Source organism: Malania oleifera, chromosome 7, assembly GCF_029873635.1.
Source record: "Malania oleifera isolate guangnan ecotype guangnan chromosome 7, ASM2987363v1, whole genome shotgun sequence".
In the NCBI taxonomy this organism is placed as follows: Eukaryota; Viridiplantae; Streptophyta; class Magnoliopsida; order Santalales; family Ximeniaceae; genus Malania; species Malania oleifera.
The window spans coordinates 15,346,056-15,418,144 of NC_080423.1; the positions used below are offsets into that span (position 1 = coordinate 15,346,056).

The 72,089-nt window shown below is 35.7% G+C and overlaps 2 protein-coding genes and 1 non-coding gene across 6 annotated transcripts; 2 read left to right on the forward strand and 1 right to left on the reverse strand.

Moving 5' to 3' along the window:
* Positions 1-1,930: 1,930 nt before the first annotated feature.
* Positions 1,931-25,797, forward strand: LOC131159938 (probable WRKY transcription factor 51). Of its 4 annotated transcripts, none has more exons than XM_058115181.1 (4): positions 1,931-1,985; positions 2,057-2,341; positions 2,514-2,663; positions 25,384-25,797. In XM_058115181.1, the coding sequence occupies exons 2-4, from the start codon at positions 2,112-2,114 to the stop codon at positions 25,592-25,594; spliced, it is 591 nt and encodes a 196-aa protein (XP_057971164.1). In that variant the 5' UTR covers positions 1,931-1,985; positions 2,057-2,111; the 3' UTR covers positions 25,595-25,797. The 4 variants fall into 4 exon arrangements, with proteins under 4 accessions (XP_057971164.1, XP_057971167.1, XP_057971165.1 ...); XM_058115184.1 differs by lacking the exon at positions 25,384-25,797 and adding an exon at positions 8,522-8,827; XM_058115182.1 differs by lacking the exons at positions 1,931-1,985; positions 25,384-25,797 and adding exons at positions 2,963-3,034; positions 8,522-8,649 and having other exon boundaries at positions 2,022-2,341.
* Positions 22,860-22,931, reverse strand: TRNAN-GUU (transfer RNA asparagine (anticodon GUU)). Its single transcript has one exon. It is a non-coding gene; the product is annotated as a tRNA-Asn (tRNA).
* Positions 25,798-30,067: 4,270 nt separating the features above from the next.
* LOC131159939 (small GTPase LIP1-like) lies at positions 30,068-52,407 on the forward strand. Its single transcript, XM_058115185.1, has 7 exons — positions 30,068-30,721; positions 32,091-32,182; positions 32,278-32,419; positions 34,578-34,882; positions 50,401-50,454; positions 50,547-50,683; positions 51,942-52,407. Exons 1-7 carry the CDS (start codon positions 30,631-30,633, stop codon positions 52,132-52,134), a joined length of 1,014 nt encoding a protein of 337 aa, XP_057971168.1. The 5' UTR covers positions 30,068-30,630; the 3' UTR covers positions 52,135-52,407.
* Positions 52,408-72,089: the final 19,682 nt, after the last annotated feature.

A 72,089-nucleotide genomic window follows, 5' to 3' on the forward strand; every position in this document is an offset into this window, starting at 1 on the left:
ATGGAAATGGAAATGAAAAGGAAATGATAATGGAAATGAAATGAAAATGGAAATAAAATGAGAATGGAAACAAGAAAGAAAATGAGAAATGAAATTGCGTGAGTTAATAAATAATTAAAGTAAAGTAAAACTCACCGCCTGAGGACTTATTGAATAAGGTGAGTGCTCTGATAAGTATCAGTTGTAGCTGAACCCAAGTTAATTAGGTCAGACTACAAATGATATCAGGGCAGAGGGAAGTTATTTGTATGGGTGGGTAAGCTTTCCTATTCTTAGGAACTTCGCCAGTATATAAACTTGGGTTACGAACGAATGATTTTGGGAAATGGAAGTAAAAGCTTATGAAAGCTTGTGTTCTATACCTATTTAATTATGATTGTGGAAATAGTATATTTTCTCAGAAGATATTATTACTGAATTGAATATTTGTTATGATATAATGAATTCCATATTGCCACACACTGTAGATAATTTATTCCGTTTTACTGAGATGTGTCTCACCTAATCATTTAAATATTTCAAAAAACCGAGATAGACCCGGTGATAGAGCTCCGAGATAGAGGGGAGCAGATACCTTGAGTTGTTCAGGTGAGTATTTCGAGTTAGGGAGGTTGGATTCCCCTAGAGTTTCCGTGGTTGACTTGTATTTATGGATGGTTGATATTCTGGTATGTGTATTCGTTGTGGTGTGTGTGTATATATATGAAATTACTTCCGCTATTAGGATTGTGTTTATGAGTATAATTGTATGCCCGGTACTCACTTTCAGGTCAGGTTATGTATTGTGGTATTAGTGGTTGACGTGGCCAATATGTGGTGTATGTACTAATTATGTAGGGAAGAAAAAAGATATGAAAATCGGGGTGTCACACAAAGCCTACACATACTAAAATTTCATGTGTGTCTACCCCAAATTATTTGGGGCCTGAAATAACAAAAATAAAAATATATAATTTTTATTTCATGAAAATACAAATACAAAAAAATATATATATAGGGAAAATGAAATACAAGGAGATGATTCAAATTTTACATAGTAAAAAAAGAAAAAAAAATACAGAAAGAACATAAGGCGGCTCAAGAGTCTTTAATCTGTAACAATTTTGAACATGCAAGAAAGAGAATAGAAAATTAGACATGTGCAAAGAAATCAGAAATAAAAAATGATTGGCAGATTGATTGATCAAATCGACGAGTTCTTTTGGGCTTGATAGAACTTGGGGTCAAAATATTTTCAAGTTCATCCACTTTTGATTCTAGTTCCTTGAGGAACTTGTTGCAATCGACCAAGTAATGTTAAATAATAGTGAGTTTCTAGTCTCCTAGATCTAGTTTAGCAAATGACTAAGAAAAGAACGAGAAGGTGACTCCAAGGATGACTCTTACTGATTGAAGAGTTTGAATTAACTATTTCGAAAGAGAATATACATTTGCACAAATCATTCTAAATTTTTAACAAACAAACTATGCTATATTTTAGACTTTACGTTTAATTGGTACATTCTATCTATGTATTCGGTTAGATATTGAACAGCAATTCTAAATATATGCTTTTCAACAGGTGTCATTCATATGTATTATCACATCAATATTTATTTTATAATATTTAAACAAGACATTGTGTTATCTACTACTATATTCTTCTAAATTTCTTTCTCTCTCTTAAATTTGGAAGTGGATTACACACCGACTCTAACACTGCCACGTGTGAGAGTATTGTGAGCCACTAGCATACATTTACAGTGCAAAGCAATGCAGCCAAACATTTCCCCACTCTGCAGCTGGCCTAGCAGAACAAACCATCAACTATTGTGATCAACGGAAGTGGGCCATAAACCCCACTATAGGACAAATTCAAAAGGCAACCTACGTCATGGCACTGACATCATCCTATCCAATATACATACGCCACGTGGCAGCCAGGCATTCCACGTTCACTGTACCCTCCCGGAAAGCGCTTGCGAAGCTGCTCCCCAGAAACGAAAGTAAGAATAATAATAGTAACAATTATTTTTATACACATTTATTTGGATAGATAATATACTAATTGACGCAGCTTAGCATCCCTACCTTCACGTCCCCTTCCTTCCCACACTCCGGCTTAATTTTCCATGGACTTCCCCGTCAACCCAAACCCTAGCTGCACCTACTTCGCCGCCGGTGACATCATCGACTGGCCGGAGTTCGAGCTCTCCGACTTACTCATGCTCAACGGCGGGGATGGTGGCTCCGAGGAGGACTCAGCGTCGCACTCCACAATCGCGTCGGAGACGGGCGGTGTGGATATCAGCGTCAGCGGTGAATCAGCTGGACGGATCGCCGGCGCAAAGAGCAATCACATGCAAGTTACCATGAATTGTTAGATTTTTTTTTTTTTTCGAAAATTTTCTAGGAACAAAAATAGAAAGTGGGTTCTAATTTACATATAAAATATATATAATAGCCATGCTTGACAACAAATGAAATTATTCATGTTTTTGTTTTGTTTTGTTTTAAAATTTGGGTTGGCTTAGAAAAGGTGAAAGCGAGAGAAAGGGAAAGCAGGTGGAGGAGGGCAAGCAGAGGGTAGCATTCAGAACGAGATCAGAGATGGAGATCATGGACGATGGGTACAAATGGAGAAAGTATGGGAAGAAGAAGGTCAAGGACAGCCCATTTCCAAGGTAATTATTTATTATACGCTATTAATTAATGCCTTCAGATGTATAATTTATGTTATGTTATATATATATATATATATAAAGTGATTATGGTATTTATTAGTTCCATCTGTTTTTCTATATTTGTTTTATTTCTTTCGGATTAATTGAGAGATCGAACTGAATATAATATATATATATATATATATATATATATATATATATATATGTGTGTGTGTGTGTGTGTGCGCGCGCGCGCGCCAATCAACTTTATGAAACACACCATCATGCATATCTGTTATCTCTCTTTTCCATCTGGCTAGCCTGCGGATCAGTTTGGAGCTGATCATGAATTGCTTGACAAGAATATTCCATCCCATCAATTTCTAGCTAAGGTAATTTTGTGATGAGATCATCAACTAATTATGACTCTAATTGTTGGTATTACATATAATAATAAAGCCACTTTAGTTATATATTATTATTATTATTATAGAGTGAAAGATTTAAATTTATATTTTATTTCAATTCAAGTTGGATTAAATTGTTAAATTCATGCCTATTATATATTTTGCTTAATAAATTGCAATGGACTCCACATGCACTTTATTTCCTATGCTACATGTAACTCACAGTGCATAGTTATATATTAGGACTATAAGTTGAAGGGACACACATTCGAACCCTTAGAATGGTGAAAAGGAATAAGTAATAAAAATTATATTAGCTTCTATTGTGTGTGTGTGTGTGTATATATATATAATATGAATTAATCGTTTTACGTAAATAGGATATGAAAGCGAGAAACACGCACACACATAAACTTGGCAGCTTGGTTAGCTAAGTTTGACCTTATTTGGAAGAACCTTGTGTCAAAAAGTACACATTAATGAGGTTAGTCTGATAACTATTAGTCAATTCCTACTTGATAATTATTTTTATCTTGGTTTTCTTTATTTATAGTTTTAGGAATATAAATCTAATCATAATTTTAATATTTTTTTTCTATGGATTCTAATGATGTAGTAGTGTTTTGCATTCTTGAGATTTATTGAATTGAATAAAGTGCATCTTGAATTCCTTAATCATCCGGCCTCATTTTTTTTCCTCTCCTTCCTTCTTCATTTGAACCATGTCAAGTAGTATATATCAAAGTCGAAGGATCCTCCTTCCATGTCTTTTCTTCTCCTGCACCTTCATCGACATCTATCAACGCCGGTCACAAGTACCTCTTTTGTGTATCTTGTTCTATGCTTGTCTCTCACTATTCACTAATGGGTCTAGTAATTTAGTTCTCTCGTAGTCTTTCTCAAATGCCATCACAACTAGTCTACAATAATCAATTCAATCGGAGCTCTATTTGTCTTCCTTAAGTTCATAACATTTTATTAGTATACTTAATCCGGCTTTTGCTCTTGATCATAAACTCTTAACAAAGGGTCATGACTTGTTTGCCATCTACTAGGCACGTGCTCTAAAGTCAAGTCTAAAGCTGTTGCCATTGCCACAAGCCCCATTGTCCACCATTTTACACCCTGCACAAACAACAATTGTAGACAAAAACAAAGAGCACATAAGCACTAGTCTAAGTCACTACAACTTGATTGAACTCATCCAAAATTGATTAGACTTAAGTAAACCATACTAGTCCAAACAAATTTGAAAAACAATCCTTCCTCAATTTTTTTATTTTCTTATATTTTCCTTCTTTCCTTCATTATTTTAATTGAATTTTCTCTATCAAATAAATATATATTAAAAAAACATATGTAAGTAATAAATTAAATAAATAAAAAAAAAGAATTATCAAATGATAAAAAGATGGTGACTAAGACTAAGGATGAACTATATATCTTTGGAAGTTATTTTACACCATAAGTTCATATCCCTTTCCTAAAAAGTTTTAATAAAGGATCACTACTCAGTTGATCGGACCATCATTGTTTTTTCCTGCAACTATTACTAATTTTAACACCACATGTATGTCCCATCATCATCACTTTAGACCTTACATGTGCAAAACAATCAAAGAAAAAAAGAAGGAACATATCCTTTGATTTAAGATAGTCTAACCAAAATAAATAAGTTCAAATTAAACAAAACCTAAGTTAACAAATTAGTACGGACGAGTTCTTACTACCTAGATCACCCTAAATTTATTACCATTTTTTTGTTTGGGTGATAATCTAGGAAATGTTACATCACATTGCACCTTGTCGCTGGAGTCACATGGTCTCACTACATAATATAATAAAATTACTTGTGTGGTAATGAAATTTATAAATACCTATGTTGATATTATAGGTTATTTGGATTAAAATTTATTCACCAAAATATGAGAATTAATTAGTGTAACTATTAATTAAAGATAGAAGAGAAGTGCATGCAAACAATCAACACAATTATGTGACTATGACATATATAATTCGACACATTTTACTAATTTTAAATGTGATCTTTCTAATGTTGAAGGTGTGAGATTCCAAACTTTTTGAAATGGGCAAGAAAGGGTATAGGATAGAAGAGAATGGTTCATACACAATGTTAGAATCACCAATGGATTGTATATAATGAGAGAGAGAGAGAGAGAGAGAGAGAGAGAGAGAGAGAGAGAGAGAGAGAGAGAGAGAGAGAGAGAGAGAGAGAGGGTTGTGGGAAGAGGCTTCTACCTTTGTCTTTTGATAAATTTCTTTTCTAATAGAACTGATTGGGCTTCTTATTTGGTAGACTTTCATGTGGCTGCCAGTAATTGTGCCTGGGCATTGCCCTTTCAATTAATTAGGTGTAGTGTCAATGGACTGGCATGGCTCTCAAGTGGGCGGGGCCTGCATGCACAATGATCATCCATTACAAACAGTATTATGGAAAATAAATAAATAAATTAAGCTGTCTAGTTATACAGGATTTTACATAATTAATCTCAACATTGAAATATTAGTAGGTTTTTTTTTTTTTCTTAAAGAGAAGTGCTATTGGCACTCCAAGAAAATCTATTTTACCATGTATTAAATATCAATTCTCCCTTTGACTTAAAACAATAAAGACCATACGTTTATTATTAAGAATTTTTAAGTAGTATAAAAAGAGAAGTCGCAGGATAATGCAAATGATAAAGTCACCATTTATGTCATTGAACTCAACTTCTTGCTCCAGTGTTTGATAAAATTACATGTTAGTGTTGAATTTGAATCCTAAATTATTTATACTGTTTGGTGTCTATATATATATTATTTTAAACCCTTTAAATTGCCTAGAGCAAAATCGTTTGGTAAACCTAAGAGGTAATTGCATAAATAAAAAATTTTAAATTTAATGTAAATAATATCTTTCTTTCCATAACATATGTAATTTACTATTAAGAAAAAATAATTTTGGAACAATTGAACCAAATCAAGTTCACCTGACATGGGAGAAACCTCCAATGGAGGTTTGTGACAAATTACTCTTTGTGGTCCAGCACTTTCCAATGGAGGACATTTTGCTTTCTTGTCCATATCAGCTTCCTCAACTTCCATTCCAACTAGCATAGGCAAATCAAAGTATGCGAAAAGTTCAGTTGCTAATGTCTAATATTTCTCTCTCTTTCTTTTCTTCAGGTATATTGGAAGCTCGTATCGAGCCTAAAATATACAATTATGGATAGCTCATTTTTTATGTCATATTCTTTCTACCCTTTTCAAGGTTCAAATAGTTAGCATATAAATGTCAAACTTTAACTAGGTATGTCACATAATACTTTTTTTGAGACTATCATGTTGGCTTGCGATTATATTTTTTTGAAAGATAGTTTCTTAATTCTAGTCCATGATTTTGGTAGTGAACAAGTCCCTGTATTTATTGTCTTTTTGAATTCTTTAAAAGAAATTTAGAAGTTTTTAATTTTCTAACTAATTCACTGATTAGACACATATCTAACACTACGACCAACCTCGTAATATAAAAGGCCATGTAGGAAAATAGACAATTCAATAAAAATAAGGGATAATCTTGGACAATCATTAAAACTCTTATAAGACTGCTATTAATACTCCATACCCCATATGAAACTAGTGAAAAAATAAAGCTACACACACACACATGGGTTCTTTTAGAATTCTATATATCATCATATTTTGGAAAAAGAAACCTATATGGCATTATAGATTTATTATTTTTTTGGACTAAAGCTTATTTTCGATAAATAGTTTTCGGAGTGAGAATTAAGAATTTTTTTATATATGAAAGTAGTGTGAGAACTCAAACTATATAGAGACAAATAGGATATAGAGTCGTAAGAATCATACAATTCATAAAAAGGAGGACGAAACCAACTACAAATATATTAGAAAAAAATAAGAAGGGAGAGAAAGATATGAAGAGAGAATAAAGATAGAGATAAGGAGAGTAGGAAAGGGAAGGAAAAGGATCTAGTAGGTAATGAATTGATCACATTGTATGAATATTTTGAGAGATATCTTACAAGATAGGCAGAACAAATATTTATACCCCATTTTCTCGAACTCAAACTTGAGTTACAAGTAGTTCCCTAATTCCTTACCCTTGTTTAAGTTATCCTTAACTATTCTTTACATGATATACTATTATTACAAAAGTAAACCTTTTGTCTTTAACCTTGACATTCATTGTTGTTGATTTTATTCACCATTTTTTAGGGGTAGTTTTCTTTCGAATGTGATATATCAATGTTTATTTGAATACAAGTTATAATTTTTGGGTACACAAAAATTGCACATACAAGATAAAGCTCAAAATGAATTATTATAAAGGGGGATGAATTTGCACGTATAGGAAATACCTTGCTGCTAGTTTATCATATCTCACTAGTTTTCATATGCATACACTTTCTTCATTTACTAATTGTTGTGATCACACCATAATGTTATGTGCACACATGCAAAAAAACAAAAAAGAAGAAGAGAAAATCAAAAAAGAGAAGAAGAATAACAAATTTACATGGTTCGACAGTGTGTCTACGTTTATGGAGCCTCTTTCTACCATATTATCAAACAAAAAATACCTTAGGATTTCAACTCTTGGCTACAATATGTATCGATAACCCCATATAAAAATACGAAAATAACTTCATATGACAATACAATTACGCTCTAACTCAAATATATTGTACTGTACCATACCACACCCCCCCCCCCCAATGCACACCGTTGGGCTTGGCTTAACTAGACAGAAAGGTTTCACGCTGCAGGCCCCCTCATTGTCAACACAAAACCTCCACCAAGTGGATAACTCCTTTGAATATAAATCATAACTCAAAAATCTCCACCTTGACGAATATTCACCCCCTTGAAGCTTTCAGACATGCACCTCCATCCGAAGATGCACATAACTAATTCAACAACTAGCAATAACTAATTCAACAACTAGCAATATGTAGTAAGTTAAACGATCGAAGAACTATTCCTTAGTAACAATCTTCATCAACATGTTAGTGCATTTTCTTGTGTAGTCACCTCATTAGTACCAATCAACTCTTGTATCTTATCATATCTAACTGCAATATGCTTTGTTTTGGAATTATAAACTTAATTCATCGCCAAGTAAATAGCACTCTAACTATTACAAGGCAAATGAATAGCCTGTTGTGTTGGGTTTCCCTCCTTGTGGGGCTCATGCCTTTGGAAAGGTGTTCTTTTATTATTGAGTTGGCTTCTCTAGGAAGCTTGGGCAGCAGCATATCTTGTATTTTTAAAAGCCATGCATAGCAGCCAACCCATTCAATTTTATTCTTCCATTTTGTTGCTCCATTTTTCTTCACGTCTGCAGCGCATGTCTACAACGCCACACACACAACAGTTGCCTCCTTGTTCTGTTTTCACACACAGCAGCTCCTCACGTCTGCTAGGTTGCTTGTCATCTTTCTGCAGTAGTTGCGGCTTTTCTCCAGCAAGTTGCGGCCATTCCTGTAACTCCGGTTGTGTTTAATCATTATATTGGGATCCTTGGTTGTGTTCTAATATGATTGGTTTTTTTGGGAACTTTGTTCACAACATTGGTGAGGCCTTTTCATCTTGTTACATTTTGTTATATACCTTTGCGTATTTGTAAGGCTTATGCCTTTTATATCCACTTTCTACAACATTTTGGTGATAGTGGATTTGGACTGCCATGCCTCGTGGACGTATCTCAACATTTGAGAGAACCACATTAAATTTCTTATGTCTCATTTTATTTATTATTTGCATTACGCCATTGATTTACTTGTAGAAATTAGTTCATATATAATATTTTTCCCAACAAGTGGTATCTGAGACAGGTTAGTTGGACGCATTAGTTTTGTGTAAATCATGGATGGTAATGTTGGTCGTATGATTAGCTTCAATGGAAGCAATTGGGTAACTTCGAAAATAAAAATGCAAGACCTTTTATTTTGCAATGATTTGGATGGACCTACTGAGGGTGATAGTCGAAAGCCTAAAGACATGAGTAATGATGAGTGGAATAGGCTTAATAGGAAAACCGTTGGTGTTATCCGGCTATGGATTGATGATAGTGTTTTTCATCATGTTTCTACCGAAACTTCGGCATATGAATTGTGGAAACAATTAAAAGGTCTTTATGATAGAAAGTTGGCTACAAATGAAGTTTTTCTTTTCCGAAAATTGGTAAACTTGAAATATAAAGATGGCGGTCTTATTACCGAACATTTGAATGAGATGAAAACTATTATCAATCAACTTCCTACTATGAAAATAGTTTTTGATGATGAATTGCAGGCCTTAATGCTTCTTAGCTCTTTGCTGGAAAGTTGGGAGACTTTGGTTGTGATAGCTAGTAATTCAGCTCCCGATGGAATTATTACTATGACCCAAGTAACTAGGAGGTTGTTGAATGAAGAAATTAGAATAAAATCAATTGGTTTTTCTCATTTAGAGGCACTTGTGACAAAAAATCAGAGGAGAGGCAGAAGCAAAAGTAGATATTCTCACTGCAATGATAAATCAAGAGGCCAGTCCAGCTCAGTTTCAAAAAAAAATATTGAGTGCCACTATTGTTATAAAAAGGGGCATATGAAGCGGGAATGTAAAAAATTGAAATTCAAGGAGCAAAATAAAGAGAAAAATTTTGAGAAAAAGCATGAAAACACAACTTCAGTTGCATCTGATGGTGATCTTATGGTTGTTTGTGATGAAAGTTGCATTAGTTTGACGAGTCAAGAGACTGATTACGTTATTGATTCCGATGCATCATTCGATGTCACTTCTCGGGAAGATATCTTCACTTCTTTTTCCAAAGGAAATTATGGAGTTGTTCAGATGGGAAATGAAGGTTTGTCAAAAATTGTTTTCATGAGAAATGTTTGTTTGAAAACAAATCTAGGATGCAAGTTGGTGCTCAAAGATGTGAGACATGTACCCGACATTCAGCTAAATATGATATCTACCAGCAAAACTTGATGATGAAGGGTTTGACAACCATTTTGGTGATGAAAAATGGAAGCTCACAAAGGGTGACTTGGTGGTGGCTAAAGGCAAGAAGACTGGTACACTCTATATGATGCAAGGTAAAATTGGTAATGGTATTGTGAATGCAATTGAGAGTCACTCTTCCACCGATTTGTGACATAAGCAGTTTGGGCATATTTGTGAAAAAAGAATGCAGTTTTTGTTAAAAAAGAAGCTTCTTCCTGGAATGAGAGGTACTTCTCTTAAAACTTATATTCATTGTTTGGCCTGTAGGCAACATAAAACTCCTTTTGTACAAAGTTTGTTACTTAAAAAATCTAATGCTCTAGATTTGATATATTCCGATGTATGTAGTCCTTTGAAAGTTAAATCTCATAGTGGTGCACTTTATTTTATTACTTTTATTGATGATTGTTTAAGAAAAGTTTGGGCTTACACTTTGAAGACTAAAGATCAAGTTTTAGATGTGTTTAAGAATTTTCAAATTAAAGTTGAAGAGGAGACTTGAAAGAAGGTGAAATGTGTGCTCTTGGATAATGGTGGAGAGTACATTGGCCTATTTGATGCATATTGTTACAGCCAAGGAACTAGACATCAAAAGACCATCAAGAAAACGCCTCAACAAAATGGAGTTGCTGAAAGGATGAACCGCACCATACTAGAGAGAATGAGATGTATGCTCTCTCATGTAAAGTTGCCAAAATCATTTTGGGGTGAAGCAATGAGGACGGTGGTGGACTTGATTCATTTGTCTCCTTCAACTCTTTTACTTGGTGAAGTTCCTGAAAAAAATTGAAAAGGTAAGGATGTCACTTATGATCATTTGAAAGTGTTTGTTGTCATGCATTTGTTTACATTCCAAAAGATGAAAGATCCAAACTTGATGACAAGACAATGCAATGTATTTTTCTTGGTTATGGGCATGTTGAATTTGGATATAGATTATGGGATCCGATTGAAAAGAAAGTTGTTAGAAGCTGAGACATTGTATTTTTTGAAGATCAAACAATTGAAGATTTTGGCACAGTTGAGCAACCACGATTTAATGGGAATGATTTTGTTGACTTAGAGTCACCTTCTCCACCTTTGAAACATTATGAAAAATGGAAGATGTTCTTCCACCTCTTGAAAATGTTGGAAATGATGAAATTCCTAGTGATGTTGAAGATGAAAATGAGGAGGAGCAACAAGTTCAAGAGCAAACTCCATTGAGAAGATCTTGAAGAGAGCCAAGACCTTCAGCTAAATATCCATCAAGTGATTATAATACTCTAACAGATCAAAGGGAGCCCGAAAGCTATCAAGAAGCCATGAACCATGAAAATAAAGTTGAATGAATGGAGGCTATGCAAGAGGAAATGAAGTCCATAGTTGACAATCACACTTATGATTTGGTTAAACTTCCTCCTGGAAAGAAAGCTTTGAAAAACAAATGGGTGTTTAGGTTGAAAAATGATGGAAAGAATCTTTGGTACAATGTTAGGCTTGTGTTAAAAGACTTTGATCAGAAAAAGGGAATTGACTTTGATGAAATATTCTCACCGGTTGTGAAGATGTCATCTATTAGCATTGTTCTTGGCATGACATCATACTTGAATTTAGAAGTTGAGCAATTAGATGTGAAAATCACTTTCTTACATGGTGACTTGGAAGATGAAATTTACATGGAACAACCAGAAGGCTTCAAACAAAAAGGGAAAGAGTATTTAGTGTGCAAATTAAAGAAAAGTTTGTATGGGTTGAACCAAGCACCACAGAGATGGTACAAGAAATTTGATTCTTCCATGATTAATCATGGTTACTCAAAAACCTCTTCAGATGATTGTATGTTTGTGAAAAAATTTTTGGATGATACTTATATAATTCTCTCACTCTATGTTGATGATATGTTCATTGTAGGATTAGACTCCTTCAAGATTGACAAATTGAAGTTGGAGTTAAGCAAGTATTTTGCTATGAAAGGCTTGGTACCGACAAAGCAAATTCTTGGCATGAGGATTATCCGTGATCGTGAAAAAGGGTAAATTTGGTTGTCTCAAAAAATTTACATTGAAAAAGTGCTTGAGAGGTTCAATATGGATAAAGCAAAACCTGTTGGTTACCCACTTGCTAATCACTTCAAGCTTAGTACAAAACAAAGTCCTACAAGTGAGAAAGACAAGGAAGAGATGAAGAAAATTCCTTATGCTTCAGTCGTTGGTTCATTAATGTATGCAATGGTTTGCACAAGATCGAATTTAACTCACACTGTTGGAGTTGTTAGTCGGTTTCTCTCTAATCCGGGAAAGGAGCATTGGTTAGCGGTAAAATGGATTCTCCGATACCTTAGAGTCACTTCAAAGGTGTGTTTGTGTTTTGGAAATGGTAAAACTATGCTCCATGGATTCACGGATGCCAACATGGCTGGTGATGTTGATTCTAGAAAATCCACTTCAGGTTATTTGATGACTTTTGAAGCGGGAGTTATGGCATGACAATCTAAATTACAGAAATGTGTTGCTCTATCTACTACAGAAGCTGAGTTTATTGCCATTATGGAAGCTTGCAAAGAATTGCTTTGGTTGAAGGGATTCTTGAAAGAGTTGGGGATGGAACAGGAAAGGTATGTTCTTTATTGTGATATCCAAAGCGCAATTCATTTGAGTAAGAATTCTATCTTTCATTCAAAGTTAAAACATATTGATGTTAGATATCATTGGATTCAAGATGTGTTGGATAAGAAATTATTGGAACTTGACAAAATTCACATTGATGACAATGGTTTGGATATAATGACAAAAGCATTGTCTAGGGACAAGCATGTGAAGTGTAGAGTTTTGGCCGGATTGGTGGAGTCGCCCCTATAAGTCAGTAGGGGGAGATTTGTTAGGTTTCCCTCTTTGTGGGGCCCATGCCTTTGGAAAGGTGTTCTTTTATTATTGAGTTGGCTTCTCTAGGAAGCTTGGGTAACAACATATCTTGTATTTTTCAAAGCTACGCACAGCAGCCAGCCCATTCAATTTTCTTCTACCATTTCGTTGCTTCATTTTTCTTCACGTTTGTAGCGCACGTCTACAGTGCCACACACACAACAGCTACCTCTCTGTTCTGTTTTCACACATAGCAGCTCCTCACGTCTACAGGGTTGCTTGTCTTCTTTCTGCAGCAGCTGCAGCTTTTCTCCAGCAAGTTGCGGCCATTCCTACAACTCTGGTTATGTTTTATCAATATATTGGGATCTTTGGTTGTGTTCTAATCTGATTGGTTTTTTTTGGAACTTTGTTCACAACATTGATGAGGCCTTTTCATCTTACTGTATTTTGTTATATACCTTTGTGTATTTGTAAGGCTAATGTCTTTTGTATCCACTTTGTACAACATTTGTGATAGTGGATTTGGACTGCCGTGCCCCAGGGACGTACTTCAACATTTGAGGGAATCACATTAAATTTCTTGTGTCTCATTTTATTTATTATTTGCATTACGCCATTGATTTACTTGTGGGAATTAGTTCATATATAGTATTTTTCCCAACATGCTATTATATACCAAGTTCAATTACCAATCCCATCAACCTCATAGCCTCCTTTGCAACCTATATTACTACCACATGCTTTGCCTCAATGGTAAAATAATGCAACAACTAACACTAACATAGATTTCTATTGTGTTTTGTGGCTTTTATACTTGGTGGAGTTCATAAACAAAGGAAGAAAAGCATATGTGTTGAAGTCCTTGGTGCTTTGTAGCCAACATTCGTCGACGAGTGGGCCTCATTGATTGATGAATGGAGATACTGAGACTAGATAAAATTCAGACATTCAGAAGTGGTCGATGAATGGGCCTAAATTTGTCGACGTGTGGAGATACAAAGAGTATATAACATTCAGACATTCATAAGTCGTCGACGAAAAGACCTCTTTCAATGACGAATTGACCAGTAATCGTCAATGAATTGACCATTTTTGTCGACAATTGCTCTTGGGCTGCGAGAAAGAATTCAAATTTTGAATGTGAATGTTGGGACAGTAGGGTATTTAGAGGGAAGCCTCTGAGGGGTTATTAAATATGTCTTTCTGGGCATATTTTGGAAAATGAAGATCATTGTAAACTATTGTATTGTGTACTTTCAATTTTCATAGTGAAACCTTTGCCGATTGCTCCCATGGATGTAGGCTTTGACGAACCATGTATATTTTTGTATTGATTCTTGTTGCTTTTAGATATATTGCGTGTGTGAATTGTATTTTGGTTCTTTATTGTTTGCTGCATTTATAAATTCTGCTATGCAAACTTATACTCTTTTACAACAATTGGTATCAGAGAGTTGTTGTCATGGCATCGGGTTCTTCTTTTGCAAGGTTTGACGTTGTCAAATTTGATAGAATCGGAAAATTTGGTTTATGGCATAGGAGAGTGAAGGGTTTGCTTATGTAGCAAGGGATGGTAAAGGCCTTGTATGGTGTTCAATCAGAAGGTATGGATGAGGCAACTTGGAGAAAATTGGAGGCAAAGGTTGTTTCCACAATACGTTTATGTTTGGTCGATGAAGTGCTCTATCATGTGATGGAGGAGGATTTTCTAGTGGCTGTGTGGCGAAAACTTGAAATTCGGTACATGTCCAAATCACTTTCTAATAAACTATTCGTTAAGCAATGTCTTTATTGGCTTAAGATGGTTGATGGTTAAAACTTAAATCCACACATTAATGCATTTAATCAAATCATAAGTGATTTAATGCATGTTGATGTTAAGTTTGAAGAAAATGATAAGGCTTTGATGTTACTAAATTTCTTGCCAGTAACTTATACTTATAAAAATTTAGTTACCACTCTTACATGGGGGAAAAAGACTCTTAATTTAGAAGAGGTGATAAATGGCTTGTTAATTGAATTTTCATCAAAGGCTGAAAATCTGTGATGAAAACCCACACGGAGAAGGACTTGTGGTGAAAGGTAACTATGAGCATGGGAAAGGAAAATTCAAAAGTGGGTTGAGTCAAAAATCCCGTACTCAATACAAGAAGAAAAAGGATATCTGCTGTTATAAGTGCGGTAAAAAGGGGCACGTTAAACCGGAGTGTCTGGAATAGAAGAAAGGAAATGCTAAAAAGCATGAAGGGACTTCAAAATTAGTGTATGTGGCTTAAGGAGAAAATTCAGTTTGCAGTGATGGAGATATACTTTCAGTTTTGTCGGGGTTGGATCACCTTACAAACTCATGGATTATAGACTCAACATGTTCTTACCATATGACTCTAAATAAGGAGTGGTTCAGTACTTATAGGTTGGTAATTTCAGGTTCAGTTATTATGGGAAATGATGTTTCTTGTAAGATTATTGGCATTGGAAATGTTAAAATTAAAATATTTGATGGTGTTGCGAGAACTTTGAGTAATGTAAGACACATACCGGAGCTATGGAAAAATATAACTTCACTTGGCACCTTGGATTGTAATTGTAACGACCCAAAAATTCTGCTATATTATTTTTTATTAATATAATAAACTCCGAAACCACAAAATATCAACAAAGTCAACCTAGACCCAAAGTGGGGTACCAGGGATATACTTGTCCATAAATATATATACTATCTATGCAGAGAAAAATGTAAAGTACTTGAATCTCATATACAATACTAGAGTTATACTACCTCCATAATTATACATATACATCCCCAAAATCCATAAAACATCATCAAGATTATACAAAAACATATCCCCCAACTCAAACACCTACCCTAAAACTAGGGTAGTATCAGAACCTCCTCTACCTCGGAGGTCGCTCCACTCGTCTGTCTAGATCTCCTGAAATGTTTGAATTCTTCGGGTGAGACACCTCTCAGTAAGTGGGAATAAGTTATCATCAGTGTGTGGTAATATAAGTTTTAGTGTTTCAAATATACAACCATTATTTACCTTTTCCTTCACTGTGAAATCATATAAAACTGTAATCACGTCTATACAAATATATTTCATAATACATGCTTTCCTTTCTTATCATACTTTTTATAAAACATATAACTCTATATAAGTAAATGCGCATATATGCAGAAGAACTGCCTTGGATGGATAAACAATAACGTCATGTATTAACCCCGCATGATTCGAGTTGTGTGGCTTGAAGGCTGGACCTAGCCATGGTTGGCTTAACCAGGCTAAGTCAACTATATCTGTATCTATAACTATGATAACCCAACTGGTCCAAACTCTAGGGGGTAATCTCTAGACTTCTATGGCACAATCGACTATGGCACCAACACTTTATCTAAGAAGTGTGGCTACACTGGCAACTATGGGGCTATGGAACTGTGCCTAGCTATGGTCCATAAGGGTTCTAAAACCATATAATGCGATTTCCAAAACAATATAATCACATGATTTCATTTCACAAATCAGTATAATCTGTTATACTATAAATATGTATAAAACCACTAAAATACTATAATTCTGTATAAAATACTATTATAGTGTAGTTCTATATAGAACACTATCATTCTGTATTTTTGTATAAAATGTTATATTGTAGTTCTATATAGAACTTTGTAGTCATTTACTGGACGTTGTAATACATTATGAAATCTGTACTGTAGTCCTTAATAGGATGTTGTATTACTGTATAAAATCTCTACTATAGTCCTTAATAGGATGCTATAATACTGTATGAAATCTGTACTGTAGTCCTTAATTGGAAGCTATAATACTGTGTGAAATCTGTACTGTAGTCCTTAATAAAACGTTGTATTACTGTATAAAAATTGTACCATATAAAATTGAATCTCTGTATATATATATTTCTCCATAAAAACTAACAAATTTATTTATGCATACATTCAAACTCATGCCACACATATTGAGTGATACTTTATAATATACTTTTCTACTAAAAATAATGCTATGACTATCTCTAGGGTTTTACTCAACCTAATAACCCAACTATCTCTAAACATATATGTTTGTATATCATTTCCAAAGTTCCCATTTTCACAAATCAGTATACTCAGAAAAACATCTATATTACTCAGAAATCACATATTATAATTTACTTAGTAAAATTTCTGAAAACACCTGACATAACCTATTCCCTTTACCTGTTTCCTGGAGCTATGCTTGCAGGGATCCCAAAACTATGCCTGCAGCACTCGCACAAACCCTATATCCATATACCTAACTCAATCTGCTCAACCCCAGAATACTTATCATTTTAACTTCCCCAAGGCCCATATATTCCAATAATTAATTAAACCTGAAAAACAACTTCCTTACCCCAGGTTTGGAGTGGGGCCTATAAAGCCTGAACAAGAAAATTGCTCCAGTTAAACAGCAGAGAATCATAACAGGGATCCCGAAATGATGTTTATTAGCTGATTTTGGCTTGTTTCGGGAGGAAAAACGAAGAGAGAGAGAGAGAGAGAGAGAGAGAGAGAGAGAGAGAGAGAGAGAGAGAGAGAGAGAGAGAAATAGAGAGAAGAGTTTAATTTTTCTAACACAAATGAACTTAAAGCCTTTATATAAGCTTGTTGGCGTAGGGGAAACTGTTGACAGTTTGACCTTTTAACCAAACCATTTATACTGTTTTACCTTTACCTGACCACAGTAACTCAAAACTATCAACGGTTTTCCTGGACTTAATGAAATTGTCGACGGTTTGGCACTTAAAATGCTCTCAATTGTTATAACCATCAACGGTTTTTTGAGATGGCCTCAAACCGTCGACGATTTGGACCTGTGCCAAACCAACTCCTTTCTTTCCTTTATTATTTTATTAATTACTATTTTTCGGGTCTCTACAATAATGGTTTCAATTACAAGTCCAAAGGTGGGGTTATGAAAGTATGGAAAGGTAATCTTACGATGATGAAAGGGAAAAAGTTAGATGGGAATATTTGCATATTGTAGGGAATTACTGTTGTAGGTGGAGCTACAACCATAGATACTGAATCCGATGAAACCGTCTTGTGGCATATGGGGGGAACATGGAATGAAAAAACTACACAAGAGGAAACTCTTGAAAGGTGTGAAAACATGTAAGCTAGATTTTTGATAGATTTGTGTTCTTGAGAAACAAAACAGGGCAAAATTAAAAATAGCTATTCACAAGATAGAATGTATTCTTGATTATGTACATTCCGATGTTTGGAGTCCGGTTAGAGTAGCATTAAGAGCTAGACATGTTTATTATGTGAGTTTTTTTTACGATTACTCACGGAAAGTCTGGGTATACTTCACGCGGCACAAGTTCGATACATTTGCTAGGTTTAAATTATGAAAAGCTGAAGTGAAAAACTAGACGGGGAGAAGAATCAAATGTCTCAGGTTTGACAATGAGACCGAGTACACTGATTCTAGGTTCATGGAGTTTTTTTAGCAGTAGGGCATTAAGAGACACTTTACCATTCGCTGGAAACCTCAGTAAAATGGTGTGGCTGAAAGGATGAACCAAGCACTAACTGAAAAAGCTTGGTGTCTCAAGCTTAATGCAGGAATACTGAAGAACTTTTGGGCCAAGGCAGTTAGTATGACTTGTTTCTTGGTAAACCAATCACCGAAGGCATGACTAGAGGGGAAAGTGGCAGGAGAGGTATGGACGAAAGATGCAGTAGAATACTTTGAATTGAAGGTATTCGGTTGTCCTACCTATGTTCACGTGTCTAGTGAGGAGAGATCGAATTTGATGCAAAATCTAGACGTTGCACCTTTTTGGGATATCAAAAGGGTGTGAAGGGGTTCAAGCTGTGGGATCTAGTGGAAAATAAGGTGTTGATCAGTAGAGATGTAGTTTTCGATGAGAAAGCTATGGTGAAGCGTACTCAAGAATATGATGAACAAAAACATGAGCCAGAAAACTAGAGCAGGGATGAAAATGTTGTGCAGGCAGAGTTAGAAGCTCAGAGCAACGACAATGATCTTTGTCCTTTGGTTGCAGGGAGTTCTAGTTCAGTAAACCAGCAAGTCAATGATGTTCCTATATGGAGATCTAGATGCACTATCAGATCACCGTTAAGGTATGGATTTGAAGAGTTAGTGCATTATGCTTTCCTTACAAGTTGTAATGATCCAACTACATTTCAAGAGGCAGTGCACAACCAGGAGAAAAGTAGGCAGATGGGTGCATTGATTGAGGAAATGGAATCACTACATGAGAATCAAACTTGGGAGTTGGTGGAGCTTCCAGATGGGAAGAGGGCGATAGGCTACAAATGGGTATATAAGAAGAAGGAAGCAATTTTAGAAAAGGAAGGAGAAAAATTCAAGGCATGGTTAGTGGTAGAAGGGTACTCACAGAAAGAGGGAATAGGCTATGATGAAATCTTTTCACCTATGGTTTGACACACTTCTCTCAAGATAATGTTGGTGTTGGTAGCTCATTATGATCTGTATTTGGAACAAATGGATGTGAAAATGGTGTTTCTTCATGGTGACTTGGAGGAACAAATTTATATGAAATAGCGAGAGGGATTCAATGAACCAGGGAAAGAAAATTTAGTTTACAAGTTGAAGAAATCTGTTTACGGGTTGAAATAGTCTCCATGGCAATGATACAAAATATTTGATTCCTATATGATCAAGATCAACTATAAAAGATGTGAGTATGATTGCTACGTGTACATGAACAAACTTGATGATGGTTCTCTTATTTTCTTGTTGTTGTAGGTCGATTACATGTTAATAGCAGCTAAAGATTTAACTGAGGTAAATCAGTTAAAGGAACTATTGCATAAAGAGTTTGACATGAAAGATCTTGGTTTAACCAAGAAGATACTTGGGATGGAGATTTGTCAGGATAGAACTGCAGGGAGGTTATGGTTATCTCAGGGCGGTTATGTGGAAATGTTGTACAAGAGGTTTACCATTACTGATGCAAAATTGGTATGTACATCTCTAGTGAGTCATTTAAAATTGTCTATTATAGATGGGTTAAGTACGGATGATGATATACGAGACATGTCAAAGGTGCCCCATGCTAGTGCCGTGGGGAGTTTAATTGTAACGCCTCAAAAATAATTGCTATAGGAGGATGTAGTAAATTTTTTTAAAAATAATAATAATAAAATAAAATAATAATAAAAAATAAAATATATTAAATAATAAAATAATTAATTAAATTAAATGATTAATTAAATAATACTTATTAATTAAATTATATAATATAATATATATATATATATATGTGTGTGTGTGTGTGTGTGTGTGTGTGTGTTATATAAGGTAACTTCCAGGAATTAAAGAAGAAACTGAGAGAATTTCTCTCCAGCTCTCACGCTCCCTCCTCCATCCTCCTCATCTCTCTTCTCATTTTCTTGGCTAATATTCGATTGATCAGAAAACTGAAGATACGGCTGGGTTCCTATCTTCATCACCAATATTTCTACCGAGCATATTCATCGTAGGAGCGACGTAGGCACCACTCATGGGGAAAGGTATACTCCCTTGTTTTCCTCAATTTCTCCTTGAATTTTCGGTTAAATCGACGATTGGGCATCACCATGGGGTCCTAGTCTTGATCGTCGTCATTTTGTTTGGAGCAAATTTTCAATTTGGGGGTCCCAGGCACCACTCCAAAGCGAGAGTGAGATTTAGGGAATTAAGGAAATTCGTTGTTTTCGGGGGTTTAATTGTTATTTGAAATTTATGGGCCTAAGAAATGTTAAAATAATATTTTATTTAGGGTTGATTTGATTAAATTATGATTATTGAATCAAGGTTTGGGTGAGCGCCGCATGCATTGTTTTGGGATCCCTGCTGGCGTAGTTTCAGAAAAGTAGGTAAGGGGATTAAGTTAAGTCAATAATTTTACGAAATTTTGAATCAATTTAATTGTTATGTTTATATATATATATATAAGAATTTAAAGATTATTTTGAAAACTAACCGTTCAAAATGGATTTTACAAACTTAGGATATATGGTATGGTATTTTTGAATAAAATAAACGGTGGAAAGATTGTTTGTTTATATGGTTATGTTAAAATATGGAAATCGTGTGGCAGATGATTTAATTGGTATGAATTATTGTATATCTGGATTTGGACTTTTGAAATACTGAACTGTTTATGAAATACTGAAATTATTTGCGAAATACTGGAAATGCTTGTGAATAATGCAGGGATTTGAAATAATGGCCAGTGGCTGAAGTATTGTTTGATTGGCCAAGGGCCAGGATGTGATACCCCATGAATGAAAGACTTAAAAAGATTAGATGTTACTACCCATATCAACAAGGTGCACCTTTCTTTTCAGGAGTTTTCCCATAAGAACTCCACGATTAAGCGTGCTTGGCTTGGAGCAATATTGGGATGGGTGACCTCTTGGGAAGTTTTCTCTGGAAGTGTGTGAGTGAGGACAAAACACACTGAAAAGGATACGCGTTGGTTTGTGGGGTCAGTCATTTAGTTGGATAAGGCCTGCCCCCTTGTTGTCTGGTCCAGGTGGAGGAGAAGAGATGTAGTGCTCCTTGGCAGACCCAGGTTGGGGCGTTACAAATGATATTAGAGCCAACACCCAGCTAGAAGTGTGATAAGATTCACATCGCTTGGGTTTGGAAATGTGGGTTCGCAACGAGGACGTTGCATTTTATAAGTGGGGGAGAATGTAATACCCCATAGATGAAAGACTTAAAAAGATAAGATGTTACTACCCATATCAACAAGCTGCACCTTTCTTTTCGGGAGTTTTCTCATAAGAACTCCACAGTTAAGCATGCTTGGCTTGGAGTAATATTAGGATGGGTGACCTCTTAGGAAGTTTTCTCTAGAAGTGTGTGAATGAAGACAAAACACACTGAAAAGGAACATGTGTTGGTTTGTGGGGTCAGTCATTTAGTCTGATAAGGCCCGCCCCCCTATTGTCTGGTCCAAGTGGAGGAGGAGAGATGCAGTGCTCCCTGGCAGACCCAGATTGGGGCGTTACAATAAATACTGCTACTAAAACTGGGGTATGAATATCTCCAAGTCGTTATTTTACTAAATATAAATATATAGCTAAATACGGAAAAATAGAGATAATCAACCCTACCATCGTTGGTTGGTTTTAAAATAAGTTTATGGTTTGTAATAAAAACTTTCCAACTGGTGAAAACGTTCAGGAAGACCGATACTATACTTTAAAAATATCATACTTAAATTTAAACAGTTGGTTTTGAAAAAAAAGTCAGTTAACCAAACCTTAGGCCCAAAAACCCTAGAAAAGCCATAACTGTTTATCTAAAAACCATTTTAACATTTCATTCTGTTAGAAATCATAAACATAGCTGACATAATATAATCCTCTTACCTATTTACTGAAAAAACACCTGAGACGCTTGAAAACTGAACCCTAGCTTTCTCTAGAAATCAAGAATCAACTCGGCTAGACTTGTAGATATTCGCTCCCTGATCCTCATGGTAACTTCCCATCATTGAAACAGGCAATGAACGGCGAAGGATCGAAGAGAAAGAGAGGGAGAGATATTTTGATTTTTTAACAATGAAACAATTGAAAATATATTTATAGATCCCTTGACCTAGTCAAATTCGTCGACGAAATGATGCCTTCGTCGACAAACCACATAAGGCCGTTCATCAATGAAAGAAGGGCCTCGTCGACGAAGCCTAAGGTTGATATTTTTCGGACGTTATGGATCTCTTCGTTGACAAAGTTCTAAATTTTGGTGATGAACCTTAGAAGGGTCTTCGTTGACGAGAACATGGACTTCATCAACAAAGCCTGCTGAAATCCCTTTTTTCCTGTTCTTATTTAATTTTCTTATTTTCCTGGTTTAGGTCTCTACAACTAACCCATCAACAAATTCCCTATAAGTATCAAACCACTCTTTATATAAAATCTCCCCAAGTAGGATTCGAACTTACGACCAGTCAGTTAACAGCCGACCGCTCTACCACTGAGCTACTGAGGAACAACGGACTTTAGGAAGCCGACTCTCATCGTTTGAATTATCTACCACCACACTTATAGAGATTGATGATCAGTTTTTCTTATCTTCCTCTTTTTTTTTCCCCCAAAGAGGACAATCCGGCTTATAGTGCTCCTTTTGTTGGCATTTGAAGCATTCAACATTCTTGACTCTTGCTCTACTTATACCTCTCCTTGGATCTCCTTCTCCTATGCTTGGCCCTAGCAACCAAGACCTCTAGTTAATGGTCATCTTTGTGGAGTCTCCTTCTAGTCTTATTTGACTTGAGAACCCCAAAAACTTTTTCATATCTTAAAGTGGATTTCCCATAGAGTAGTGTTGCATGTAACCAAGTGTTCAAATGAAGAAGAAAAAAAAATAACACCATTAGCGTTTTATATCTATCTTCAATCCTGACATTCACTTTGAGCAACTCATTAATTTGATTGAACTAATTCAAACCCTTAACATATGGAGAAATAACAATGATTTCTTCAAGAGATATTTGTTAGTGTTACTCTTCCACATATATAGACTCTCCAATTTTGTCCATAAACCCTTCACATTTTTCTCCTCAATCACATCATATACTACATAATCTGCCAAACAAGAACATATAATATTGAAAGCGATCTAATCTGATTTAATCAAATCATTTTCATCCATTTTTTCTGGTTTCTCTCTTGTTATAGCCTTGTAAACCTTTTATTGAACCAACAAATCAGTTACCCACATCTACCACAAGCTGAAATTCTCTTTATCATCGAACGTTTCAAATTTTGTTGTCACTGTGCTCATCCTTGTTATGATCAAGATGCAAACCTTAGAAAACCTATGAAGTTGGTGCTCTAATACCAATTATTTTGAAATACGAAAAAAATATTGAAGATCAAAAAAGAGAAGAAGAACATTGAATCACATGGTTTAGTATTGTTCTTAAGTCTACAAAGCCCCTATGCAATTCTTTTTTTTTCAATTTATACAATCATGGACGATTTCCTTTAACAATTTCAAGCATATTAATTCATTCCCACTATTTCATTACAAGTTATTTTGTATTTATCCATACCCCTTCTATTACCACTAATAGTGACTTGCTTACTTCCTTCGCTGATGAACTATGAGGCTTCTATAAAAAAAATGTATAAATCGTTCGAATTGTTCCTCCCTTATCTTATTTTCTATAAGCATTATTCCTAATTTACCACGAATATGTTCATTCATTAATTTATCTTTTAGAGTTATCCCACACATCCACCTTAACACTCTCATTTTGATAACTTTTATTTTTTGTCTATGTTATTTTTTCATCATCCAACATTCTAATCTATATAGAATAGTTGGTCTTATAGTTATCTATAAAACTTTGTTTTTAATTTTATAGGCATTTTATAATCTCACAACACACATGAGACACTTTTTTGTTTTACCCACCCTTGGTTTAACTCTATGTATATCATCTTTTTTTTATTTCTCCTTCAACTTGCGCAATTGATCTAATGTATATAATAAATCTAGTAGTACTATTAATTAATTTCTTGACCATCAAGTTTAATCTTTTCTTAAATATTCTTCCAACTATGACTAAAATTACATTTCATTTATTTTGTCTCTTTTCTCCTCCTAAAACCTCTAGATTTTGTTTTTTATTATGAGCAAAGACAATAGCGAAAGAAGTAAAAAAAAAAATTGTCACAATAAAAATACCATATTGTTTTTCAATTTTTAATTTATATATCTGTATTTGGATAAAACTCAGTAAAATTTTATATATTTTATTCAAACCTGTACAAATCTAAATTTACCGTTTACAAACATGAACCACAATTTTGAGGGATATGGAATAAATGCAAACTAAATGAAACACTTTGTTCACCAACATATGCTCGCCAGACATAGTGCCACGGACCTGCAGGAGTTAACACCAATGGAGACCACACGGTACTTGTTGAGAACCCTTCCTCAATCCAGTTAGCCAAAGTTTCCACATTCACACCTACAAGCACAAGAATCACATTAGTCTCTCAACAAGAATGATAACACGAGAGTGAAATAAAATATGTCAACCACACAAAAGGCATCCTCCATAGACAAGTAAAGTGCACCACAACAATGCATAATAAAACGCAATGATAATAGTGTCGACTTGTCTTATTCAACTAACAAGGTTAATAGTATAAAGCATTAACAGAAACAATTCAGTTTTCAATACAAATTCCTAGAGAGTTATAGGCAGCCATCATCCCCCCCTTGTTATCCCCCCCCAACATAACCTCTTATTCTATACTTTTAATTTGTACCATGAGTAGATTGAAATTAATTTTTTGTAAGTTATATATTTAACATATAACTTTTCATTAATCTGTTCCACTTTTATTCCACTCTATTTTATTGTACCCAATTCACTCACTCTCTCCCTCACTATATAAATTAATAATTTGATGATGACATGCAGGAACTATTTTAGATGTACAAGCCAAGGATGCAGCGTGAAGAAAAGGGTAGAAAAGGAGAAGGAGGACCCAAGCTATGTGAGAACAACATATGAGGGAGTGCACAACCATGACAGCCCTAGTGTGGTCTATTACACCCACTTGCCCCCACCACCGCTTCATCCCCTCACTCATCCCTGGATCTTGCAACCTCCTCCTCACCTGTCTCCTTAATAGATACTTCTATTTTCTAACTAGCTAGCCTGCCAGCCACTGTATTATTATTATTATTATTATTATTGGAACATTAAAATTTACATTAAATTGGTAATTGATGTACACTGTCTTTTTTAGATCTGCAGTGATTTACCATGTCTCAGACAGATCCACTGTAATATACATTGTGGTTAAAATAAACTGTTGTACTTATTAATTACTTAGAAGGATCTTTCTGTAGTTTTCTTCAATTTTGTCTTTTCACCTTCCTCTTTACTTTTTAACAGGTTGGAGTTAGCCTTTTTTTTTTTTTGAAAAGATAAAGAAGAGCACACTGCCCATAAAATAGGTTTGCAATTTTTAGATATTTTAATATTGACAAAATTAATTGTTATAAGTCAAGAGGAGACTAAAGTCCAACATTAATGAGGGCAGTTACCACCCAAGTCAATTGTTCGGTTATAGCAATTGATGCCAGCTCTATGACGATCGGAGGGATTCACGCTAAGCGTCATAAACAACATGGGCAAACAGGTACGACATATCATCCTAACCCATCTTTACTGTTGCTTACAACCTCTCTAGAGCAATCCCTTACTTAGGCATCGGAGCGATCCCCCGGAATGCATCTCGGGTCCTTCAAGCCACTCTGCTTTCATCATTTTTTAGGTGATTGAGATCGGAAAGTTCATCGGAGGTCATTCGACATTTTTATTCCGCAACAGCTTGGGAGTCAAGAATTGCTTTCATGAATCCCTCAATAATGCTCGCATTAGGTGGGCAAGAACAAGAGTGAGTAATGTTACTAGTGTATAATTAGGACAAGCAATCAACCCGAACATTTAAGGGGTTGATTCTAGAGCAAAGCAAGGGTTACTATGTCACATATTCCCAACTAGCTATCCATTTTAGGTCAAAATGTGAATACACACGCACATAATCTCCTTCATAAATGAGAAGTAGCCAAAGACTCAACAATTATATTTTAATCAATGGCATGCATCCAGGCATATGAGACCTTTACTCTGTACTTGGGGATATAAATTTCCAGACATGAATTTATATTAATATATTTTAAACAAAAACTGTTCACTATTCTGCAGCTGGAAATAGGCAGTATTAGATGCTTTTCTTTTTCTTTATTTTTCCTAATTTATATAAACATAAAAGCTGTGTACCAAAGAACTCATGAACATCAATAATTGTTGCTTTTTGGAAATCAGATGCCGGGTCGTTTAGGTTACATTGACAGCCCTATATTGATTATATTTTATATAGCTGAATATCAACTAGATGAACGAGTATAGAAGAATATATACTTTGTTTCTAAAGGGCCCATGCAGTAATGGAAGTACTCAATGTGGATGGCAATAATATTTATCTAAAGCCGAAAGTCTTCTTACCCGCTTTTGCTTTATCTTTTATTCCCCAAACCTTTGAAAATGCAGTCTGCTGCACAAAGCACCCTCAGACACAAATATTTTCACCGAACAGCGAGTAAAATAAACTTAAAACAGACGCGCAATGCAACCCACACTGCAATTGTTGTTCGCCAATAAGTCAAATATGTCCAATGACAAGAAAGCCCGACCATGCTGCATGAACACAAATCTAGTAGTAACCCCAACTCTGCTGGAGTCTAAACTCTCAAGCTTTCCTCTGAACAATGCATAAAGTAATTGGAAAATTTGTTTTGACATCCAATGTCTCAAGTGCAAATTAATGCATGCCATGAAACAGTTTCAAAGCCTATCGCTGGAAAATTACGTGGGCTATCTTATTTTCAAAAGAAGTCAGATCATGAAAGAAAAGTGCAGGACACATAACATCGCATTGAAATGAAAAATAAGCGGCAGCAGTGAAATAGATTCAGATAAATTGACACTCCAAGCCTAAATACTCAGAAATTTAGGAAGAATTTGGTTGGAATTAATTTTCCAAAGTGAAGTCAATTTACGTTGCTTGAAATCAATGTGTTCCATGACACCATATCATTCAACTCCAGCCTCCTCCAAAAAAGATTTTCAGCCAATTCCAATTCACCTTCTCTACAACAAGCGGTAACCATTGCATTCTTCGTAACCAAATCAACTATGCCATCTCCACCACCATCAAACACTGGCATGCTTGTTAGAAAGGGGATGATTCCGGCAACACAAACACAACACATACAATCACGAACACAAAAGAAATACGTAGTTCGGCCAAACTCGGCCTACGTCCATGAGAGAGAGGGAGTTTCACTATATGATCGATAAGAAAAAAATACAATGGGGGAGGAGAACACTCTCTAACTCAACTCTGGGCTCAAACCTCTCTACCTCACACATAGCTCTCTCTTCTTCTGCACTCTATATATTTTTCACACACACACTTAACTTTACAAAGCAGTCTATAAATATATGCCAAAGAGAAGCATTGAGATGGAGCAGCAATAAAGACGGAATGCATGCTCAAGGCTGCGCATGCTCCACGAGCTGTATCTTCCCGAGCAAAAACATAAATGCATTCACATGGGTGGGTCAATAAATCACCCCCTCCAAACATGTGGGGGCGACCAAATGTCCGCTACTCTGATACTGCAACATTGTGACCTCGCCATGGTCTCTAGGCATCCGCACCCCCTCGAGAGAGTGCCCGAACCCCCTTACTGTGGTGCTCTTGCAGTGATCATCTTCTGAATGATTTCAGTAGATCTAGGAGACCCACTGAATCTGAGCATAACTCCAATTTATCTCTAGTCAACTTTGTCAACATATCCGTTGGGTTTTGACTGTCAAGGATCTTCTCAACTGCTAATACGCTTTCGTCTAGAAAAGATATGATGAAGTGATAGCGGAGTCCAATATGCTTGGTATTTGAGTGGAATTATGAATTCTTCGCCAAGTGTATGGCGCTCTGACTGTCACTGTGCTAAACACTCTTCACCTGCTTGAAACTCAACTCTATCAACAAACCCTATAACCAAATCATCTCTTTGCTAACTTCTGTTATGACTACATACTCTGCCTCTGTAGTGGATAGAGTAACGATTTTTTGTATCTGTGATACCCAATTAACGGCAGTAGCACCTACTATGAATACATATCCAGTAGTACTTCTTTTGTGATCTATCTCGCCGACAAAGTTTGCATCTACATATTCCTATAATGTCAGATCACTTTTGTCAAAATATAAACATTTGTTAATTGTACCTCAGAGATATCGAAATATCCATTTTACCGCTTCCCAGTGGATTTTTCCTGGATTCGACATGAATCTGCTAATGATTCCCACTGCGTGACTGAGATCTGGTCTTGTGCAGACCATGTCGTACATTAAGCTTCCTACAGCTGAAGCAATATTTTAAAAATACTTATTTTCTTTAAAAAATAGCTTGGAACTATAGAGAATATTTTTTTTTTGAAAAAAATAATTAGTTAAGTGTATGCCGAGTATTATTTATTGACACAAGCTCTTAATTTAAAAATTTTCACAATATGTAATTATTTTTAATACATTCAAATAGATTTACAGAAGACAAAAAAAAATAAAAATAAAAATAAAAATTCTTCTACAGATGAGAGAGGGAGAGAGAGAATTCCTAAAATATTTATTAAAACACATGGGCGTTTAATAAATACTTTTTTTGTCATTCACAATTACACAGACAACATGAAAGAAATGGCAATTACACAGATAACATGAAATAAAATAATTTTTTTACACAGACAGCATGAAGTAAATGGTAAGAAATATAATATCAAATTCAAGTAAATCAACAACAAAATTATAATAACCCTAACCCCAATCTTAGGGGTTTCAGTAAATGCTTGCAATCAACAACAAATATATTAAACACTTGAATCAAACTAATGGATTTTTCACAAAATTAATAACGTGAGCAAGAGTTGAGGAAGTTACATACCTCATCTTCTCATTTTATACCTTCTCCCCACCGTTCGACGAGTCCTCTCCAAAGGTCACCTGCTCTCCCGTCTAATCGTCCCGCCAGCTCTGCCCTCTTCTATGCCTCTGCTCTACAAAGCCCCTCTCTGGTCTCTCTGCAAAGCCCATCTTTGGTCTCTCTACAATTCATTTGCGAGCGGAGGAAGGAAGAAAGTCAATATTCAAGCAAAACTCGTTGGATGGTCCAACGAGTTTTGCCACGCGTCCAATGACGGATGGACCAGCGAAACCCATTTCTAAAGCAAATTTCGCTGATTTTAAATGGTAACCCAATTGAGTGTTGACGCGTGACAACAAAATCTTGCTGAATGGTCTAACGAAATTTGCTTGCGAAATAGTCCGATCGTGTTAAATCTCGCTGGACCAAGCAGTGAGATTATGTGAAAGTCATTCTGGGAATAATTTTTCGAGTAGAGTATTATTTAATATTTTATTTTAAAATAATAATAAAATGGAAAAAAAACTCTAATAATGTTGGCTAGTAATAATAATAAAAATATAATATATAATTATAAAATGAGTAAGAAAATATTATTTCGCGCTAGCATGTTATATACTTTTATTACTTATTTATTTATATATTCATTTAACACTTTTTGGTAGAATGCAAATTTCATTTTTTTTTATTTTTCAGATTAGATTAGCAAATTCACGCATCGTCTTCTTATTTCAGATCTTGTTAGCTTCATACTGTCTTGCTGAAACGAATTTGAAGAGAGGACTGCTTCTGATTTCTGTCTTTTGTTGTAGAAATTTGCTTTCAGAGAGACATTCTTCGCGATATTTCTCATCAGATCTGACAGTCTCTGCGGAAATTGCTGATTTGAAGAACTGGGGTTTGGACATTCCAAGGGATTGCATCGATTCTCTTGGGAATGTACTGTTTCGAATTTTTGAATTTCAGTTTAGATCCTGGCTTAATTTTGGTTTGATATGGATTTTGGATTGATATACGGGAAATTCATTTTGAGAATCTGTTGTTTTTCATGGAGATTGAGTGTGTTTGATGGGACTTGATTGATGTTAATGCGGGATAGCTAGTTGCCTCTCTATATATTTCCTGTTCTGGCAGTTAGTGATTTGGGCTGAAGGGTTTGAAAGGAAACATGTTCTGGAGGGAACGTGAGAGAGAGGCAAAGGAGCAGAGCGGCGGTCCTCCTTGCGGGCAGGTTCGAGTACTTGTTGTTGGAGACTCAGGTAATTGACCCTGATTCTGATTATACTGTGTAATTTTTCTTCAACTGGATTCTGCACATTTAGTTTTACTTGATATACTCTTCAGATTCCCCAACTCTCACGGGTTTGATACTGATCATGACTCTGTAACGTTTCTATGTTACCGGTTTTTGCTTTGGGTCTTCACTATTTGTTGATATTTAAGTAAGTGAAACCTTCTATATGGTATGTCTATTAAGAAACAGTTTTGGCTAAAGATGATTTGGGCTGATGTTGTTCTGAGTCATCCAGTTGTTGCACAATGGGGCTCCTTGAATTTAAGATTTCTAGGTCAAGGACAGAACGGCACTGATAGACCACAGAAACACATGTCAGCTGCAAACCAGCGTTATGATTGCGTGACTGCTGAACCTGATCCATTAACATAAATATTTCATTTTGGAAACAAAGTGAGTTTGATTGAAGAAAAAATATTGTACGTAGTGCTGAAAGAACAGTGAATGGTTGGAAATGGTTTCACATGTCAATGAGAAATTCACTTACCTTATGTTTGGAAGAGGTCTTGGATTTAAATTTGTGTTGATTTTTGGATAAAATGTAATACAAAAATGTATTGAATTTTGTCCAAATTCAAGACCCAAAACTCATGCTCCCAAATGCAACATTATGCAAATTAGAAGTCCAATTGGGGATAAAAATATTGTGGCAACAGAAAAAAATTGTTGAATAAAGGTTTCAATTGAGTGAGATGGCAAACAGAAATGCTGTATTGGTAGACTTCCTTGCAAATGATAGTCACAAGGCCAGGTTAGCCAAGGGATGCCTGCATGAGTTAGGTTCCCAAATAATTTACAGTAACCGGGTTTCAGTCTGGGGATTATCCTGCTAAGAATTTGCATATCATAGGTCCATCTTAGAGAAAGTGAGATCCAAGAGATGGATCTGAAAATAATGCGTCAAAATGGGATGGTAGCACATATATGCAATAGTGTGTCCCCTTGGAAAAACTTACTTTTATGGCAATTACTTCTACTGAGTAATAGTGCATATCATGTGCACTTCTTTTTGTTTAATGTGTTGTTCAAATGAGATCTCTTATGCCAAAAAGCTTGTCTTGATTGCGCAATCCTAATTCTTTCTAGTTTCTATAAGAGTTATTAAATTTAGTTTTCTGTTTGCTAATTATATCCATTAAAAGATAAGGTATTATATGGGGTTGTTACTTAAGCATGCCCACATCTCTGTCAACCACAACCTTGAGTATTTGGCACAGCTGTGGAGGCAGACATTGTTCTGCTCATTGTATTTGGGCATTTTAAAAAAATGTTTTTCTAATTTTATTGCATCAGATGGACAGTACTCTAATCTATAAATTTATAATTTCTGATAGGCGTGGGCAAATCTTCTCTTGTCCATCTGATTGTGAAAGGTTCTTCCATCTCTCGCCCTCCACAAACAGTTGGCTGTACAGTTGGTGTGAAGGTTAGAATCATTCTCCCTCTTTATTTTTTGCGGCAATGCTATTCAAAACTCTGAAATTTGGGTCTCTACTCAATGCATTCCCTCCTCTTATCCAGCACACTACTTATGGAAATTCTGGAAGCTCTTCAAATAGCATAAAAGGTGATAGTGAGAGAGATTTCTTTGTTGAACTTTGGGATGTGTCAGGGCATGAACGATACAAAGATTGCCGGTCTCTTTTCTATTCACAGATTAATGGTAAGTACTGAGCCTCATTGCTTCCTTACATGATTTTTTTTTTTCACTTGATCGCACTTGTATGTGAAACTTTTGAAACAGAGACACAATTAGTGTTTTCTTGTGCAATATCGATCTATGGTAAAGGAATTGACCATGGTTTTAAATTGCGGTGGCGGGTAACATAACGTAATGGTAACGGGTGTAACGGGAAGTAGGAGTAGCGAATGTTACATAACGGGAAGCGGGTGTAACGGCTCTGAATTTTTTTGAAGCACGCACAACCTTGTGCATATTAGTGTACTTGCATGTTTTAAGCTTTTAGCCATTCTTAGAAAGAGTTAGTGTATTTTGGATCCTGTAGTTCGAGTAATTAAGTTATTTGGTAAGGGCAACAAGTTTACATTTGTTTTAAACCACCATTGATAGAAAATTACGTGTGTGTGTGTGTGTGCGCGCACGCGCGCGTGTATTTATACTTCTCATTTTTCTCATCAGTGATAAATTCTTATGTGTGCTAAATTAATTAATAAAAAAAATTACATTATACACTCCATTAATCTACTAGACACATAAGACATGAATAATATAAATATAAAATTTCCAGAAAAGAAAGAAGGTTGAAGTTGAAAAGTAAAGAACATAAATATCACATTACTAATATTATCAAAAAAATATATTTTCCTAACAAGTTAGTAATTTGAAATTGTTAATTAATGCATCTATTGTGAGTATTTAAAGAAATAGTAAATTTTGTATCATTGTCATCCTCATCATAATCTTTTCCCCCTCTTGCCACTTGGTATATTGAGAATGATATATGAAAGAGAGAGAAAAAGTGAGAAGAAAAGGTAAAAAATAAAATATTTTTTTTGGTGTAACAGTCTTGTAGCGGTTACGTAATGGCCGTAGCGGCCTTTACGTAATGGTCGCAGTCCATAACGGCCGCTAAGGCCGTGATTTTTCTTCCCACCGATTTCGCGGTGTGTAACGGTATCGGTCACCCAAAAAACCATTACGTAACGGTTGTGGCAAAACCATGGAATCAACAAAGTCATTGGACTTGCATTGAGGGCTGCATAAGTGAAGAAATCAGACTTATGTTCCATCTATCTGCCAAAACTGTAGAATTGACAACAGTTTTGAGTATCCCAGAGCAAGGCTGGTTTCTTGATTAGTTTGTTTAATTTGTTAACCAACTTCTGGCTGGAGCTATTGCAAATTCCCAATTGGATGCCTGATAGTCTGACGCTTTGCTACCATGGGCCTACTTGAAGTGGGAAATAATTATTAAGTTTTAGCCCTCTTTGAGGTATTAATTCAATGACAAGCTTTGAACCCTTGAGTGTTGAACAGTAAAGGGCAAAGAATGGGTCCTTTTGTTCGATATATGATTTAATATTTGATTTTCATTTGGTCAATCAACTCATGGAAGCCCTCTTGTTGGGGGGAGTGACTGTAGGAGCCCCTATCTGCCCACTGGAAAAAAGCCATAAGGAGCCTGGGTGGACAAACTCACAGAACAGACTGCCCTTAGGTGGTGCCTGCTTTCAATGGATTGAGCCATATGTTCATAACCAGTTATCAGCCCCACAGAGGGCATAGTGTTATTGAATTGGAAGCCTAGGATTAAGGGATTAAGGGTCATGTGTGACAACCAAGTCATGCAACTGCTCCTTTAGAATTCAAACTCACAACCTTCCATATTCCCGACCATACGAAAGAATGCCGTACCACTAAGACACCACCCCCGATGGTTTTCATTAATGTATGTTGAACATGATAACACTGATACATTTTTTGAAGTATATTTTATAACTATAAACTATTAAAAGACTGCTATAGGAGGAAGTCTGCTTCTGGAATGTACTAAATTTAAGCATATCTTGCTATGTCAAGAAGATCAACATCCCATCTTTATGATCCTTGTTCTCATCCAACAACATTATTGTACTTTTTTTCTATTTCCTGTTGATAAAAGAGAGTTTTAGTATCTGTTGCACTATAGGATCCCATCATTACATTGTTCTCATATAAAAACATTATTGTACTTCTTTTTCTATTTTCCATTGAGAACAGAGTTTTAATATCTGTTGCAATACAGGTCATCACTGATTTTCTTTGCAGTAAAAATCAGTGAGTTTAATTGATCTTTTTTGGCTTCAAAATTTTCGAGCAGGTGTTGTTTTCGTTCATGATCTCTCCCAACGAAGGACAAAAGCAAACTTGCAGAAGTGGGCTGCGGAAATTGCAACAACTGGGTCATTCTCAGCTCCTCTAGGATCAGGAGGCCCCTCTGGCCTTCCTGTCCCATTTATTGTTATTCGAAACAAAGCAGATATTGCAGCAAAAGAGGGTACAAGAGGAAGCAGTGGAAACCTTGTTGATGCAGCTCGCCAGTGGGTTGAGAAGCAGGGTTTGCTTCCATCTAGTGAGGAACTTCCACTGACAGAGAGTTTTCCGGGCAGTGGAGGCCTTCTTGCGGTAATTAACTCAAGTTTACTTACATGTTTTAATGAACATTGGTCAGAGTGTAAGAATACTTTTTTCCTCCATATTCTAATATTGTTTTTGTCATTGCTGAATCTATCAAGCTTTTGGACCATCAGAAACTTCATGTCCACTTATTTTTATAGCACTTAATGAGGGTAGCTGTGTCTTGTCTGGGAAGGATCTTTTAGGAACTCTTATACAAGAACTCATTTGTAGACTCTTTGGTAAATATGGTGATGTATCCATACAACTCATGTCTTCAAATGCTATGTCCTAGAGGTTCTGAAAACAGACCAATTAATAATCATAGGTTTCACCCGATCCTCTCGCATGTATTTTTTTTTTGGATTGTTTGCTGCATTTCTTCCATGTACTTAAGTATACTACTGAACAAGCTGAAAAATAAGATGCAGACTAAAAGACATTCTGAGTACTTTGGGTACCTTGTATCTGTGCTTTAAACGTTATTACCTGTCTGTATCCATGTTCTATTGAGGTTCAATTTTTTGGAGGTCAACATGTCAGATAGCTTGTTAAGTAGGTTGATTTTACTTGTTCTTGTGCCCTAGCACATCTTGAGAATAATTTTCAAAGAAGTAAGCTCCAGATTGATAAGAGCAACTGATGAATTGCAAAATTCATATTTTCTTGGCACTTTTCTGCAAGTACTTGCTTCAATTTAATGTTAATATAGATTATAATAATTTAGCTGCGTCAACTCAATTCCATCTTGTTTCATGGACTTGGAGCTTTTGTTATCTCTCTAAAATTCTCCCGGTATTGAAAATCACCAGATGTGCAAGCACATATGTGCAAGTTTCTGCACCATTCTGGTGTTGGCAGTAAAAGGAGCAGGTTCAGGAGGCTAGGGATAAGTTGGCAATTTGGAACATAGGATCCGTAGTGGTTCTTAACTGAGTTAAAGGGTATATCTGTTATATGCATACTCTAACATGTGCATAGGCTAAAGAGCTCTCTGTAAGCCTGTCCAATCCCTTATTTTAGTTGTACCAGACATGGCCTATAAAGAGCTTAGCTGAGTATTGCCTCCCATAGCCTAGGAACTAAACACTCCTTGAATCCCTAGTTTTCTCTTCTTTCTTACTTTCCTCCTCCTCATGCTTTTCCCATGAATCATCATCAACTCTACGAAAACACACATGCAAGGAAATCTAGATGAAGAGCAGAAGCCTCACAACTGCATGTTGCCGATGTCAACAGCAGCTACGGCTGACATCAGCATATGCTTTCATCTCCATGTAGCTGATGTTGCATGGCTTGCCATGGAGAATATAATTCTGCATTTTATTTGAGGGTTTGAAGCTGTTTATTGAGCCCAACTCATTTTCAGCAGTGTGCCACTTTTGTGTAATTTTCAGTTTTTGATGAATCTGAATCTGGTCAGAGGATTTGAGACTTTGTTCTCTTGATTACCATGGGCAAATTGGTGTGACAGAAGTTGTTGTCAATTTGTATTGTTCGTTGGTTGATAATGTTTGAGATTTGTGGTGTTTTTCTGATATAAATTTTTTTTTTTTGGGTACTGTTCTGTTCAGCTGTTATCTGTATGCATCTTAATAACTGTAAGGAGGTTTAGGGGAGTAATTTGACTTGAATATATGGTTTTTCTCTTGAAAACTTTCAACTATAGCGAGATGAGAAGACTGTCACTGAATACATTCCTCAAGGGCAACGTAGCTGCTCTTGAGTTCTTGGCCGGTTTGAAGCTTGATTTTGATCCTGATTAAAGCTCAGATTCTGGGGGGATAGAGAACTCCCTTCTTTTGTGCAAACAGCTCATGGCTTTGCATGCTTCCCCACGAGACAATTCTCATTGTGATAGCTGTTGATCAAACGACCTTAATTTGGTTCATTCCCTTGGTGGTAAAAGTGATCATAGTGGGATCATGATGGTAGTGGTTTTGGAAATTGTACTTCTGGTAAATGTGGTGGAAGAGGGGATGTGGAGGTTGAGCTCCCTCCAATTGTACTTATTGTCGTATAAGAGGACTTGACTTGTCAAACATATAAAGATTTGCACCACAGTTGTTTTGCTAATGCTGGTACATGCCTCTTCAATTGCTCTTCATCTTCTTGTTCAGTGGAGCAGAAAACTAATTTTGTGTCCAATTGTTCCATTTAGTAGAAAATCATTTCTGCGTCAAAAGAATAATGATCTAAATTTCCCTAGTATTAGGCTGCTCAGTAAGCTTTTCTTCGCACCGCTTAGTCCAAAAAGCCTCACTTACTGCTTATCTTTCACTAGTTCTTCATTTTTTGTCTGGTTTTCACTTCTATACCCTGGTTTATTGATTTGGTCTCTTCTGATTATATGTGAGGTATATACCCACTTATCTTATATTCATTATTTCCTCATCCTTGCTTATTGTTACTATGGTAGATGGTTCTAAACTTCTTGTTGGTGGGATTGGAACTGTGATGCCCAAATCTTCCATTTCTTTATATTTTGTTTTTCACACTCCCTCCTTGCGATTTAATTTTATTCATGTTAGTCAAGTCACTAAAAGTTGTCGCAACGGTAAGGTTGTCGCTGTGTGACCTAAGGTCACGAGTTTGAGGCATGGAAACAACCTCTTGCAAAAATGCAAGGTAAGACTGCGTACTATAGACCCATTGTGGTCCGCCCCTCCCCCGGACCCTGCATACGCGAGAGCTTTGTGCACCGGGCTGCCCTTTTAGTCAAGTCAGTGAAAGTGTTGATTGTTGTGTTTCTTCGTTCCCCGACTCTATTATTATTCCAAAGCTCCCAAAGTGGTAGAATTTTGTAGAATTGTGTTGTGTGTTCCATTCTATGGATTTTTTGGTATGAGAGAAATGTGAGGATTTTTAACGATAGGACATCTTCCCCTTTATTATGGGATAGAGTTCTTTTTCTCATTTTTGGGCGCTTGCTTTGGGATGCTTTAGGGAATTTTTGTGTGATTTGTGAAAGGATTAAAGTGCTGCATGGATGTCATTGCTTTTAGACTCTTTTAGAAGGAAGTCATTTCTCGAAATCTTGCACATCTTTCTAGTTCTCATTAATTGATTTCTTTAATTATCCATAAAAACTTTGTTGTTATTTTGGATTTGAAGAAATGGAGGAAGATTTGAAAAAGATAACAGTCTTTACTTGACTCAATTATTTATGGATAATATGGAGCAGACTCCAAGAAGATAACACTAGTAGAAACGGAAAAAATTGGCATAACAAAATGCTATAGCAACGATAACGTTTATGAGGATGTGAGGAGGCTTATAATGAGAAGGAAAAACTTCATCAAAGTCATTGGAGGAATGTGAATGTCATAGTGAATAATATGGAGTAGACTCCAAGAAGATAACATTTGCAGAAATTTAAAATTGACGTAGCAAGGGTTATAGAAGTGAGTCAGTGATAGTATGTGAATACCACAAGAACAAATTTTTGATAGCATGAGGATCCCTATTGTCAATATTGGAGACAAATCAATGAACAAAACATAGTCATGAGCCAAGCTTGTTCAGGGCAATATGCTTCCATGTGACAACTTACGTGCATGGATGGGTAACCATCTTGTAAATAGTAGTGTATGCTTTATTTTTTTTTTGGGTAGGATAATGTTTGTGTGAAAATAGTGAGTATGAATCCTTGGTGTTGTTACTCTATGCATTGGAGAAGTAGATGAAAGAACCAAAAGTTACCTAGGCTAAAGGGTTAATGTTTGTGGACCGACAGATCTATGAGAAGAGCACGTAGATACTAGGGCTACCCATAACTTTGTCTCGCAGGGGAATCGTAGACTCAAATTAAACTTGGAGAAAAATTGCATGAAAATGGTTAACGCAACTTAGCCTACTTTGGAGTCTCCAAGCAAGTATTTGTGAAGTTTGGACAGTTGGGCTAGACATGTGAACTTTTCACAGCCATTTTTGATGAATGCTTTCTAAGTGATACTTGGAATGGAGTCTTGAAGAGGGATTAAGCCAATGCTCATGCTGTTTGTTGGTTTCCTTTGTCTGATAAGAGATCACCTTTGCATGGTGTAAGCCTTTACGAATAAAGGGGATGACGATAAGTTTCTCTAAGCCATACAAGTTAAGGATGGATTGAGAAGGGGCGAGCTGACATATCGAGCTACATCTCTTGCCTTGTTGGTGGTGGATGAAGACGTTGGACAAGAGCGAGTGCCTACTACTATCCAAGATGTGTTGGAGGAGTACAAAGTTGTGATGTTAGATAAGTTACTACACAACTTGCCTTTGCAACGAGATGTAGAGCATGAGATTGAGTTGTTACCAGGGCGAAGCCTTCTGCTAAAGGGTCATGCTGAATGTTGATTCTAGAATTAGTAGAGTTGAGGAAGCACCTTAATGAGTTATTGGGAGCGGGGTATATATGTCCTTACAGAGCACTGTTTGGAGCATTGGTGTTGTTTAAGAGGAAACATGTTTGGAGCATGCAAATGTGAGTGGACCATTGCGCGCTCAACAAGGTGATTGTGCGCAACAAATTTCCTTTCCCATTGATTGCTGATTTGTTTGATGAAGGCCAAGTACTTCATGAAACTTGATCTGTGGTGAGACTACTATCAAGTGAGGATAGCAGATGGTGATGAGCGGAAGACTACTTGCATGACACAGTATAGGGCATATGGATTCTTGATGGTGCCCTTCAGGTTGACAAATGCGTCAACAACTTTCTATATGCTGATGAATCAGGTGTTTCATGACTACCTTGACAAGTTTGTTCTAATATACCTGGATGATTGTTGTCTAATAGTTTCATGTGGAACATGAGAGCATATCTATGCAAGCAATTTGATAGGTTGATGGAGAATAGCCTTTGTGTGAAGAAAGAGAATGCACTTTCACTTGAAGTATCAAATTCCTTGGTTATGTAGTTGAACAAGGTTGTAGTCGGTTGGATATGGAGAAAGTTTGAACAATTCAAGATTGGAAGATTCTAATGGCAATCAAGGAACTATGTTCATTTCTTGGAGTCGCCAATTACTTTTACAAGTTTTTGGAGGAGTATTTGAGGACTGCCTCATTAACTGAATTGCTGAAGAAAGTTGGTCGGTGGAACTAGACAAAGGGTGCTAGGGAGCCTTTGAAAACTTGAAGGAAGCCATGATGTAGGATTTGATACTTGCTCTTTTGGACATTATGAAATTGTTTGAGATATTAGATTATGCCTATTGTGGAGTTTCATTACAAGATGGGCATCCTATTGCATGAGAACCATAAGCTTAGTGAAGCTGAGGGGAAGTACAAAAGTCAAGAGAAGGAGATGCTGGTGATGATTTATTGTCTATGTGTGTGACGACATTACCTAGTTAGGTCTAAGTTCGTGGTGAAGACAATTATGCCCTAAGTAGATTTGTTGGCAAGAATTCTTGATGGAGCTTGGTTTATCTTTTGAGCACTAGGCAGGGCGAATGAATCAAATCGCAATGCATTGAAAATAAAGCCGAGCTCGCGACCGTATTGGCAACACACTTGATAGTAAGGTTACTGCGACATGGGAGTGCAATAAGGAGAATCTTGCCAAAGATGTAGTTGCCCAAAATCTCATAAATGGCGGAAGAAGGAAAAGTGCATTAGTTTTGGTTAGAGGACAGATTTCTGTCGACACATGGTAACCAACTCTTTCTTCCTCGAGCTAGTAACCTCAGGACGATTGTTATGAGTGTCAGGACACCATATGGGCAAGCCACACGAGATGACCTTGGATTTTGGCACTGTTAAAGCATAGGTATTACTAGCCACACATGCGCAATGAGATGGTTTAGTAAATTGGAACTTGTCTTACCTGCATGTAAGACAAGGTCAAGTAGAAGAAGGCTACAGAGCTTTTGTACGCTCTTTTAAGTACCAACAAGACCGTGTGGCAGTGTCTCACTTGACTTTGTCACCAACTTGCCCATAGTTGGGGACACAAGGTTTTTGCTTGTAGTTATAGACAAATTTTGACGATTGGTACTTTTATACCTGCACTGAAGTAATTTTCGATAGAGGAGGAAATGCACTTGTTTTTCAAACTTATTGTGAAGTGTTAGGATGTTCCTCAAGGCATTATTAGTGACCAAGACATAAGATTCACAAGAAACTTTTGGATAGAGCTTTTCAGAATCGTCGGTTGAAAACTTGACATCTCTTTGAGCTACACTCACCAATAGATGGACAAATGGAAAGATTCAAGGGGCTAGAAGAGGAGTACTTGGGCCATTTTGTCATCACCAACCTGAAGAATTGGGTACAAGTATTCGACATGGCTTTGTTTTGCTTCAATGCTCAAAAGAGATCAACAACCAACAAGAGTTCTCTTTGAGCTTGTAACAAGCTAGCAGTTGCTGTTATCTCTCACAATGGACAAGCTATACAAAGGAAATAGTCCAAGAGCATACATCTTCGATAGAAAAAAAATGGAGATAGAATGCGGAGATCACCTAAGCCTACTTGGAGAAATGCTCGACTAGGATGAAGAAGTGGGCAAATCAAGGGAGACGACTGTTGCACTTGAACATGATTGACTTGTTAAGCTCCATTTGGATTAGATTAAGTCACTACAGGGTGAGATAGTAGACTACTTTACAAATATGAAGGACCAATTGTTATCTTGGTCAAAGTCAGGAAGGCCCCTTGCAAGGTTGGCCCTCTAGATTAGACAAAGGTGTATCCTGTGTCCTTAAGGCATTCATTGCTGTTTTGAAGATCCAACTTGAAATCAGTCAACTAGAGCATCTTCAAGCCACCTATAGCCAACCATGAAGATATAACATAAAAACAGTCAACTAGAGCACGCGATAGACAAGTAGTTGAAGATAACCTAGTAGATAGAGAGTTCACATCATTAAGGAAGAAGTGGCGTGAGTTCTTAGTGAAGTGTAAGGGCCTTGGATATGAAGAAGTTAACCCGATGTCAACAGAAGATATGGAAATTTTCATGGATAAAGCTCAAGATTACTTAGCTTCAAAGTCTATGAGGATGTCAACTGCATAAGTTGGGGAGAAAGTCATGAGCGAAGCTTGTTTAGGCATTATGTTTGCCTGTGACTGCTTGTCTTGTGCGCATATGATGGGTAACCATCATGTAAATAGTAATGTAACTTTTATTGTTGGAGTAGGGTAATGCCTTTGTGAAAATAGTATGACTCCTTGGTCGATGTTTCTTAATGACGAAGTGAGAATTGCACAGAAAGCTCTTGGGGGACGATGAGTGTTCATCAATCATTGTAAAACTCTCACTAGTTATTGTAATCGTTTTTAGCCTAGTTGCTTCCCTTGCTAAACACATGTTGCTTATGAAGGTGTGAATAGTGAATTGCATTGCTTTACAGTTTACTGTGTGACTCTTGTTTACTGTCATGTTTGCTTAATGCTTTCACTTCATTTGCATTGGATGGTTGTGAATTTGTTTATGTGGTGATATTGCAGTATACTTTTGGCTGACTAGTTAAGCTAGTGTGCTATGACTTTTGCCACATGGGCTTTCATAAGTTGTGAAGTGTTCGGTCCATGACACATTTGAGGTAAAAAATGTTGGTTCTAACAAAGAAAGAACCAAATGAGGCAATTGGCCTCAAGAACAATGTAGGTTGGTAGTACATACTAAGAGGACTACTTTAATCTAGAAAAAACTCTAGGGGCATTCATGCGAAAAAAACAATACTCTAGCAATTTCCAGAAGATGTTTGTTTTTAGTTTGCTCGACTAGGCCATTTTGTTGTTAATTATACAAGCATGTGGACTAGTGGAGCATTTATTGGATGCAGTCATAGATGTGTTGAGTGGTTTAGAAGAACATTCTTTAGCATTATCATTATTAAAGGATATGAGTGGCTAAATTAGACTAAGGGGCTGTTTGATAAAATTTAGTAATGAGTGCTGAATGCTGAATGCAGTTTTGAATCTGTGAATGGGTTCTGAATATAACCAGTTTCTGAATTTGATTGCTGAATTATTTTAGGGCCCATTTGGTATCACTGTAAAAAATTAGAGAAATGAAAACCAGAAATAAAAAAAAAAAACCAGAAACTGAAACTGAAAACTAGAAGCCAAGAACCTATTTGGTTAACATTTATAAAACTAATACAAAATAAAATTTTAATTAAAAAATGCTTATTTTCATCTTTAAATCAAAATATTATAAAAATATGATTAAAATAATAAATTACAAATAATACACATTAACAAAAATTACTATAATAAAAATAAAATTTATTATAATTATTTTACTTTATTGTATTATTTTTAAAATTTACTTTACAATAAAATTTTTATTAGACATGAAAATTGAAAAATAGTAAAAGTATTTTGTAATTGGCTTTATTATTATTTTTTAAAATTTATGTATATTTTTATTTTAATTATAGTTAAATTTATATGATCTTTTAATTTTGATTTTAATTTAAAAGTGTATAAAATGAATAATTTAATCCAAAAAAATTATTTCTTGATATTAAAATTTCTGGCAACAAGTTGCCAAAACAACTGAAAACTATAAAATCTAGTTTTCAATTTTGGCAAATAGCTGAAAACTAGCAATAGAAATATTAACCTGACGACAGAAACAAGCGCATTTTTATAATCAGTTTTTTCAATGTAGAGAAATAGAAATAGAAGACAGGAAACAACAATGATACTAAACAGGCCCTTAGTTGTTTGGTAGTTAACCTTTGAATATATTTATTTTTATAGTTTTAATCCTTTAAACTATCAAGGAAAAACCTGTTTGTTAAAATTAATAAACATTTTTTTGGATCAATTTATATATATATATAAATGAGTCTCAAATATAGAACATAAGAACATTAATTGAAAATATTTTCTAATGTAAATACTTTAAAATATAAAATATTATTTATTGTGAAACATAATAAAAAATTATTTTTTCTAGTTTTCTCCATTTTTGTCACCTTTCTGCAAGAATCTCAGTTTTATAATTTCCATCATTGGGTCTAACATTTTGATCCTTCACATAGACAAAGAAAAATCTTCGTAAACCCCTACAAAGGAAATGGGAGAGTTAAAAATCTATTGCATTCATGACCTCTTTCTGCTGTGGCCTTTGTTTCACTGGAGAGTAGAGTTCATTTTAATGTACAAAAGAATATTTGAGTCTTTCCAAAATTGAAAGTCACATTAGTCGGAGATAATTCAAGCAAGATGTGCCTTCCCAAATCATATTTTGAGATCTTTTGCAGCAGTAGATAAACCAAAGCATAACTAACAAAAAAAACATAAATAAAAATGAAGGAGAAAAGAAGAGGGGAAATAACGTGCTAGTGTCAGAGGAGCAAGGAGAATGTTGAAAGAAGAGAGACAACACTAAAGGTGCTCGTTTAGCATTGTAGAGACCGGAAAGGTGAGAGCTTGGAGAGATAGGGCATGAGTCGTTTGAGTGATCGTGGGAGGAGAGCTGAGGTTGTCTAATTTGTGTTATTTTTTAGGGGTAAAAAAGTCAAAAAACTTCTAATATGTGCTCTTACCGAATCAGTACCAGGGAGATTGCTGATTCTCTTAGAGGCAATCCAAAACCATTTTAGTGGCTGACCAAACAACAACTGTTCACTGAATTTTGGACGTTAAGAACCCAACCTCTAGTTAGAGGCCATTAAGCACAAACAAACGACCCCTAAGTTAGACTATGTTTTTAAATTCAGCACAAGATCTACAAAATATTGGAAAATAATTCAAAACATAACAGCCAAAATATTGGTTTTCTTCTTGTAGGGGGAATGGACAAGAGGATCCATTATCCCCTTTTCTTTTTATACTTGTGGTGGGTTTGTTTAGTGGAATGATAGATAGGGCTGTCCATAGGCAGGGTTATGAGAGGTGTTAAGGTGGGGGTAAAAAGGAGGAGGTTGTTGTGTGTCATTTGCCATTTGTGCAAATGACACCATTATTTGTTTAGATGATCATGTTGACTCTTTTGTGAACATTCTGACTATTCTGCAAAACTTTGAAAGTCTCTAGTCTTATAATTAATTTGGGGAAGAGTGGTATTGACCTGATTGGTGTTTTGGAGCTGACTTCCTTTGCTGGTGGTATATTAGAGTGGCTTTTGGTTTATTTAGGAGTTCCTTTGGGTGGCAAGCCTTGTTTGTACTTTTGGAATCTAGTGGTGTCTATGGTAGCCAAGCGGTTTGGTGGGTGGAGTAATACATGAAACACAATTTTCATCATTATTTGAGGAGTAATAGAGAAAATATGAAATTTGATGGTGAAGAAACTCATAGTATCTATAAATTTCTGTATTTTGGATTTATCATGCATGATGAAGAAATTGAACAAGTGATAGATAGAGTTGAACAGGTTAGCTAAAATGAAAGTGCTTAGGGTGTGTTGTATGTCTGTAAAATACTTAAAAATCAAAAAGGAAAAATCTATAGGATGGCTAATGTTGGTTGGCCAAGAAGCAACATATTAAAAAATGAGGGTGCTAATTTGGATGACAATATAACTCTAGGGTCTAAGCAATAAAGTAGGATTGAACACTTATGGGATAAACTACCGATTTGTGGTAAGATGCACTGGAATACTGTATACATTCTTGGTAAGCTAAAACAATCTGTGGACACTTGCATATAGATCAAATAACACTCCAATGATGATGGGGGGTTTAGTTGTTAGTGACAATAGGAGGGAAAGGGGTAGATCTACAATTACTTATATTGGGATAGGGAATAGGTTTTGGCATTACTTCTACTTAAATGATATTGCCTTAGATCGTGGGGAATGGAGTTAAGGTTTCATATACCTGACCCACTTAGTGGCTTTGTTAGTTTGTTGTTATTGTTGTTAAAATAAGTATTGAAAATGGCCATATATCGGTGGCTGGCTGGCTGCCAGCTAGCCATTAATAATGAAATTTAACAGATGCAGTGTTTATATGATCTGGCATAAACTTCTCATTTCTTGATAGACTCATTCCTTTCAAAAGTAAATTGAGTATTTGAATCTATGTTTCAATATTTAGCCTAGTTAAAATTTCATGTTCCCTCTTCTATACTTGTGGAAACAGCCTCTTGCAAAAATGTAAGGTAAGGCTGCATACTATAAACCCATCGTGATCCCCACTTCCTCAGATCCTGCATACGTGGGAGCTTTGTGCACCGGGCTGCCCTTTTTCTTCTATACCTGTGAAGTACGGAACCTGAGTGATGATCTTTCATTATGTTGGAGAGGGAGCACTACGATCTAGGAGAACTTGATTATATCGATGCTGTTGGAGTAATATTTTGTTTTGTTGGTTTTTTTTGGTTTGTCATTGCATGGATGGGCTGTTTTATAATTTAATGAAATTATCTCATTTATTTTTGTCACATCATTCTTCGTGATGCACCATTTTTTTTTTTGATATTTTTTTTTGAGTCATGCTTCCACTTTTTGTAGTAGGGATAGCCATCTTTGACTGAAATAGTGCAATTGCCTTCCACTTCTTTTTCTTCTTCATTCAGAAGTGCAATTTCACTGGTACAAATAAATTTTGGTACAATCCAAAAATACACTCCTCCGTTAAAATTTCATGTTCCCTCTTCTATACTTGTGGAAACAGCCTCTTGCAAAAATGTAAAATAAGGCTGCGTACTATAAACCCATCGTGATCCCCACTTCCTCAGATCCTGCATACATGGGAGCTTTGTGCAACGAGCTGCCTTTTTTCTTTTTCTTCTATACCTGTGAAGTACTGAGCCTGAGTGATGATCTTTCATTTCGTTGGAGAGGGAGCACTACGATCTAGGAGAACTTGATTATATTGATGCTGTTGGAGTAATATTTTGTTTTGTTGGTTTTTTTGGATTGTCATTGCATGAATGGGCTGTTTTATAATTGAATGAAATTATCTTATTTATTTTTGTCACATCATTCTTTGTGATGCACCATTTTTTTAAAAATTTTTTTTTGAGTCATGCTTCCACTTTTTGTAGTAGGGATAGCCATCTTTGACTGAAATATTGCAATTGCCTTCCGCTCCTTTTTCTTCTTCATTCAGAAATGCAATTTCACTGGTACAAATAAATTTTGGTACAATCCAAAAATACACTCCTCCATCAGATTGATATCCGAGAATGGCACTGCTACTGTGATGGTACGACTCTGGTCCCTAAGCTGAAGCCTGCATTGCCACTTGCTGCCACCATCACCATTGCTCAAACCCCCCAGATCTCAACCCAAGATGTCCAATCTTTAGTCCCGCTAAAACCATAGCCAACCCATATGTTACTGCAAAATGCCATCCAAATTTGGAGCAACATTCTCTTTGATAAAATTTAATCCAGCCTTGTTCAAAATGCTTTTCTCCAGTTCAGAATCCTAATCATCCCAACCTAATCCTACATCACTAGACATAAGGCCCCAAGTTCCAAACTCAAGATCCAATCCCTTTAATTGAAGGCCCCAATTTTTTATCAAGTTATAACCCTTTTTGTAAAGCGTGCTAGCAATCCAAGTCAAACTCAGCTCATTGAATTGCTTCCTTGGAATCCACACCCAGTCAAGCTTGTGCATATTATTGGAGATTGCTGTATGACCTGTATTGATGAGTGTCCTCACCCCTTTGCTGGTGTTACCCTCGGTGCTGATTGATCTAAACAGTCCCCTTCCTTTTGATTTCAAGATCATCCAGCTGGATGACCATGGGATATTATGTAGCTTATACTACCTGTTCCTTACACAACTCATCTCAACCTAGTTACTTCGTCTCAGGATCACACATCAACCTCAGAATTTTGTAATTCTAGTTTCAATCTAATATTCTAATTGAAAAAGGAAAAGTGAAAACTCATACTTTGATTCTTTACATGCCTGTGTCATGGTCCCACCTTGGATGTATACTAGGGAGATCTTGGGTTTATAAGGATGGTTTGGGCTCCAACTATGTGAGGTGCCTTTATAAGACAAACCCATGAGGCCAGTGGGCCAAAGCGGACAATATCTCATCGAAGTTGTGCCCAAGACCGTTACATTTGGTATTAAAGCCACCCTGGGAGTACTATCACGTGGGTGGATCCTACACAGAGGTGTAAGCCACTCTGATGAGGGCGTTAGAGATCGAATTGGAGAGCATGTCATGGTCCCACGTTGGATGTGTATTAGGGAGATCTTGGACTTAAAAGGATGGTTTGAGCTCCAACTATGTGAAGTGCCTTTTATAGGGCAAATCTGTGAGGCTAGCGGGCCAAAGCGGACAATACCTCACTCGAGTTGGGCCCAAGACCGTTACACTATCGATAGTTATAGGTGTAGCAAGGTTGCCTAGCTACACAAAGGGAAGAGCTATAGCAGACCACGAATTAGCAATTCATGCCATTCAACATACAATTACATGTAGTTACCACGTAATTGGATTCTGCTGATGGATAAAAGGTGCTTTGATGCTAATACTACTACTACTATGCTTTCCTAAGAGTGCACCGACTATGATACAATCTTTTTGATAATGCTTGAATACAAAATAAAAGTTGTGTTATCTAAACCATGGGATATTTAGCTTAATCTACCTGTTCCCTACACAACTCATCTCAACCTAGTTACTTCTTCTCAGGATCGCACATCAACCTCAAAATTTTGTAATTCTAGTTTCAATCTAATATTCTAATTGAAAAAGGAAAAGTGAAAACTCATACTTTGATTTTTTACATGCCTGTGTCATGGTCCCACCTCGGTTGTGCACTAGGGAAATCTTGGGCTTATAAGGATGGTTCGGGCTCCAACTGTGTGAGGTGCCTTTGTAAGACAAACCCATGAAGCCAGTGGGCAAAGGCGGACAATACCTCATCGAAGTTGTGCTCAAGACTGTTACATTTGGTATCAAAGCCACCCTGGGGGTACTATCATGTGGGTGGATCCTACACAGAGGTGTAAGCCACTTTGACGAGGGCATTAGAGATCGAATTGGAGAGCATGTCACAGTCCCACATCGGATGTATACTAGGGAGATCTTGGACTTATAAGGATGGTTTGAGCTCCAACTATGTGAGATGCCTTTTATAGGACAAACCCGTGAGGCTAGTGGGCCAAAGCGGACAATACCTCACCCAAGTTGGGCCTAAGACTGTTACACTATGGCTAGTTATAGGTGTAGCAAGGTTGCCTAGCTACACAAAGGGAAGAGCTACAGCAGACCACGAATAAGCAATTTCATGCCATTCAGCATACAATTACATGCAGTTACCACTTAATTGGATTCTGCTGATGGATAAAAGGTGCTTTGATGCTAATACTGCTACTACTCTTCTAGCTGCTGCTTCCCTAGAGTGCACCGACTATGACACAATCTTTTTGATAATGCTTGAACACAAAATAAAAGTTGTGTTATCTAAACTTGGTGGTGAAGGTGATTATGATGCCCCTTATGATTGGTTTGGCTAGGTTGGAAACATCTATACTTCTAGAGATGTTAAAGCTGAGCAGAGGATCAATTTGGAAGTAAACCATTTTAGGGTTAATGCAAGTATATTGGAATCACATGGACATACAGTGTAATTTTATTTGGACAGCCCTTTAATCAATTGAGATTGATCAAAAGGAATTAGGGCCCAAAACTGTTTTCTAATTAATTAATCTTGGGATTTGCACTTCAAGCTCTGTTCTCTTTCCCAGCATGATTAGGATGTGGAGGCCTACACAAGTCCCATAGATTGGTTGTAGGTGTAGCTTCCAGCTACGTGAAAAGTGGATCACTCATTATGCTATGGAATTTGAATGGAATTGCAAGGGGTGTGAATTTTGAGATGATCACGCCACGCTCATATGCAAAGATTGCAGAGGAGAAAGATAAATACCGCATTGTCTACAAGTAGTTGACTAGGCTTCCCTTTTTAAGATAGATGATATTTTTTGCTGTATGCACTGTATCATTGTATTGGATTTATGAAATGGCATTGTTTGAATGTTGTGTCATTGTTGGTGGCTTGTTTTGCATAATAATCCATTCTTGTGCCATCAAATAACTAAGGCAGAATGGAACAAATCCCCCTGTCACTGTCATGAATTATATCAAGTGCACCTTTCTTTTATTTAGTTTCTCTATTTTATTTTTTACTTTTATTTTTCTTTTTTTAAGAAGTAAGAGAAGCTTTTCAATAAAAGACTCCAAAGGAGGATCCACTCTTGTACGCAAGTCATATCAAGGTAAAGGTTGGCAACCAAAAACCTATAGCAGAATGTGCAAATGAATCATAATCTAAGAAAATGTTTCCCTTTCCCAAAAATTGCAGTGTTCCTTCAACTACTCTAGTGAAGCTAGAACACTAAAAGTTTTAAAATATGCTAATTTCCATGATAATTTTAGGATATACTCTTTGTTAAATTAAGAAGTGGGTTGAGTTGATACCCATAAATGTCTTTATTGACTCCATTTGTGTAACAAAGTTCAGTTCAAATGTGCAGGGATCTTGGATGCTTCATTATTTTCTTCAAAAAAATAGTAAAAGAAAATATAAAATTATACAATCAGGCAGTTTATAGTTTGTAAGTCAGTAATTTATATTATAGTTAATATAATTTGTTGTGTGCAGGCTGCAAAAGAAGCAAGGTATGACAAGGAAGCTGTAATGAAGTTTTTTCGTATGGTCTGTTATGTTTCCCTATTTTTGTTCTCCGTCCATTGTTCTTCTCTCCCCATGTAGAGTGTCATTGAATTTTAACAAGAGTCATTTTCCAGTTGATTAGGCGAAGATATTTTTCAGATGACTCACCTGCACCAAATCCATGGTCCAGTATACCAGTTCAGAGAGCTGCCCGTCGTTCGAGTGAAAATTTAAGTTTGAGTGATGATGATAATTTTTACAAGAATACAAGGTATATTTTGCTGATAGCTGTTTTTTTCTTCCCCATATATATATAAAATTTATTTTTTATTTTTTTGCTTGTAACTGTTTTAGCTTCCTTGGAATGTAGATTGATATTATTTAAGGCATATGGATCAATTTAAACTAATGCTCTATGGTTTGCAAGTAGTAGAGAGGATAAAGAATTTCCAAGTTTTACAGGTATATTGCTACTGAATAGAATTGTAAATTCCTTTTTGGCCTCTCCAGACAGTGCAACCAAGCGGTCCATTAGGAAAAAAATTGAACTGGACATTGCAATGCTTTTCCGCATAGATATCGTCATTAAGATAATAAAATAAATCATGGAAGGTTAAGATGTTTGCTTTCTCTTATAACCTCATGAAGTTGCATTTGGCATGAATGCTCTATTGTGGCATGTCATGTGATTTTAAAACATATGAGCAATAAAAAAAAAAAACATTGAAGTCAAAACTCTTCAACAGGCATGTTCCTAAAGCCCGTTCTGTGATGACAATAGAAATGAGAAGAAAAGCTTTTCTTTGAGAAGACACATCTCTACTGTACATTGAATCAATGATTGGAAAACAACTCAGAACAAGAGATTGCCGCTGGCCTCTTCTTCTTCTTCTTTTTGCCTGTGTGCAACAGACATTTGTGCACAGTTTGTCCCAATCATGGTCAGTGTGTTCGACTCTAGAATATTGGTATTCATCTACATGGATTTATTGGATGGAGATGGTATTTAACTTTTGAGCATGGTTGTGAAGTAGGATTGTACATGAGCATGGCTACAAAAAAAGCTAGTATGGGGTTCTGAAATCTGAATGGCTGGCATGGTCGCAAGGAAGGATTGTACATGAGCATAAGGAGAGGAAAACTTGCAGTATAGGGGTCTGAATTCTGATTGGCTAGTGAGGGAAACTGCCTGAGTCAAGGATTGGGTCTTAATCATTAATACAGTTGACCAATGCGGGAACGCTGCTGTTCCCACTAAAAAGGGGTTTGACTGTCTGTGAGAGAGTGAGTGTGAGTGAAAAATTTGTTCTCCAAGCATACTATTCTGAAATCATTTATGCAGATATTTTGTGCTTTGAGGTTTTATTGGACATGTGACGGAGTCTGTTAACATATACCGCATGAGAATTATAGTTTCGTTATAAATGTATTATGCTGTCACCTTCATCTGTTTCGTGCTTCCTGGTTTTGTCTCATTCATGGTCTGCACTATGCTTAATGTTTAATGCTGAATTTTCTGTTGATTGCAGCACAAGTGTTGACCCTTACAAATACAACATGCTCCCTCCCCTTCCTGCTCAACACAATCTCACACCACCTCCGACGCTTTATCCTCAGCAGCCAGTCTCCGCATCTGAAAACTATAACCTTCCAAGATTTGCATTGTCCAGCACCCCTGAAATCAGCAGTGCCAGATCAAAGCGCACTGATATCAATGTCTGATATTCTCAGTTTCCGTTTATTGCTACGAAGAATGCATCTTCAAAGGGGAAGGCACTGTTGGTATTTTTTTATGGGTATTTTTTTGCTTGTAAGCCAATCTCTTGATTCTTTCATGTATCTGAAGGTTCTCACTTATCACTGCTGGGTTTTTTGTTTTTTTTTTTGGTTGAATGTATAATAGTTGAATCCTTTAACATGAAACATATAGTGATTCTTTTGTAACCCTTTGTATACAATGACAACATAATTGCATTTGCATCATTTGTTTAACCAGACAGGCAGTGTGCTTGTAATGTGTTTTTATTATTTTATATAATCAAATTAAAAAAATTACATGAACTACCTTTCAAGGACAAGGAAATACTTTATGGCTTCAGAATAGCCACGACAATCCCTTGTGCGTTTCAAAACTATATTAAACCACAATCATTAATTTTAATTGACAATGTGCTTAAAAGACTGAAATATCCAAACAAGCAATCAAAGTAGGATATTAATTAATATAATTAGTATTTATGCAAAGTTTGAGGCTTACTCCTTCTTGGTTAGTGGCAAACACCTCAAATAATCGCTTTGTCTATATCTACCTAGAAGCTCCTCAATGATAGTGTTGCCCATAGTTGGATATAGAGGACGCATCTATAAAGAGAATGTATCCAAAGGTGAATGCATATACAAGGAGGACACATTCAAAAGGATGCATGTACAAGGATGATGCATCCAAGGCGCATTTACAACAAGAACACATCCATAAGGGTGTGGATAAGAGAGGAGGGAAATTTTTAGACCCACAAGAGATCTAACAAAGAGAAGAAAAGGAAAGGTGAAAGAAGAGAAGAGATAATCCAAATATGATATAATGAAGAAATAACTTAATGATTTATTTCCTTGATTTTTTTTTTCTCTATTGTTTATATGAATGCTCTGCTTCTTTCACAAAATGTAGTACTTTTTTTTGACTTTCTAATGGGATGGCTAAATATATGAAGAACTTACTTTTTTGGACGATCATGATTTTTTTTTTTTCCTTTAAAAAGAGGGGAGCCAAGCAATACCATGATGTTTAAAAAAGAACAATGTCATTAGGAAGCCCTTGTGGGACATCAGAACAAGTCTTATTCACCTATGCTGAATGAGAGAGATCGAGGGATGTTAATATCAACAAGAATCCCTTTGGAGACCAGAGTGTCGTGGAAATTAGCTTGTTTCAATAGGAGAGAGATCCCATTCTATTTTTCGAGAATGCATAAAGGAATCTAAGGAGAAAATATCACACTTATTCTAAGAAGTAAAAGTTCTTGCAATAGATAAGTTTCTTCTTCAAGTGGCGAGTCAAGGGTTACGATACATTGGTAGATGGTACGAGGTGTTGGAGGGTGTATGAGTTGGAAGATTTTTTAACCTCTTGCTTGCATTGGCGGGAGATGAATGCAATAGTCCCACATTGTCAGTCGTGTGGTACAAAGTCATTGGTTCATGTTTGGCCCATTATATTTTGAGTTCATTAACTATTAGATGAACCTATGTCATGAGGCATGTGTTGCACATAATTACATCTTACTCACATGAATAATTGTTTTTTTTTTGGCAAATTTTCCTTTGTGAGAGATTTAGAGAGTGCCCCAATGCCCAACTATTTTTTTTTTTTACAAAGCAATGTGAGGTTTCAAGATGGATATAAAAGATGTATGCTACAAGAATGAAAACTCCAATACAACACCTATTCATTAGTAAAAGTTTTAACAGGTTTGGTGCCACCTGGGTAGGTCCAAAGGGCTTACCTAGGTTGGAGTTCTGGATCATAAAAAAAAAAGTTTCATTAGTCAGTTTGGTTGCCTTCCTTAGTGGGATAGCCTCCAACCACTTGGTGAAACACTTTGTTGTCACCAATATCTATAGATTATGGTTAATATGTCTAACAAATCGAATTCCCAAATTATGAAAAAGGAAACAAAGTTATCAAACTGTGAAATTTAATTAAGGGCAAGGATGGAGTGACCATGAAACTAGCACGGAGGAAACTTTTGGTGAAATCCAAAGGATCTCTTTTTCACGGTGGACCAATAGTAGCCAATGCCCAAAAGTTCCTAATAAAGCTTCTTGCCCTCTTGGTATTCCCCATAAATTCCATAACACACTTCTTTATGGGCATGGTCAATCTAGGTAGGGGAGAGACACCTAAGATATTTTTTAGATGAGGACATTCGATACAACTCCCGATAAGACAAAGTCTATCTTGTATTTATTATAGGTTATGTGGGCATCCTTGAGAAAAGTGAGTAGTATTACATTTTGGAGGAAATCAATGCATAGGCAATGCCAATAACTTACAACAAAATTGCATTTTGAGATATCTGGGGGTTTTGAACATGTGGAATAAGTATTCTAGAGTTAAAATGCATCTTTTTCTATCGAAGGAAAAAAATATCCAACCTTTTGTAGATAATGTTAATGGATAGGGCCTTCCTCCAACACCATTGCTAATGAGCTTGTCTAAACTTTTCCTGAACTTTGTAATGAAAAAATGCATCTAGCTAAGACTCCATCAGTCTAACATGGTAGAAGACATCATGTATGAACAAAGACTTGATCACCAAGAGACATTTTCTATCAAAGGCCAAAGGAGCTCTTCCCTATAGGATTGCACTAGCCATCCTTGTATCCATAATCAAAATTTAATAGTTTAGTTATCTTGCAAGAGAGAGCACAAAATTGAGATATTATATCTATCTTGTTATTTGAGATTGGAATTGTGGATGCTAAAGTAACAAAAGAATTTTCTTGGTGGCAAGTTAAGCTAGGAGCATGCACACGTTTAACAATATCTAATTCATTTATCAAGTATTGACAACTACTCTATAAGAGGCAAGTGTTCCTTGAGAGCAAATTTTCCACTTATTTGCTTGACAATGAGATTTGAATCAACATGAATACCTAAAAATTGAATCTTGAGATTGGTAGCAAGAAGAAAGCACTAGGCAAGTTCCTTGTATTCTATTCCATTTTTCGTATGAGGAAAGTCCAACTTATAGGTCAAGGAGAATGGACCTTGACCTAGCACCAGGGAAATGAAATCTTTACATGTTGCTTAAAAGATAAAATCTTAACCCATGACAAGATTAGCATACTATAGTGACCATAAGAAAGGATTTTTGCCTCATACTCTGAAAAAGGATTCTTTACTTGGAGGACATGGATAAGGAAAAAAGTTCTTGTATGGATGGCAAAGGGGATGTCCACAACTTTGAACCAAGGAGTAGGTTCTTGACTTGTCAAGAGTAGTTTTCTTGACTTGAGATCACGAAGATCATTTCTCAATTTGATCTTAGGAGACAAACTTTGCATATAGGGCTATAAGTAATATTTTAGGATCTCATCACAAGGATGTTGATGTGTCATCAAAGTATAAACTATGTATGCTAGGAAGGATGATCTTAGACTAGGGGTTGGAGGTCTAAGCAATGTGTTACTCGACCTAGGCTCAAGGAGACAATTTCTAAACCTGACCTTCAAAAGACATTGTTTGGACATAGGAGTATAAGTATTATTTGTAACGACCCCAAATTTTTACCAATTCTTTTTATATATTCTTTTTGCAACAACATTTATTACTCTGATACCCATAATAATTTTCACTATAACGTCCTGGTCCTAAATTGGGTACCGAGAACACCTGTCCATCAATACCAACCTTCTAAGCAGCGGAAAGTATAAAATATCCAACCATATATACAATACCAGAGTTCTACTATGTACATAAATACACATATACATCCCCAAAATAAACACAATGCCCTAGGGGCATACCCAAAAATACAACTCCCAACTCAAAAACTTACCTTGCAGATAGGGCAGTACTAAAGTCCCCTCTATCTTGGAGCTCGCTCCGCACATCGGTCTAGATTTCTTGAAATGGTTGAATTTCTGGGGTGAGACACCTTTCAGTAAGACAAAATATGTTATTAACAGTGTGTGACAAATGAGTTTACATGAATAATACATTTACTAATCAATCTGTAACTAAGATACCATTTTAGTGTAAGACATATCATAACTCACACCTTTGTCACTTAAAATATAAGTATTCCTGAATTTTCTATTTAATCATACTTTTAGCTATGATATTTATAGTTTCCGATTTCTGTAAATCTACATACATATGTAGCTATAAAAATTTTCCTGGATGGCTAATTGTATATCATGAATTAACCCCGCGTGATTCGGGTTGTGCGGTCCGTGGGTTGGACTTAACTCTAGTTGGCTTACCAGGTTAAGTCAAATTGTAAACCTCTATAGTATGATTGACCTGCTCAACCTGCTCCTAACTGCCAGGGAGCTCTTCGTCTCTCTTTCGAGCACAATTGACTGTCATTCCACACTCTATGTGAGATGTGTGGTTGCACTATCTATACTGTATTAGCTATGGTACCGTGCTTTATAATTTGTTCTGGTTCATCAGAGATCTGATGCTATATAATACTATGTCAGTATATTACTGTTTTACCATGATTCTGTATAACTGAAATAATCATGATTCTATATAAGATGAAATATCATGATTCTATAATGTCTGCAATACTGTGATTCTGTAATATCTGAATAATCATGGTCCTGTAAAAAAAAAATTATACAATCATGATTCTGTAAAAACTGTATAATCATGGTTTTGTAAAAACTGTATAATCACGGTACTATAAAAGCTGTGTAAAACTTTGTACTAAACTGATATTTCTTATGCCACACAATTAAATAAACTTATATACTATAATATGTATTTTTCCGTTGTATAATAATATATATATCTGTAGAATTTTTTTCTAAAATCTAGATTTCTGAAAATACATAATTTCATACCCACAATATCATACTTCTAAATTATCCAAAAATCATATTCTGAAAGCACACAACTATATATATATATATATATATATATATATATATATATATATATAGGTGTGAATGTAGAGATTTTTAGTATATATATTTTACTAGTAAAAATTTCTAAAATAACTGTCATAACATATCTCCCTTACTTGATTATCGAGAGGCTTGCTAAAAATCTCTACATTCACACATGCGGCGTTCAGAACTCAAAAACCCTGAAATCATGTATTTCCTTAGAATAATATCACATTCACATTTTTTTGGACCCACACACTTTATTTTATCAATGAAACTACAAACAATTAATTATTTATTACCCTTACCTCATTCCTTGAGGAAACACCCGCAGGAACACAAAACTCGTGCCTGCGGCATTCATACCAAAACCCTGTATTCCACAAATCCCAATTTATCAGTTCAACCCCAGAATTATGTTCATATACACATTCCTAAACCTATACACCCATTAAATCAATTAAACCACCACTCAACACCATAATCACTTGAACTTGGAATATGATATGAATATGATATTTTACTTGAAATTGTTATGATATGAATATCATATGAAAATTGTGTGGCATATGATTTATACTGAAATGTGTTTGAAATTGGGTTAAATGATTTACATTGAAAATAATAAGGTTATGAAATGTATCTTGAAATATGAGATTTGAAATGTGGAAAATGATGAAAAGTGATAAGTCAATGAGTACTTTCTGAGAAATAATGAAAATTTGAGCATAAATCTGTATGCTGGAAAATGGAAGAAATATGAAATGTTGAAATGTTGAGAATGAAATAGAAGAGGATGAGAACTTAATGTGACTATTGATATATGAATATGGAAATGGAAATATAGCAATGTGAATTCTGTAATATGTATATTGAGATGTGGAAATTGAAATGTGAAATTTTGAAATGTGTATACTGGATTGTGAATACTGAAATGTGAATAATGCAACATGAATACTGCATGGTGAATACTAATATGTGAAAATGGAAAGGTGGAAATGAAAACCCTAATAGATGGATTGCGATAATGAGCACGGTACCGTTTCTAGTGGTGATTACATGCAACCACATGGACGCGTGGAGCGTGTGGCATGACAGTCGAATGAACCAGTGTGGAGGGTAGTTTTGCCCTCTGGAGTCTGAACCAAGGTGAGGCAGGCCATTCGTACTACAGAGGGGTATATGGTATGCTTATTTTGATCTAACTGGTTAGTCCAACCGCGGTTAAGATCTAGCCTTTGGGTTGCACAACCCTGACCATGGAGAAAAGCATGGCGTGGAGAAATATCCCCAGGGCAGCCATGAGTTACAGACACGATATGCACTAGTTACCGAGAACACTCATGGACTGGATGGTGAGATGTAAATGGGAAATGAAAGAATGATGAAAATGGGAAATGAAAGAGCGTGAGTTAATAACATAAATAATTAAAGCATAGTAAAACACTCTGCCTGAGGGAACTAAGTAAGGTGAGTGCCCTGATAAGTATTAGTTGTACACGAACCCGAGTTAATTGGGCAAGGATACAAATGATATTAGAGCAAAGGGGAGCTACATGTATGGGTGTGTAATCTCCCCTATTCTCGGGAACTTCGCTGGTAAACATGGGTTGTATGTGAATGAATTTGAAATGGAATTAAAATCTTATAAAAGCTTGTGTTTTATATCTATATGATTATAAGCATATATCAGTTTATTTTCTCAGATGATATGATGATTTAAAAGAGTATGTCATGATATAATGAAACTCATTTTGTCACACACTGTAAATAATTTATTCCATCTTACTGAGATGTGTCTTACCCAAATATCTGAACATTTCAGGAAACCAAGATAGACTAGGGGATAGAGCTTCGAGATAGAGGGGAGTTGGTACCCTGATATACAGGGCGAGTGTATGAACTAGGGATGTGTGTTTTCCCCTAGAATTTTATTGTTTTTTTTTTTTTGGAATGTGTTAGACATGTATATATGGATGGTTTAGTATTCTAGTATGTGTATTCGCTGTGATATGTAAATATATTGACTTCCACTGATAAGGTTGTTTGTATGACTACTTACTCGGTATCCTCTTCGGGTCGAGTTATGTTATGGTATCATAGTTTTTGACGTGGCCTATGGTTGAGTATATGTGATTAATAATTATTATTTAATGAAAAAAAATGGTATGAAAATCGGGGCGTCACAAGTTTTCTCCCTGCAAACTTCTCTCTTGTTCCCCGCTTTACAATGTTTTCCCGGTGCATGCGTTTGACTCAAATTACGAGCCACATCCCCAACACTAGTCTCAAATATGATGCTTTAAGCCTTGGTCTACACTCCTTGAGCTTTAGATGTGTAGACTTATATAATCAGTCAACAAGATTTTTCGACAAATGGCCAAATATGTGCCTATATTTGCTCGAGCTTCCTTTGATCAGTTGAATGAATGCTTATGATTTTTCATCATAAAGATCAAGATAACTCCTATCTCCCTATTTCTTTTTCTTTCTTTTTTTTTCTCAACTTCATAATCCAAACTTCCTAACTCAAGTTCTAATTCCACTAATTTTCTATGTTGTACCCCCTCAACCTCCCCTATAAGCATTTTAAATTCCACTATTTTAAAGTAATCTGATTAGTAAGTAAATGAGAATGAAAGAGTCATAGTTGTTAATCAAATCATGTTATCACATTTTGATGATTCCTTCTGCTTATCCTTAATTCTTACTTTATAATAATTTTGTTAACCTTTTAGTTACAAAATCACATCGTTAAACTTGTCAAATCCATATTACACTCTCTAAAGCTCTCTTAAATTTTGGAATTTTTCAAATTTCTCCACCAATCTCTGAGACCTTGCTCAGTCAAAATCTGCAACCCCATGATTTACATTCCCTAGCTTAATCTTTTCAAGCTCATTCCTAGGATTCTCTTGACTTCACTTCCACCTACACTCTAAAAATCCCCTCAACATACTTATAATCTCTTAGACTAACCCTCAAAAATCAAATCTCTAACCAATTGCCTCTCCAACTCCTTTATATTCCAATCAATACAAAGCACAAAATAGCAACAACTTAATAGTAGTCAATGAGTACAAATAATTTGATTTCATGCAAAGAGTTAGATTTATATGAACTTTGATGCATCATTCTTCATGAATTGTGGCAATTCACTAAACCTTCATGCATTAATTTGGAAACAATGATGCATGGCCATCTTTTTAACCAATTTTCCTTTTTACCTTAAATAAAGATTGATGTCCTTTGATGCCCTTAGCCTTTCCTATCTATATTTTATATCTTAGTATTGCAAGCATTTTGCTTTTAGTTGAGGAAAGATGAGGTTCAAAGGCATGTGCATCATTACAACCAAAGACAAAACCCTCTTTTATTGAACTAGATAGTAAAAATTGAGTGAGAGGAATTAGGGACAAGCAATTTAAAAGAAAACTTATAATTAGCAAAAGCTTGTTGACTTCCTTCTTAAAATTACAATTTTATTTCTTCTACTAAAAATAAATTGGTGATTTGTAAAAGTATGTGGGAAAAATAATTTAGAAAGAAAAATAGGATATTTAAGTGATGCATGCAAATTTATTACATTTTAATTGAAAATAATTAGAGGCCTGAGAAGGTTAATTAGCCTAATTCATGATGATTAAATCACATTATGTCCTAAATAGATATGTCGATAATTAGGAATGTACACAAACTAACAAACTTAAGGGCACAATGTTGTTGTTTCTTTTTTTTTTTTGGCTCTTTTTTTTTCTTTTTCCAGTTGTCTTACACTTACCATTGAAGTAAAGGATGATGAGAGATTGAGAGAGGGGAAACCTTAGAGCCTGTTTGGTCATGGAAAATAGTTTTCATTTTCCATTTAAGTTTTCTAAAAAATTACAAAAGGGTTAGATAATTTCATTTTTAAAAATATTTATATGAAATAACTAAACAACAATAAACATTTTTTAACACTATTTACTTGTGCAAATAGTTATACTTTTAAAATAATTAAAAAAAATGCTACCCTATTTTTTTTTTAATTTTCTACCATTTTAATTTGAATCTTAAAAAATTTAAAACTAAGTTAAATTTTCCATAATTCTTCAAGAACTTAAAAATTGGAAAATAGAAATTTTTTCCCGACAACTAAATGGACCCTTAGGGTCCGTTTGGATTTAAGATTTTGTTTGGTAAAAGGAAAAGAAAATTTATTTTCTATTGCTTGCATTTTATTCTCTCTATTTGATATTTTATTAAAAATGAAAAATTTTTTTAGCATGATAAAAAAATAAAAAAAGTTGAAATGTTAATGACGCGCAAAATCAAATTTTTGTTAATTAATTTGGTACGCATTCTATTTTCTTACCTACTTTTAGCTGAGATATTAAGTAATAGATGATGTGTAAACATGCTTTACAAATCGGATATGTACGGACGACTTAATACCATTTAAATTTATATTGAGATCAATACGTGACTTTAACGAAACCACATAAATATCACCTAAGACATGGTGCTCAATGAATATTAATAAAATTTTAAATCAATGCATTCATCTACCAAAATTGAGGGTATTATAAGTGTAGCATTTGAGAATGGTCCAAAAATTTACTATTTATGTGCTGAAAAAATATTTTATTATTATTTTTTATATTAACGATAGATCTATACATACTCAATTTGAATTAATAAATGATATTTTTGGTTGCTCCATTTCTTTCTCACCTTGGCAAAGGATTGATTCCTTTTTGTAGTATCTATGGATGGGAAAATGACACAAAAAAAGGGCAACTCGATGCACAAAACTCCCGCGTATGTAGAGTTCGGAAAAAGGGCGGACCACAATAGATTTATAATGCGCAACTTTATCTTACAATTTTGCAAGAGGCTGCTTTCACGCCTCAAACTCGTGACCTCCACATTACACAGCGAAAACCTTACCGTGACCTCCAGATCACACAAAGAGAACAATAATATTTAATTTTAATGTCAAGGAAATATCTATACTAAAAAAGATTAAGAATGTCAATTAAGTTATCTATCTTCTGGATATATATATATATATAGAAAAACTATTGCAAGGGTTTATTTAATTTTCTCTCTCTCTCTCTCTCTCTCTCTCTCTCTTTGCTTTGTTTTATTTTTGAAATTTGCAGTTGCATTGCACAGACAACTTGACATGCAACATTAATGGTGATAGGTTAGTTTTCATTTTGTAAGGAACATTTACAGTGGTATTCAATCTTAATCTTGACTCTAACAATTTCAATAATTCTCACTATTAAAAGAAATTGAAAGAGACAAAATATACGGTTGGAGATTCAATCTAAATAAATAATTTATAAGGATTAGTCAAATAGAGATAGATCACCAAGTCAGACCAATTGAACTAAGTAAGCTGCGGCAATAAACTCAAATTGAAGATAATTCAACCGCTGATTCCTCCATGCCTTTGCAACGATTCTAATAAATGTGAATGGAGCCCAAAGCTTGGGATGAGTTTATTTTATCGATTCTATAAGTCTCGATTTTGAATCCCGGAAAAGGTGGAAAGAGATATGGGATGGAAAATGAGTTACCTTCAATTGTATAGCTTAAACATAGTATGAGTTTTCAATTGATAAAAAAAAAAAAATGCTCATTTTTATCTTTGATGAAATAAGAATTAAAATTATTTTTTAAATAGAAATATGCAAAAATTTTAAAATTTTAATTAAAATATATCATAAATAAAATTATTGTAATTATTTTATTTAATTATTATATTTCAAAACTCGCTTTTTAATGCTACAAAAACAATCTTATTGTACATGAAAATTAAAAAAAATAGTAAAATTATTATTTAAATGAGTTTTTTCAATAAAATAAAATTTATTTTATTTTTAAAAAATATATAAAAATATTATTTAATTCACAAAATATAATTCTAAATATTAAAAAATTTTGGTAATGGGTTGCTAAAATAACTGGAAGTTATAAAATATGATTTTTAATACTTTGTTTTTTAAAACAATTGAAAGCCGACAAGATAGATTGATATTAGAAAGTTAAACAAATGAATTGTCATAATTTATTTCTTCATTGTGTATAAACGACAGTTAAAAAATGAAAATGCATAAAAGATACTAAAAGGAACATGTGACTGTTGCCTCTCGGAATGTTCATGCAAATATGTGGTGATAAGGAGCTAAAACTTTAGAGAGATTAGAGGATTTGTTGTGAGACAACCCACTATATATAGTTCAAATAAGCATTGCAATGCCCCCACGGGCATGACATGGTGGAAAGGTATTAGCTCGTAAGAAGGAGCATCAGGGGTTCAATTGTAAATAGATACACTCACGAAGCCAGCGATACCTGTGGATGGTGAGAATTTACTCTGTGAGCCAGCAGGGACCGTGAATGGTGAGAGTTCGCTCTGTGAGCTAGTGGGGACTATGGATGGTGAGAGTTTTCTGTGAGTCAGCGGGGATCGTGGATGGTAATGGAGATATGTCCCGGGGGTCGGGTTGGCCGAACGTCCAACTGATACACGAAAGTTGTGCCCGCATTCCAGACTTTACCTGATCAGCGAGACCTAGGGGGAGGACGCTGATCCGTAGGTTTGGTGCCGAATCAGGGGGGTCCAAAGAACTTGTTGGTAGCTGGAGTTCCTATGTAATAAAAAAAAAGAAAAAAGCATTGCAATCTTTTAATGTCATTTCACATATTCAAAGTGGATTTATTTTTTCTTAATTTATTGGATGCTAATAATTGAATTATTTAAATTTTTTTTGTTGAATTTGTTATATTGCTCTTTTAATTTTAAGATAATCAATTTTAGTAATATTATTTGGTAATAATATTATTTTATAGAGAGGAGAAAATTATTTGGTAATAATATTATTTTATAGAGAGGAGAAAAGGCGACTCTGATCCTAATAGGATGCAAAGATTCATTAGTTGGAGGTGCCCTCTTGGTTAGCGGATCAAATTAATTGTCGATGACACGTCCAAAGGAAATCTAAGTTTATAGTAAAAATATAAATACAATAAAATATAGGGAAATATAATGAAATACAAAGAAAATATAGGGGAATACAAAATATAAGGGAATATTCATAAGGCCTTTGCTAGAACTTGCACACATACACAAAAAAGTTACAAAAAAAACCCAAACAATAAAGAAGAAAATATATCTTTCTTAAAATCAGTTGATCGATCTACAAATAAATCGAATGATTTGTTTCCCAAAAATGAATGATTTTCAATAAAGAAACTTGATTTGTTCCGCAATTCAATTACTCGGTTGGGAATTCATATGGAAAGAAATCAGTAAAGAGAATCCGATTTCAATAAACCTTAGTCGGGGATGGGAATTTTCTATACGAAGGAAAGCATGTGAATGGGAAGGTAGAATGCAGTGAAAGTGGCAATAAGAAAAGGTTTAATTTGTTGCCTATGCTGGTCGAGGCCCTAACCCTATAAATAGAGGCATTCGTAAGGGGAGAAACACATAATACAGAAAAGAAAGAAAGCAAAATACAAAAAAAGATAGAAAAAAGAAGGATAAGGTTGTTGAGAGACACACGATTGAAAGGTTATACCTATGGTCTCTTGATGTCTTTACCTACTGAGATAGAAAAAGTGAGGGTTATCCCGATCAAGCTAGGGGAGCTCAAAAGGCTAGAGGATTGAAGGACAGAGGGTCCCCTATGAAAGGTTCTCAAAGGCACAAAGCAAGAGCAAAGAAGAATCGGACGGCTTGGATAAGAAGAATAGAAGGAGTGGAAGATCTGAGGTGATTGTTTCATTCAATATTTATAAAAGGCTTTGCTTCCATATTCGTAGTTTCAGCACTTGTATTTTCCAAACTAGAACGGGACTACCTCCCCATGCAAGTCATCCTTGAAACCCCTAAAGCCCACTGTTCAAAAATGGCCCAAGCCATATTTTTAAAATAAGCCCCAAAGCCCATTGTTTAAAGAAGCCCAAGCCCATGTTTCAAAAATAAGTCAAAGCACTCTTTTAAACAAGCTGAAGTCCAATTTTTAAATAAGCCCAAGCCCACAGTTTCAAAAACCCCCGAGTTGACCATTTTAAAATAAACCAAGCCCATTGTTTTAAATAAGCCAAAACTCATTCTTTTAGAAAGCTCAGAAGCCTAGAAGCCCACTATTTTAAATAAGCCTAAACCCACTTATTTAGAAAGACCAGAAGTCTGTTGTTTTAAAATAAGACTGGGTCCATAATTTAAAAAGAAAAAAAAAAAAAAACAAGCCCACCATTTTTTTGAAAAAAAACAAAACACAAAATCAAGTCCACTGGTTAAAAAAGTCCACCAACCCAAGTTAACCAATTGAACCCAAAACCAAGCCCATTGGTTAAAAAGCCCAACCAGCTTTCCCCAGAGTCTAACCCTAAACTAACCAAAGTCCAAACCAGAGTCCAATCCTAACCTAGCCAAAGCCCAAACCAGCCCCAACCAGCCTTAACTAGAGTCCAACCCTAACCTAACCAAAGCCCAAACCAGCCCCCACCAGCCTTAATCAGAGTCCGACCTTAACCCAACCAAAGCCCAAGCCAGCCTAACTAGCCTTAACCAACCCCAAACCTAATCCAGACCCTGTGCAAGTCAACTAAACCCTAACCCAAGGAGTCCATTTGGCTCCCGAGAAAAGCCCAAAAAACATGCTAGCAAGATAGTGGCAACACAGAAATAAGTCTAGAAAAATGAATAAAAAGGGGTGAAAATCACTTATCTGCCTCCACCATAGGATCAAAACGATCCCCTACTCCCACTTAGTTTCTATCCGACAAGAAAAGAAAAATATATAAAGGAGTGAGTAAATATAGAGAGAACTGAGGTCCAAGAAAACTGAGAAGTAAGAAAACCAAGGAGAATAGAGAGAGCAAAGGTCCGAGAGAACTGAGAATAGAGAAAATCAAGGGAGAACAAAGAGAATTGAGGTCCAAGAGAACTCAGAAGAGAAAAAAAACAAAAGAGAATAGAGAGAAATAAAAGAGGAAAGAGAGAGAGATTTGCAAAGAGGAAGAGAGAGAAAGTGAATGGGAGAAATAAGGAGAAAAAGTAAAAAAGGAGGTTTTTATACCTACGGCTCAATGGGACATGTGTCACCACCTGAATGGTGACACATGGCACAACCATGTCCGAGTATTTTTTGGGCAACGTGGAGCAATTCTGGTCGTTTGATCTGTGTTTTGTCTAACGGACGAATTGCGGCCACGTTAGTGATTCTGGTCACATATTTAGAACAAATCAAGAGGTGACACATGGGGGGTGACGCCATGATGACGTCACCCTGCTATAGTAAAACAAACCCAGGGGGGAGAAAGGGGCCACCACGTGTGACTCACTCTGAAATGAGCAGCGCAAAAGTTATCCCAAGTATAGAAGTTCTGTCGTGTAATAATTAACTCAAAAGGCCAGTTGTCTCCTTAGGGAATGTAGATTAATTTCAAACTCGCATAAAATAAAAATAAGAAAATAAGAAAAATGTTTACTAAACATAGTTCAGATTCAATATCTTGGGTTTTGAGAGTTTGAAATGAAATTAAAACAAAGCGGAACCTAAACCATGAACCTTACACGCATAAAGTAAATAACGAGAAACAGATAACAATAAACATATGACGGGAAAATCAACACAACTAATATCACTCATCCAATGGTTGATTCTAATAATAAAATGACTGTAAGGAAATTAAACAAACCAAACAACGCAATATCTAAACATTTAAATAATGACCCAATATAAGAATTTCATTAATTCAACAAAAAAGAAAAAACCATTCAATAACAAAATATACTCAACACAATAATAACCTAAAAATAAAAAAACCAAACAAGATCTTAACAAAAATGACTTAATCCAAAGTTAAATAAAGGAATAACACTTGAGCAAGCAAAACCATTAAATAAAGGAAGCCAAACAAAATTTTAAACAAAAATAAACTAACTTAAACAAAGCCTTAAACTCAATCAAACGCTTAAGTAATTTAAATCCACATTAAAACGAGCTTAAGTGAAAATCATCCCCATCAATACCTTAAACAAAATAAAACTCAACAATAGTGTAACCAAAATTAATTCTACTCAACAATGGCATGAATACAAATAAACTCAATAAATAATAACTTCAAACGAAGCATTAAACAAGTACTGAAATAACATCAATGTAAAACAAGATACAAAAAAAATAAATAAATAAACAAAGATGGGAGTGCTTAAATAAAAATGACTTGACAAGGTATTTTTAAGTTAAAAATAAAATAAAAGAAAAAAAATAAGCAGAGAGAGAGAGAGAACATAAATGAAAATTAATTTAATAAAAGGAATTCTTCAATAATAAAATAAACCTACACACACTATTTAACTTAAACAAGAATTTACTTCCAACAATTACTTTAAAGGAAAACAAACTAAACTCATCAACGAAAACACTCAAAACAAATATTAAATTAACACAAGGAGAGAGAGAGAGAGAGAGAGAGAGAGAGAGAGAGAGAGAGAGAGAGAGAGAGAGAGAGAGAGAGAGAGAGAGAGAGAGATGAAATAGTCATGAGGTGAGGAGGGGGGCAACTGCTGCCAACTGTCACGGACCCCCAAAATGGGACTCAAGTAAGGGCCGTGTGACACTCTTTGAGAGCTCTCCCTCAACAAGTTAGCCAAGTCTCACACGTTTAAACCTGCAAGCACGAGCACCAGGTGAGTCTCAATACTCAAGAAAAACAAGGAACAATGGGATATCACACGAGCAATATATTCTTATACACCGAATAAGACTATAACAATTAGAGACATCACAATCCAAGGCAAAAAAACAGCACAATGAAAAGGACTACTTGTATTATTCAACACAGATAATCATATATTCATTCTAAATCCCTAGAGAATACAATTATAGCAGTATCTCTTTCCCCTTTTTTCTCATTACATTGTCACTCCCTAACACATGGCTTAATCTTTGAGACAAGTATATGACTACTGATAGGATCAACCAGGTAGCATTCTTTATCGACACCAACACCATATGAGCCTAAAAGGCAATCAAAGCAAGTGTCGTCCTTGTGAATTGCATCAAGTGATAAACACTCATGAGGTGAGGTGGGGGGCAGTTGCTGACTTCCTCAATGCGGCGCCACTCCTAAGAGAGACTCACAAGCACTCCCCTAGTCCCAGCTTCCTAGCCCTCTCATTGAAAGCCCTGCCCTTAGCCTTCTAAAACCCTACTCCCACCTTTTTTAATTGAAGTCCCTGGCCCCTTCCTTTTTCATTGAGCTGCCAGCTGCCCGAGGCCCTCTCCAAAAAGCAGCGCACGGCCCACGTGCATTCTTGCATGCATGGCCACGACCTAGTTTCCCTTCTCCTTCTTTTCCTTTACACACGGCCTCAGGTTCTCTTAATTTGCACCTAGCCCAGCCCAATTGCATGCATGGCACGTCCACGTGCTATTTCCCTCATGCACATGACCCAACTCATCTACTCGGTTGTCTGCACACCCGAAAACTCTACATAATCTGCTCTTCTTTTCATTTTATTTCAGCGCACACACAAGCACAATCTCTCAATCTTTGCCTTGAATGCATGGCTGTCTCCTTCTTTTTCCATTATGCATGGACCACACGCTTGCATGGGCCTTCTCCAATTTCCTACACAGCAGCTTTGGCCTCCCCAAAAACATTTGGCCTAGCTTCATTTTAATCTCTAGCTTGGTTGGTTCAGCGCACGACCCACATTCCTTTGCATGCATGGCTCGGCTACGCATGGCTCCCCTATAGCTCCACGGCCTCTTCAATATTCTTGCACGACCTTTAATTTTCTTAGGCCGTCACCTTTAATTCCTGAAATTGCCGAAAGCTTTCGTGTGCATTTTAATTTTAGCTTTAATTCTTGAAAAATTACCTGTAATAATACAACATGAATGTTCGTAAATTTACAACAAGTGTAGGTTAATTATCTCAAAATTATCATATTGTTTGAGGTGTGGCTCTTATACTTTGGTTTTCTTAAGCAAATAAGGAAGAAGAAAAACATAAAAGGGCAACACAAGCGGGACTCGTCGACGAGTAGATCCCGAGAGCAGGAAAATCTTAGAGTTCTAGACTCATTGATGAATGCCATGTTCTCGTCGACGAGTGGTCTTCTATGGATCATCAAAAAATCCCTTGTACTCGTCGATGAATGCGCCTAGGCAGTGAGCAAATTTTTCTAAATTTTGAATTTGAACCTTGAGTGGTTGGGTATTCGGAGGGAAATCTCTGAGGGCCTATTATATATGTCATTATGGGCATATATTTATAGAGAGAGTGATCATTTGAGAAGTGTATTGTGTACTTTGAGATTTCCTTAGTGAAATTCTTGTGCCATTGCTTCTATGGATATAAGCTTTTCCGAACCACGTAAATCTTGTTGTTGTTCTTGTTTTTCTAGTTGTGTTTCATTTACTTGTTGTATATATATTCCAACGGGTTTCGTATTTATCCCATCCATATCACAACAAATTGGCATTTGAGTGAAATTGTTATGGCATCGGGATCGTCTTCTACAAGATTTGACATCGTCAAATTTGATGGAACCGAGAACTTTGGTTTATGGTAGAGGAGAGTGAAAGACATTCTTGTACAACAAGAAATGGGAAAGACATTACTTGGTGTTCAATCGGATGGAATTGATAAGGCCACATGGGAATATCTGCAAGCAAAGGCCGCTTTTACAATACACTTATGTTTAGCTAACAAAGTACTCTATCGGATGATGGAGGAGGATTCTCCAATAGTTATATGGCGAAAGTTAGAGAGCCAGTAATGACCAAATCAATCAAATTATTAGTGATTTGATAAGAGTTGATGTTAAGTTTGATAAGGATGTCAAAGTTTTGATGTTGTTAAACTCTTTGCCCCCGACTCATACTTATGAAAATCTTGTAACCACTCTTACGTGGGGAAAAGAAACTCTTGATCTAAAAGAGGTAACAAGTACTTTGCTAAATTTTCAATAAAGATTAAAGATATGTGATGAAGGAGAAGGACTTGTGGTAAAAGGTAATAACGAGTGAGGCAAGGGAAAATCCAAACATGGATCAAGTCAGAAATCCCGAAATCATTAATCCAAGAAGAAAAAAGAAATCTGGTGTTATAAATGTGGTAAAAGGGGCATGTGAAATCGGAGTGTTCAGATTGGAAGAAGGGAAATTTTGAGAAGCATGAGGGTACTTAAAAATCTGTGAATGTTGTTCAAAAAGGAGGTTCATCATGTAGTGATGGTGAATGTTGGCCTAACATGGCTTACTAATCTTGTTTTGATGATAACAAATTAAAAGTAATTTAACATGTTTTTGAGAGAGTGGTGATACTTCAAGAATCAGGTTTTTAAACTCAAGTTTCAAAGCTCATTGCAAGTCTACATGAAAAGAAAACGAAAGCTCAAAGGACATGAGAGTATGATTTTCAAAGATGATTTGATGAAAGCTTAGAGAATTGAAACTCAAAGGCTAGATGGACTCAAGCAAATGGAAAGCATGAAGACTCCAAGCTTAGAACATATTTAAATCTTAAGAGAATCTCTATATAAGTATTTCATTCAAATAATGATTTGATTGGATTTGAAGCTTATTAGGAAACTCATTGACTTAGAGACCATATTTTGAAAAACCTTGGAAAATATTTTTTAAAAGTCTTAAATTAATTTGGGGAAAGAAAAAGAGCAAAAAGTTTTTGGAAACAAAAATGAAAATTCAGATTTTGGTCTGTCCAGACGTTTGACAAAGGTGACTCAGGCAACTGACATGAAAATAGACTGATTTCGAGAGATCCCGAGAGACCCCAGGCGACTGACTCACAATGACCCAGTCGATTGACTCCTTGCTACCTTTGAAATTCTCAATGTTTTAATAAATCCAGGCAATTGACTTTTAGTTCCTAGTCGACTGACTCTTTGAGATTTCAAATTTTAAAAATAACAGGAAGTTTCCAAAATTTGAGTTTTTGAATTCTAAACGTTATGAAAACTTGAAAAACACCCCAAGTCACTTGGGGAACATGAAATACTCTTGTTTAAACATTTATAAATACCCCCCAAGGCTAAGGATTCATCACATCGAGTAATTACACAACAATTAAAGCTCTCTTGCTCTCAAAACTCTCAAAGCTCTCTTACTTTCAAGCTCTCTGAAGATCACTATTGAGTTTTTCTATAAAACTCTCATGAATTACTAAGTGTTGACCTGATTGGTCACGCCCTATTTTGATAATTACAAATACTCTTGGTAATGGTTGCACTAAGAACTGCATGCAGGTTCACCTTGTGCGCGCTTCAGGACTAAAAGACTTATCATAATGGCGTGCGGTGTTCGTGCCGATGAATGAAGAATCTCATGATGCATTTGTATTTATTATTTGGTTTCTTCATTCTGGGATGTAATTTTATTATGGACTGTACACTTATATGACTTGTAATAATTTGTATCATGCATGATAGGTAGGTATGCTCAAATCGACCTTAGTTGGACATTAGGTACCTACACGGACCATAGAAAGACCTTAGGGTTTTCCTTTCGGTCGACCGACACCGAACTTTTTCGGTGTCTTAAAATTAGACCCCAAGTGCCCCTAGGACACTCACACTTTCACATATATTTGTTAGGAACTAAAATAGGGTTTGATTGTGTCAAGATGGGACCGAAATGCACACACAATGCACTTTCGATCGACCAGCCAAGCCAGTTCATTTTGGCCTGGTCGACCGAGACATCCTGGGTCAAAGTTTGACCACCCGGTCGACCAGCAAAGGTAGTTCAAAAGCCCTAGTCGACCGAAGCTCCTTTGGGTCAAAGGTTGACCACTCGGTCGACCGAAACTTATAGTTCAAAAGGCCCTGGTCGACCGAAACCCTCCTGGGTCAACAATTGACCATCTGGTCGACCGAGAGCTTTTGTACAACAACTACCTAGTCGACCGTGGGTCCTCGGGAGCGGCCCCAACTGCCTGGTCAACCGAAACATTTAGTTCAAAATCTCCTGGTCGACCGAACCACGCTAATTTGAAAAATCGCCTATTCCGGTCGACCG

Bases quoted from the DNA above. Each gene is read 5' to 3' on its own strand.
- LOC131159938 (XM_058115181.1), top strand. From the start codon at position 2,112: ATGGACTTCCCCGTCAACCCAAACCCTAGCTGCACCTACTTCGCCGCC. The intron at 2,342-2,513 runs GCAAGTTACCAT...GGGTTGGCTTAG, and splicing joins GGCGCAAAGAGCAATCACAT to AAAAGGTGAAAGCGAGAGAA. The intron at 2,664-25,383 runs GTAATTATTTAT...GATGACATGCAG, and splicing joins AAGGACAGCCCATTTCCAAG to GAACTATTTTAGATGTACAA.
- LOC131159939 (XM_058115185.1), top strand. From the start codon at position 30,631: ATGTTCTGGAGGGAACGTGAGAGAGAGGCAAAGGAGCAGAGCGGCGGT. The intron at 32,183-32,277 runs GTTAGAATCATT...CCTCTTATCCAG, and splicing joins GCTGTACAGTTGGTGTGAAG to CACACTACTTATGGAAATTC. The intron at 32,420-34,577 runs GTAAGTACTGAG...ATTTTCGAGCAG, and splicing joins TTTCTATTCACAGATTAATG to GTGTTGTTTTCGTTCATGAT.